The sequence below is a fragment of the Gordionus sp. m RMFG-2023 genome, chromosome 1, assembly GCF_954871325.1.
Source record: "Gordionus sp. m RMFG-2023 chromosome 1, tfGorSpeb1-WG-v2, whole genome shotgun sequence".
In the NCBI taxonomy this organism is placed as follows: Eukaryota; Metazoa; Nematomorpha; class Gordioida; order Chordodea; family Parachordodidae; genus Gordionus; species Gordionus sp. m RMFG-2023.
Genome location: NC_088775.1, coordinates 77,787,089 through 77,859,177, shown reverse-complemented (window position 1 = coordinate 77,859,177; position 72,089 = coordinate 77,787,089). Strand labels below are relative to the sequence as shown.

The 72,089-nt window shown below is 26.6% G+C and overlaps 4 protein-coding genes and 1 non-coding gene across 5 annotated transcripts in view; 3 read left to right on the top strand and 2 right to left on the bottom strand.

Annotated features, from left to right (window-relative positions):
• The window catches only part of LOC135922698 (endophilin-A-like), a 14,654-nt gene extending 11,377 nt beyond the window's left edge, over positions 1-3,277 (top strand). Inside the window, exons 7-10 of the mRNA XM_065457131.1 lie at positions 123-208; positions 454-557; positions 2,120-2,211; positions 2,648-3,277. Coding sequence (XP_065313203.1) covers positions 123-208; positions 454-557; positions 2,120-2,211; positions 2,648-2,949 — 584 coding nt within the window. The 3' untranslated portion in view covers positions 2,950-3,277. The remainder of the gene's footprint in view (positions 1-122; positions 209-453; positions 558-2,119; positions 2,212-2,647) is intronic.
• Positions 3,278-21,761: 18,484 nt separating this feature from the next.
• LOC135931699 (piggyBac transposable element-derived protein 2-like) lies at positions 21,762-23,871 on the bottom strand. The gene is made up of 3 exons (XM_065468970.1): positions 23,764-23,871; positions 23,496-23,593; positions 21,762-23,455 (listed from the first exon to the last, which is right to left on the bottom strand). The coding sequence occupies exons 2-3, from the start codon at positions 23,587-23,589 to the stop codon at positions 21,825-21,827; spliced, it is 1,725 nt and encodes a 574-aa protein (XP_065325042.1). The 5' UTR covers positions 23,590-23,593; positions 23,764-23,871; the 3' UTR covers positions 21,762-21,824.
• A 1,162-nt stretch (positions 23,872-25,033) lies between these two features.
• LOC135931270 (large ribosomal subunit protein eL27-like) lies at positions 25,034-25,742 on the top strand. Its single transcript, XM_065468266.1, has 4 exons — positions 25,034-25,194; positions 25,235-25,404; positions 25,447-25,557; positions 25,597-25,742. Exons 1-4 carry the CDS (start codon positions 25,114-25,116, stop codon positions 25,643-25,645), a joined length of 411 nt encoding a protein of 136 aa, XP_065324338.1. The 5' UTR covers positions 25,034-25,113; the 3' UTR covers positions 25,646-25,742.
• Positions 25,743-28,236: 2,494 nt separating this feature from the next.
• Trnaq-cug (transfer RNA glutamine (anticodon CUG)) lies at positions 28,237-28,308 on the top strand. Its single transcript has one exon. It is a non-coding gene; the product is annotated as a tRNA-Gln (tRNA).
• Positions 28,309-30,334: 2,026 nt separating this feature from the next.
• Positions 30,335-65,006, bottom strand: LOC135922776 (endoplasmic reticulum aminopeptidase 1-like). Its single transcript, XM_065457244.1, has 19 exons — positions 64,858-65,006; positions 64,616-64,755; positions 45,005-45,224; positions 44,550-44,669; positions 44,097-44,349; positions 42,296-42,575; positions 41,925-42,045; positions 41,024-41,178; positions 40,063-40,210; positions 39,239-39,403; positions 38,911-39,116; positions 38,572-38,755; positions 38,135-38,381; positions 36,015-36,109; positions 35,442-35,652; positions 32,850-32,970; positions 32,494-32,660; positions 32,061-32,290; positions 30,335-31,538 (listed from the first exon to the last, which is right to left on the bottom strand). The coding sequence occupies exons 1-19, from the start codon at positions 64,892-64,894 to the stop codon at positions 31,354-31,356; spliced, it is 3,285 nt and encodes a 1,094-aa protein (XP_065313316.1). The 5' UTR covers positions 64,895-65,006; the 3' UTR covers positions 30,335-31,353.
• Positions 65,007-72,089: the final 7,083 nt, after the last annotated feature.

Here is a 72,089-nt window from a genome sequence, read left to right as displayed (position 1 = left end):
ATATCTTAAAATTATTATGAAATATTAACACCAGTTATATAGCTAGGTATTCAAATGTTTTACACAATGATAAATTTTTTTAGGCTAATAACTAGACAACTATTTGTTTGTATAATATATAGATTCGGAATTATCTGAAGCTGAAGCCAAGTTCATTGAATCTAAAAGTCAAGCTACCCAAGCTATGCAATATCTGCTGCAAAACGATGTTTAATTTATTAATATAAATAATATTATTTAATCCTTTATTTTTAAAATTAATTTTTTTTTATTGTGTGGCAGTGAAATCTTTTAAATGTGAACCTCAAGAGCTAGAACATTTTGTTCGTTTTTAATAAGATTTTGACAAGGAAAACCCCCCTAAAACGATCATTGTAACTTTAGAGGTTTCACAGTAATGTTGTATATGCAACTTTAGCGAATCTTTCTTATTGACAAATATTTAATGGTTAGGTTGAAATGATAGCCGAATTATCTTCTTTCGCTGAAGCCATGCTAGAATACCATAAGAAATGCGTGATAAGTTACGAAGATTTGGTTCATAAATTGAATAAAAAGTGCGTATTTCTTATTTTATTCATATTTGTATTCGTATTATAGGTAGTAGTTTGGGCCTTTTCTTTCTTTTTCACTTCATCGAATCTAATAGTTTAATAATCATAAAGAATCAAATAAAAACTTTTATTAAGCTTAATTTATGATCATCCATCAAAAGGTGAGTAAGTAAAAAACTAAAATAAACGTATTGATAAAATTAAGATTTTTATTGAAATTCTTAAAAACTTAAATTATATTACGGAAGAATAATAATGATCATATGTTTTATCCCAAGAATATTTTTCAAATAGTTTTCCTCTCATGCGCAGGAGAGTTAAATTAATAAGTCACTTATCACGAATGCTAAAAATTTTGATATTTGATTGACTAAATCTTTTAACATAAAAACGAATTTACAAAAATTGTTGCTCATACATATAAAATACTAATAATCATGATCTTGCTATGATTGCAATACAATAATTAATAATTATCAATCAACAGAAACAAAATATTAAACATTTTAGGAATTCTTTTGATAAAGGTGATGAATGTTGATTAAAATTTATCACATTCTAGGTATACTATAAAATTGATTATGCTGCTTATTTTCTAAACATTTTCATTTTCTCTTAAATCATTTATCTTAAAATAATTTTTAAATTAGTGGGGAAAAAAGTTATTGGACTATATATACTCAATTTCTTATTGTCAGTTATATTATTTAACAAAAAATGTTAAAATTATAAGGTTACTATAAGTCGGCCTTTATTGAGAATAATATGTAGTTATATGTAACGATATAATATAAAATGGGGAATTAGTACTACCCCTTATAATTATCTGGGTTACAAGTTTTTGTCGGCTTCCTTCACGTTTATGCGAGGATAGGCGCATATTCTTGAGTTCTCATCAGGAATGGTAGTAGACCAACGTGCTAAAGGAATGAATGAATATACATAATTTCTTTAAAAAGTGAAAATTGTCAGTCAAATTAAATAAAAAATTATATATATTATAACAAATTATAGAACTTTGTCTAAATAAAAAATTTTCTACCAATAAAAAATAAATTAATATCAAACAATGCTAGGGTTTAATTCGCCTAAATTCGGGTTTAATTTTTTTTATACATAATATATCAATTAAACCAATGTTAAAATAATTCTTTTAGTGTATCAATTTATACTATGTATAATTGAAATTTTAATAATCTAATAGCCAAAAACATCTGTTTAAAATGATTAAACAATAATTGATTAAGAGACTTATAAGAAAAAAAATTTAATCTCTAATAGAGTGGTTTTTTTTGTTTCTAAAATTTATATTTAAAAACATCTGTTTTATGGTAATGTGCTATTTTTGTAGTTTTGAGAGATGTACCCCAATAGAATTGAATATCAAAATTTCCGAGATAACTAATATAATCTTATACAAACTTAATTTTTTAAAAAAAAATATTTTCATTGGGAAATTATACAATCCTCTTGAAGGATAGAATTAATAACAGTTTGATACATTTTGGACCCGAAAAGTTACATTATATTAATAGAATAAATACCATTCAATATCAAATAATTAGGAAACAAGAAGCAAATGAAAAACCCAGATTAGCTCAACCTCATTTTATGGTAGCATCAACCGCGGATAATGTGCCTGCGTCAACTAGCTTAAGTCCATTTCATTAAATGTTAAATTCTCAATGTCTTTCTCAGTATAAAAATTTACCACTTTATATATTACGGGTGAAACATATTGTTATCTGAATTTATTTTTAAAATAAATTATATTACTTATTTAAAAAAAAAATATATTTTTTTTATATACATACCATGCCACGTCGTTGATAACCTTTAAAAAATCAACTGATGATATGATAAATTTTACTAAAAAGTGTATGATGATATTAATGTTATTGTACGCAGAAATTAAAAAGAGTGTATATGAAACGATGTGATATCTTAAATTTTGATATCTTTTTTACATGTTAAATATTGGGTTAGTTTTTTGAAATATCATTTCAGCCTATATTTTAATATCTGCCCAGCCTTTGTGAATTGTGTTTAATAATTTTATATCATTTTTTAACTATTCAATATTTGTGTTTCAGACTTCACATCTAGTTTAGGCCATAATAATAGCAATAACTCAACGATGTATCCTGCCACCGGAAATAGCAAATTAGGCCCACAATGTAAAGCGCTTTACGATTTTGAAGCACTTAATCCCGGAGAATTGGAATTTAAAGAGCACGACATCATCACCCTCACCAAGGACATTGATGAAAACTGGTTTGAAGGTAAAGTCCGAGGAAAGTCTGGATATTTCCCCAAGACTTATGTTAGTGTTCTTGTGCCCCTTTCTAATTTACATCAAAGCAATCAAGCTGAAATTTCGGCGCGTGGCACATAGATCAACCTCTTACCTCCTATTTTAAAATAAACTATCTTAATTATTTTATGCATTAATGATTATTTATTTTAAAAAATTTCCCAAACCTACTCGTAATAATTAAAATTTTAGATTGTTTACATTTCGATTAATATTTACTAATAAAAGTTAATTCCGTCTATAATCGTGGAAATGTATCATTTTTGATATTTTGGCTTTATTTTAGTTCATAATATTGTTAGAACATTTTATAACGCGAAATTATCCTGATAGATTTATTTGTTATATTCGAGTTAAATGTTAATTCTAAACTATAATGTCCCGTGAAAATTTTATGGTTATAGATTTCTATTAGTTCATAGTTTAATTCAAAGTTGTGCCTCGATTAATCTTTACTTGTAAAACAAAATTATTATAAAACAAATTATTTTTTTTAGCAAATTTATATTTATTATTATACTATATATATTATTGTAATAATGAATTTATAATAATTTAATAAATTATACAAAAGATTGGAAAATTAGTTTGTTGATAAATTATTTACATCTTTCATTGAAATTATCAACAAAAATTCTTTTGGATGACCTGCAAAACTTTGAGTAATTAGATGGGTTGGAACTGTGATAAAGTAATATTTTTCTTGATATTATTAAGAATTAACACATTTCTATTATTTGTTATTTCTATTTTAAGGATAAATTATTACATTGAATTATTAATATATTACCTTTATTGATCTCTTTCCGGGAAGCGGAACCAGGGCTGTGAACCAGAGCCCTCAATATTTTACTAAATCCATACCCTTATTTAAAATCCAGGGTTCAAGAATTATTTTTTTAAATATTAAACTTTTATTTATTTTAAAAAATAACATAATTTAAAACTGTATTAAAATTAAATATAAAAATCATCTAAATTATTTAAACCATGTATTTTATTAACATTTTCGTGGAAACGTTTTTATTATATTTTAGAGTACTCCATTTTATGTATAAATTTTTAATTTTACCTGCGCATATTTAATGTTGTTTGCTGGATTATTATAAAGGTAAGACTAAAATCAAAGAAAAGAACAAAAAGTTGCAATGCAGTGTCAAATATAGCAAAAAAATTTGATAGTTTAATTTTGCAATATAAATTTTGGAAACAGGTTCAGAGATATTTCATTGAACCCAAATCCATTTTAGATAGTTCACAGCCCTGGGGAGAACTAAGAAATTTATGTCCGTTCCGGTCAAAGTCTGTTTCGGTACGTGCTGAAAAAGATATTTATTTTATCAAATCAAACACAATTTTTATTTATTTATCTAATCTAAGTATTAATATGGCTACAATATAATCATTTACATTTGTACGGTGATGTTATCTTTAATTTTGAACAGGCAAGTTTATTTTCATACGCTTTTTATAAAATATATAAATCCTTCAATAAATATTTTGCTTAAAAAGATAAAAATTAACCCTCTTGCACCCTGTCCACTATGTACATACCGCGATTAGGCATATTAAAAATAAAATGGAATAGCGCATTATATTTCTTTTTTATTTAAATATAAAATAATTATGCAAAAATATATAGATCAATATTTTTGTTGCACCTCTAATTTTAAACAAAAAATTATTATGATAATCTGATGATGAAGAACAAGCCAACCGAAATTATTTAATATATAATGCCAGACAAATTTTAAGTTAAAGATTTTTTTTATTATTCTTTAAAAACATGCGAGTTTTTGGTCAACTAAGAAAAACCTTATACAAGCAGTTTATGTATACCTTGTTAATATAATCTCCTTTTCAGTAAGTTATTTGAATAGGATCAATGCCGAAATTCCCTGATTTTTATATGCAGTGATAATTCACTAACGGGTTTAGATACATAAAAACTAACACCGTCGAACGGGATAAGTCACTAATTCTTTCAATCTAAACTCGGTTATGCCCATTGAAATTATAAAATTTAGTTAAAATTATTTTATATTAGATTTAAATTGTTATATCCGTTTTTTTACATACCTAATTATAAGTTTGTCCTTTATATTTGCACATAAAGAGATGATAGTTTCAATATATCGTATTTGTAAGCATAGTCGATAGGAGGTATAGCGTTGATTATAGGAGCTTCGAAAAAAAAATATCAATGGATCATTGAATAAATTATATATATTTGAGCCTTTCAAATGGCTCAGGTTCATCATATCGCCATTCTAAACAGCTAAGTGATTATTAAAAATCTCATTTCCCTTTTTAGTTGCACGATAAAGCACAAGTTGAATGATGATATTAGAGATATATTAATATTTAAATTTAAAAAATAGAAATGAAATCAAATATTTTTCAGGAATTCCAAAATTCGCGCGGAATATTCCCTTGACAGACCACCATCTTTCCCTTTTTATTATTATTTTTCACATACCTACCTACAAAAATTTTCATAAACATACAGATATTGTGTTCTTTGGCCTAGTTTATGATCAAGTTCTTAAGGACTTAATATGGTGGTGCTTGGCGGAAAAAAATAAACGATAATTACAAGCAATGGTGGAACCAGTAATGGTTTAAAATTTATTGTTGATTTGCGTTAAGGGTCAGCTTTATACCCATTTTTATTTCTAGTACTGAATTACTGGTAATGAATCTAGGAAAATAATTCCCCAGAAAAAAAATCCCTATTTATTGATATTAAAAATTACAAAATTAATAAAATAGGAGAAAAAATTCCCTATAAATATATCCAAGAAATAAAAATCCCTAAATAAAATATTTAAAAATTTTAAGAAAATCATTCCAGGGAATTATTTTTTAAGAATTATTATTGGGGATTTTTTTTCCGGTGAATTATTTTCCGCTTACCACTAATAATAGCAAGAAATAATTGGAGGAATGGCTAAAAAATTTCACTAAAGAAGTGAAGGAATTCGGTAAATAGATAGAAAAAAATATGTGGTGTCGAAGACTGATTCAATGTATAGCATGGAAGAACGTTATCTAAAGGTAAGTTTTTAGATGTAGATATGGTAAAATCATTCTAATATTTAGAATCGAATTCGCAGTGATGGTAAATTAAATAAGGATTGACCTATAAAGTTTAAGAAAAGTAGTTATGGGCGGAATTTTATTAAAAGAAGTATCTAGCTAGTTGTATCTAAATGACAAGATATCGTCAATGGTTAAGGCTTTATTGTACAGGGTTGATTGCTAGTCTATGAGAAGAGCAAAAACGGTTCCCACAGAAAAAAATGTTTATGAATGTTGGATAAATTTATGGAACATGCATTGCAAGGAACGCCATTATTAAGACTTGATGATCGCTCTAATTAATTTTAAAATGAGAGAAAATGCAAAGTAGATTACGCTGATTAAGTGATGTAGAGAGGTGACATGATATGTTGGAAAGAAATTGTCAGGATAAAAGATAACGGTAGACGTGATTGATCAAACGGATGAATTGGAAATCAAAACCTGAAAATAAAAATAGAAAACAAATATATATATATAAAAAGAAATTAATAATAATTAGGAATCACGAAATCATGAAATCAATTTCATCCTTTATTCAAAATTATAACATTAACAAAATTATAAAAGTAAAAATAAAATACAAAAAAGTTAATAATTATGAAAGATCTTTTGTATGGTAAAAATTGGCCTTTTTATATTCTTTTCAATCTTATAACTAATATTCATAACTATTCAAATATAATATTTTTATCACGCGTTATAATAATAAATCCAAAAGAATTCTTTATGCAAATTAAATATAAAGTACAACAAAATCCAAAAGAATTCTTTATGCAAATTAAATCTAACATTTACAACACCTTTCATATGAATTATATTAGATAGGAGTATTATTATTAAATAGTTAAAAAAACATGAACGTAGATAAATATTTACATTCGTTGACTAAAAAGAGTGGCTAATACAGTAAATTAATGTATTTAAAAAATTCTCAACATATTCTTCGAATAAATCTAGCCGCCCTTCAAGCAGCAAAAAGGGAAAATGCAAATAAAAAAATTATTCATGATGATAGCATCTTCATAAGCATAGCTACTTACCCCTCTCCAATTTCGATGACCATCTTGCGCCACCCCCTTCTCTTTCCCCGGAGTTAAGGTAGCTGTTTTCATATCGATTCGAGGTGGTCCCAGGTCATAAAATTACGCAACACAATGTTAGGAGTTAGTGAATAAATTTTAAGTGCTGGATATGACGGGCTTCTTCGAAATGAATACCGGCATGAACATATATTTGCCGCAAATCAAGGAAATTTCATAATTTTTTTATGAATATATACATTTTCTAATTTAATTTGGCAATGAAATAATTGGGGTTGAAATGATTTGGTACCTAGAATAAGAGGAATTGGATTTAAAGTGTCAGGAAGTAGGAAGAGCAAAATTTGGCTTAATTTTTTAACAATATACTATAAAGGATATCTACAAAATTTTGTAAAATGGGCAAATTTTCAAAATGTTATGTCATATCATAAATATAAAACGATACTGATCATTTATATTTATCACAATGTATATGTAATTTTCTAGATCTATAATAGGCATTATTAAATAATACCTAAAATATTTTATTTTTAAATTCAATAAATAAAACTTTTAGGTTGTAAATCAAATTAGTAAATGCTGTCTTGATAAAATTTATGAGAAAAATATAAATATAGCGGAGAATGCTAGAGTATGATGGTGATAGACTTTTTTTAAAAAATACTATTTTTAATTTTATAAGTAAAAAAAATATTTTTTTAAAAGGATCGAATATTAAAATGAAAAATTAGGATCAAATCCAGGATGGTCAATCCTTTAATAATCTAATCATTGATTGGCACATATCTTATAAGTGCCTTCAAAGATGATGAAAAGAAACCATGTTCATGTATATTAAATAACAATGCATTATCTTTTGGATAATTTCTTACCCAAAGCCCCAAATATAAGTATTGTAAAAAGTTCCTCCAAGGAAGGTAATGTTTAATCATGACACTAGAACCAAGTGGATTTATTAAAATATAAAAAAGAAAACTATAATATTTTGCTCACGACTTTACCGAAAAATAGGAGAAAAAATTTGGTTCAAAACATTTGGAATAAATAAATGGGACGAAGGCATTATCATAAACAAAGAAAAAAATATGCTATATCAAATTAACACAAAAAATGGGGTATTAAGGAGACATTTCAACTTAGAAAAAGATTTACTACCGATAATATTATGTATGAACAGAACACCCTGCCTACGGTCACATTTTACAAGAGGTGAATGGAAAAGATTATAATCAAAACAGAAAATTTTTCTTTGACTAACGTATCGAGGCCAGTTAGAAAGAGAACAATTTTCATATAGTATGCAGATTATATTTTAAACATAAAAAATCCACAATAATCCACATCAACACACAAAACATATAAATTACATAATTAAAAATAATACGACTTATATAAAAATATTTTTGTTTTGATAAATATTTGAATAAAAAACGAGATGATTTATTTAGCAGAATATTGATCGATCAAGAAATTTAACATCGTAGAATATTATGATTAATGAAAATTGCAATTTGAACAACGCTATCATGAAAAATAAAAGCTATAATTGGTTACGATGTTGATTTAAATTAAATTTATTAATAAAAAGAATCTAAACTTAAATTCATTTATACAACCTTCTAGCTAAAAGTATTTTTTCGTTTTTGTTATATCAATTTTTTTTGTAAATAATTTTATATTAATGTATTTAAATTATCTAATTATTTTTGTTATATATATATATTCTTTAAAATTTGTTACATTTTGCCAGTATTTAAATTGAAATAACGAGATTTCAATTTTTTAAAACTATTGCAGTTCGTCACTTGTTACATTAAACAAAAAATATCAAAAGGTATATGCAATAAACATAAGTAGAATTGAATAGTTGGTAATTAATTTTCAAAGAATAGTTTATTATTCATCTTTTATGAGATTATAAATAATTAATCAAATGATTTTTATATTTGATTGATTTTATTACATTTTAAATAGATATAAAAATCAAAGGCCTGCAGAGGCACCATTTGCACGGCCCGGCTTTAAATTTTTTAGGCCCGGCCCTGATATTTTTTAAAAAAATTTTTTACGGCCCGGCCCGGCCCGGATTTAAAGATTTAAGGCCCGGCCCGGATAAATTTTAAAAAAAATTTTTACGGCCCGGCCCGGCCCGGATTTAAAAATTTAAGGCCCGGCCCGGATATTTTTTAAAAAAAAATTTCAGGCCCGGCTCGGAATTTTTTTAAATTATATTCGACCTGGTATATACAAAAATTCACCTGAGGTATTTTACCACATTTTTCAGCGAGTATTATCGTTTAGTATTTAAAAAATACATGAAAAAAGCTAATATTTTGAGAATATTATATTGAATTTATAAAAATTATAAAACTGTTATTTATAAAAATGGATATTTTGAGCATATACTATATTTTTTGCATTTATAAAAATAAAACTAATATTCATAAAAATGGTAATAATATTTTGAGCATATACTATATTTTATATTGCATTTAAAAATAATAAAACTAATATTTAATTTATAAAAATGGAAAATATTTTGAGAATATAATATATTGTATTTAATTTACTATTTAATTTATAAAATAAAAATAAATCGCTATTTAAAAAAATGCATGTATAATAAATAGTATTTTGAAAATATAATCTAATTGCACAATATTAATATAATTTATTTTATAATTTTTAAATATTTTATATTACATTTATAGGTTGGTTTTTCAGGTGTAAAAAAATTTTATTAATCTTCATGGATTTACCATCACATTTATGTCTTTTTAGATGTGATGTACCATGTTTATAATTATAAGATAATATACTTGAACAATTCTTACATTGTACGTAGCCAATGTTTTTTTTATTTTCATCTATGATGATGTTAAATTTAGCCCATATTTCAGATTTTAAATTATTATTTGTATTTCTAAAAGAATAAATATTATTTTTAATTTTATTAATTATATCATTAGTATTTTGTGCCATGATATTTCTTTATTTGATTGTTTTGGTAAATATTCTAAAAATTTAGATATGAATTATAAAAAATATATTATTAATACTTGAATATTGGGGCTTATTTAAGATATTCCTTTATTTGATTGTTTTGGTAAAATATGTTGATATGAATTATAAAAAAATATATTAATACTTTGAATAAATTTGCAGGAAATTAATAATTAGATCGATCTGTGGGTGTTAGGTATGTTAACCATCACCCAATATTATATTAATCATAACTATAATATAATATAATCTTATAACCATGAACTCATAATGTAAAAATTTTTATAAAATATTAAGGCCCGGCCCGGGTTTAACTATCTTAGGCCCGGCCCGGATATATTTAAAAATAAATTTTTTAGGCCCGACCCGGATATATTTTAAAAAAATTTTTTTAGGCCCGGCCCGGGTATATTTAAAAAATTTTTTTAGGCCCAGCCCGGGTATATTTAAAAAATTTAAAATACGGCCCGGGTATAGGGCCGGGCCGGGCTTAGGGCCGGGCCAGCAGGTCTCTGATAAAAATAAAGGATTTTTATTAAAAAATCGCTTGATTTAATAATTTTTTTAAGTCAGATTGTGTCTTTTTTCAAAAACATAGTGTCTTATCTGAATCTAATCAATATTGAAAAGGGTCACAATTAACTTGATTTTTATTCACACACTCTGCTTTTAAGTAACTAACTTATGATGTTATAATAAATATTCTCGATGTGATGTGGTCCAATATTTATTCTTAATTTCTCAGGTAAATGGTAAAAAAAAGAATTATATTATAAATTATCAAATATCTACATTATTTAAAAATTAATTCTAATACAAGACAAATATATTAAGAGCCAAATTAATCATGCATGAGGCATTTATACATCTATCCTCAATTCAAGTTCTTTATAAATGTCATGATTAATATATCTTCGGATAATAGAAAGTCCTTGTTCTAGTATATTAGTTAAAATAGTATATTTTTTTTATTTATTTACTGTATAGCATATCATCATTAAGATCAATTTTTGGGGGTTTAAGTTTTGTTCCTTCTTTTAAGTATTTGTATACGTCATTTAACTTAATGATTATAAAAGATAAAAAAAAATACCAAAATAAATAATATTGAAATATAACCTAAAATTCCAGTTCTGAGCGCATCCCATTCTTTTTAATTTTAAATCCCATTTTTAAAATCTTTAGACCTACTTTTACACACAAGTAGAATTTTGTATTGTGATGCTACTTTTCTCCAGATCTAAGTATCCCACTACATGCATTTATTTTAAAAAAGTTGTTTAACCCTGGAGAACATTTGTAGAGTTCATACAGACCATAGCGTTATGTTTGTAAATTAATAATTTAAGGAAAAAATATGTGCAAAATTTTGCTTAGTTTTAATGAGTGCTTTTTTAAGATGTTAGAGATTTTCAATCAATTTTGATCAGGCCAAAAAGCTAATAAATTTTTAATTTGTTATTAATATAATGAATAGAAATAAAGATTATTATCTAAAAAAATTAATTTAATAACTCTATAATATTATCATATTAAGATACCGTGTTGACCAGATTTCATGGAAAACATTTCCATATTTTTTAATTTATTTGAAAATAAAATTATTTGCCTTGCAAAAAATTTAAAATAACATATTTATGTATTCTATTCTTATCAATTTTTACAAGTTAAACAATTTTATTTATAAACGAATTAAAAAATATGGAAATGTTTTAAATTAAATCTGCACAACGCTGTAAATTATATCTTTTAAATATATATTTTAGAAAATTTATGAAAAATAAATCAATTACTGTAATACAATAGTTTAAAATTTGGGTCCGTAATCAGCCTACGAATACTCTAACATTATTTTTTTAGAACGAATGTTCTCAAGTAGTGTAGTAAAAGGGGTCAAATTCGCCATACTCCGACTCGAAGTGTGATACCTGGACTAAAGAAAGGTAATTCGTAAATTTTATGCGGTTCTGAGGGTTTCAGACTTTGTTAAAGAAATCAAAAAAATAAAAACAATATTCTAAACATTGCATTATTGTTAAAACCGGTGCTTGAAAATTTTTAAACGGGTTCTAGTTCCTATAGAGTAATTCCATGTCAAATAGATAAAAATAAGGTATTTTTAGCTGACCCCATCTATATCGATAAAAATTTATACGAATATTATATGTTATATTTGAAACAGAAACGAAATTATTAGCATTTTAAATTACACGGTATTATGTTTAGACCCGTCCCATCAGCCCGGGTAGTGACAAAATTATCATTAAAATATAAACCCGATCCATGGCCCAAAAAATATTAATGTTATATTATCTTTCCTATTGCCTTTTTTTGCATGATTGATTACCATCATAAATTAATAAAATGAATTTTAAAATATTTCTTAAAAAAATCAGTTTGGAGACCGATCTGATCTAAAATTGATATTGGCCGATTACCGATCCGATATCATTTATATGATTTAGTTACACATATCTAACATATCTTAATTTTTCAATGTGTACCCATATACGTTTTTTATAGTTCTATGATTATATTATAAATAACCATAGCTTAGTATAATACCATTATCAAATTATAATTAACCTATAATTTTAGGTTTATTTATTCAATTATATATGTAAATGTATTTATTCTATGCAAAAATATATAAATATTTAATAAATCATTTATTTATATAATAATAAAATCGTGGTAATCTTTTTTTTTGTCCCAAAAGTTTTTCTATCGTATTGTTTAGGAAGTAGAATTAGTGATCTAAATCGTGCCTAATTTTTCAAGCCTGGCCCAATCCTGAACTAAATTTTTTTTATGTCCCTAAAATAAACGAAATTATTTATCAGCCTGGCCCAGGTCGAATTTGTTAAAAATATAGAAAAAATTTAATTGTTTTAATTGTGAAAAAATATTCTACAAATAAAAAGTATTGATGCCTTGTTTCTTGCAAAAATTTTAAAATATATAAATTTATTCTACAAAATTGAAAATTATATTTTAAAGATTTAAGCGACCCGCCCAAATTATTTTTTAAATATTAGGCCCAATCCAGCCCGAAATTATTTTTAAAAATAGGCCCGGGTACGGGGCGGGGATTTGCAGATTTCTAAGTAGAGTCCTTTAGTCTATTTATTTTCAAAGTAAATTAAAATTATTAGATTAGTTTTAAAATCCAAAATATCCCGAGTGGGCTCAGACCACACTCGTGCTAACATATCAGGTAAATAAAATATATAATTAAAAAAATATTTTTATAATTATTTTATTTTATAATATATTATATAAAAAAAACTCTTTTTTAGTATAGCAAAAATATTACACGTTTAAAAATTATTATATTAATAGCTTGCGCAATCTATCAGTAATAGCTGGTTGCATAACAATAGAATGATAGCTTTTGTAATTTTAATGAGCCAATTTTACACGTTATTTATTTCAATGATTTCCCATATCTATTATTTATTTAATGAGGGAATCTACTTTTCCTTTCAAAATTTAGAGCAATTATCAAAATACTTTCCTTAATAGGCAAAGGCATATGTTTTACCTTGAAACACAAATATTTTCATTTATATTGCTAGTTTTTTAAATGATATTTGTCAACGGTTATAAATCACTTAACAAAATTTGGCAGGTTAATTTGAATATCATCATAGTAATCATCTAATCTTAAATGCATAGTGTATATTATAGTCTAACTCTTTACTTTCTAACCCTTCTTTTAATATTAACATCTAAAATCTGCATTTGAAATCTAAAATTTTTAAACTAAAAAATGGCCTTCCTATGCAGGCATTTTGTGGACTTGAAAAAAAAAATTATCTTTAATTAAGAATTAGAAAATTCATTTCTATATCATCTCCATAGAATATTGAAACATGATTTGTATCAAGTTTTTGAATTACAAATTGTTCAATATCAATTAAATGATCCATTACTGGTTTATTGAAATAATTTTTTTATAATTGCAATTTGTATAACTTCATAATAAATTTGTCTATAATATTATTAGCTGACCCGAAATAATAGTATCATAAATTCTGGTCTCCTTTGATTCTTATGCTTTTTTCCATGTCGCTTTAAATTGGGCTTATCTAAATTTAATTCTTTGCCTTTAAATTAATCTTCAAAACTTATTGAAATTATTCTCTTGTCGTACTGCATCCAGAATTTTGATCAAGATTCCTATTTTATTTGTAAAATTTTGAAAATAAAATGCAAACTTGGGATCAGCATTTAAAACTTCAACTTTCAAATATTATTATCATTTTAAGAAATATGCTCTTATAACAACCTAACTAAGAAATGTAATTTATATGATTATTTCATAATTCCTTTCTATTAATTTTAGCGATATTATTCGCATATACCAGCGTGTAGGGCATAATGGCCTTTCTTGGGTGAAAAGAAATATCTCTATGCGTTTGAGAATCTCGAACAAAAGATAACAAATATTTCATTAATACCTAAATTATTAAATGAATGTTGTACCACAAGATTTAATGAATGATCTGTACAATGTACATAGACTGCTCTACATTCTTTTACATAGCTAAATTTGCAAACCAAATATCTTTCCAATAACGTTAGGCTCCACCACCTCTGCATTTTTTGATATCTAAAAAAAAATGACGTAATATATCTTTGATTTATCATCTTTTTTTTAGTGGGGCACATACAGCCATGATAGAAATTTGTTGATGGGGCGAGAGCCCCACTTTTTCACATAAAATCGGATTCAAAGTTACCTTATATAATTTGATTACCATATCAAATAAAATCTTTGAGACAACAAATAAAATGGTTATTGCATGGTTTATTATTATAAAAGGCCAGTATTCTTGGGCATAGGACACATTGAGAAGAAAATAGAAATACTAAAGGATTACTCGCATATTATGTACAAATAAATAATTATCTACGATAACCTCATGAATACATAATTTTTTCAGATATCTTGGATAATTTCACTTTGAATTTCAATAAATATGGGAATATTATTTATAATCTCCGTAACATAACAATAATATTTTTAAATGGCTTGATTTGAGTCGATTTTTTAAACAACTAACTCAGTATTTTATCCAGAAATATTATTGAGTTAGCCGTTTTTAAAATAAACAAATAGAGTCGTTTAACACCAATTACAACACGGTAATGATATCATTAAGAAACCAAGCAATATATATAAAAATATCCAATATATTCCATCAATTCGATATATTATGCTAACTGTATTTAGCATTTTATAATATGTAATAGTGTTGCGTAATCGGCTAAAAACTACGCCTAAGTCTAATAAGGCTAAGCCTAAAAATCGGCTAAGCCTAATAAGGCTAAGCCTAAAAATCGGCTAAGCCTAATTAGGCTAAGCCTAAAAATCGGTTAAGCCTAATTAGGCTAAGCCTAAAAATCGGCTAAGCCTAAAAATCAGCTAAGCCTAATTAGGTAAGCCTAAAAATCGGCTAAAACTAAAAATCGGCTAAGCCTAATTAGGTTAAGCCTAAAAATCGGCTAAGCCTATATAAATCTGCTAAAAATTAGTCAAAATTCTGCATCGATGCTTAGTATTAATTATTATTTATTTATTTTAGTAAAATAATTTATTTTATTTATATTTAATGTAAATATTTTATTATTATCAACAAATAAACATGATATGATTTAATATTTTTAATTTATATTATTATATTTTCAAATGAAAATAAATTTATTTATTTGATGTTATTTTAATAAAAAAAATAATATGCTGCTATATTGTAAAATTGTAATATTCTTTTTAATATAATTTATTAGTGATTTTCACAATCTTCTTTATAAATACATCTTTTATTGAGGAATTATATTGTAAATTTTATTAGATAAATAAACAATCTTTTAGGTGAAATCTTTTATAATTTTTTTATCATTTTTTTTAAATTATCTTTTTTATTAAATGAGGTGGATTTTATGAAACTTTTTTGATGATTTTATATGATCTTTTTAAGGATAATATTTTAATGTGATAATTGTCATAATCGTTATTTTATAAGTTTTTTGAATTTTTTTGAAGAAAATAGGTTAAAATAAGTATTAATAACATGTGTAAATATAAATTTAATGAAGATGTACCAAAGAAAAGTGACAATTGTCATAATCGTTATTTTTAAAGTTTTTTGAATTTTTTTGACGACAATATGTTAAAATAAGTATTAATAACATGTTTAAATAAAAATTTAGTGAAGATGTACCATAGAAAATTGACAATTGTCATAATCGTTATTTTTAAAATTTTTTGAATTTTTTTGAAGAAAATATGTTAAAATAACTATTAAAAACATGTTTAAATAAAAATTTAGTGAAGATGTACCATAGAAAAGTGGCAATTGTCATTCGTTATTTTATACGTTTTTTGAATTTTTTGAAGAAAATAGGTTAAAATAAGTATTAATAACATGTGTAAATATAAATTTAGTGAAGATGTACCAATGAAAAGTGACATTTGTCATAATCGTTATTTTATAAGTATTAATAACATGTGTAAATATAAATTTAGTGAAGATGTACCAATGAAAAGTGACATTTGTCATAATCGTTATTTTTAAAGTTTTTTGAAGAAAATATGTTAAAATAAGTAGTAAAAACATGTTTAAATAAAAACTTAGTGAAGATGTACCATAGAAAAGTTCCCCAAAAACAGGAGCAAATTGGCATTTTATTACATTTGTTCATCGGGTCAGAAATTAATATGCAAAATTTATATCATAATATCTAATCCTAAGTTAGAAATTATTATTTTTTTACCAATTTTCACCAGACAATCTTGTTTAAAATTTGGGTAAACTTTTTTTTCTATTTTAAAATCAATATCGATGCAAGTTAACTATTTTCGTCAAAAAAAATCAAAAAACTTTAAAAATAACGATTATGACAATTGTCACTTTTCTATGGTACATCTTCACTAAATTTATATTTACACAAGTTATTAATACTTATTTTAACATATTTTCGTCAAAAAAATTCAAAAAATTAAAAATAACGATTATGACAATTGTCACTTTTCATTGGTACATCTTCACTAAATTTATATTTACACATGTTATTAATACTTATTTTAACATATTTTCGTCAAAAAAATTCAAAAAACTTTAAAAATAACGATTATGACAATTGTCACTTTTCTATGGTACATCTTCACTAAATTTATATTTACACATGTTATTAATACTTATTTTAACAAATTTTCGTCAAAAAAATTCAAAAAACTTTAAAATTAACCATTATGACAATTGTCACTTTTCATTGGTACATCTTCACTAAATTTATATTTACACATGTTATTAATTCTTATTTTAACATATTTTCGTCAAAAAAATTCGAAAAACTTTAAAAATAACGATTATGACAATTGTCACTTTTCATTGGTACATCTTCACTAAATTTGTATTTACACATGTTATTAATACTTATTTTAACATACTTCCTTCAAAAAATTCAAAAAACTTATAAAAGAACGATTATGACAATTGTCACATTAAAATATTATCCTTGATCATATAAAATAACATCAAAAAAGTTTCATAAAATCCACCTTATTTAATAATAAATAGATAATTTAAAAAAAATGATAAAAGATTTCACCTAAAAGATTGTTTATTTATCTAATAAAATTTACAATATAATTCCTCAATAAAAGATGTATTTACAAAGAAGATTGTGAAAATCACTAATAAATTATATTATAAAGAATATTACATTTTTACAATATAGCAGCATATTATTTTTTTTATTAAAAAAATATCAAATAAATAAATTTATCATTTCAAAATATAATAATATAAATAAAAAATATTAAATCATATCATGTTTATTTGTTGATAATAATAAAATATTTACATTAAATATAAATAAAATAAATTATTTTACTAAAATAAATAAATAATAATTAATGCTAAGCATCGATGCAGAATTTTGACTAATTTATTTTAGCCAATTTTTAGGCTTAGCCGATTTTTAGGCTTAGCCTAATTAGGCTTAGCCGATTTTACCACCTAAAATCTCGGCTAAGCCGTTTTTAGTCGGCTAAAATTAGCCGATTACACAACACTAATATGTAAATCAATACTTTTATGGCCAGAATACATGACTAGGGCTTAACTCAATTCTATAAGTTGAGTTTTAAATTCATGACTCAACTTTATTGAGTTTGTGACAAGTTCATAATATGAGTTGTCAAATTTATTGACTCAAAACTTAGCTCACATTCCACAACACTACTTTTAGGCAAGTTAATTTCCTTTTTTTAAGAAAGTGTAGAAGATTAACTTCTAGTATTTAAGATTCCAAGTATAAAATATTATATCTAGTTTTTATTTGCACAATATATATGGGGAAATAAAATTTTGCTCAAATTTCAAAATAACAAGTGCCCAAATTATAAATGCATTTTTCTTATAAGAAATTTAATGGAAACTTTATTAAGGATTCAATAGCCCAAATAAAACAAGTTTTAATGAATATATATAATATAAATTTTATAATTACTATTTCAATTAAAAAAAAATTTAAAACTTTTTTGTATAGCCAATCAATTATTTTGATCTTGCTTGGTTGATAAATAATAACTCCATCTATAATTTTAAATGTATTAACAAACTTCAAAATTATTCGAATTTTACCTAGAGATGATTCCTCACAAAATATTGGCCAATATGAAAAAGATAAGGTACATATTAATTTACTTGTTTCTTTCAATATAATATGTTTTGATGAATGTTTTTCAATTAATGTCACCCATGAATATTGATCACACTTTATTTATTAAAATATATATTAAATTGCTATACTAACAACAAATTGAGTAAGTATATATAGAGCAAGTGAAATCATAACCAAATCAACCTACCTCCAGAGCAAGTGAAATCATAACCAAATCAACCTACCTCCTCTCCAAGAAACTTAATTTTGGTATTGGGACCAAATAAGAATGTTTTAATTTAATTAATATAAACTAGGTAATTTATTATACATATTGCAAATAAGATAGTAAATCAATGCCTATGTTTTGACATATTTAAGTTATGGCCCAGGAGAAACACCATGATGCAAAATAGCACTCACATTAATTATAAATAAAGTCTAGGATTGAAAATTTATTCTTTGGACAGAAACAAAAAAAGATGATGATATTCAATTTTTGAAGTAAGTTTATAGCATTAAAACTAGTGTTGTCGATTTTAAAAATGACTAACTCAATATTTTATTCAAAAAAATATTATAGACATTGCTTAGAGGTGGCACAAAAGCTGAATATCTATTAGCTAAATCTAGAGGCTTAGTGAATATTTTTCTGTTTAAGGTATTAAGTTAACCATTTTTAAAAATTGGTTTAAATCGAGTCATTTAACAACACTAATTGTAACTATAAAAAGTAATTAAAAATTAAAAAATAATATTATGAAAAGACAAAATCAACAAATAATTTTTTATCAAATATAAATTTATTTTATAAAACTTGAATTTTATGTAATGATTTTAGTATGCCCCTTCCATCTTTCCTAAAATAATAATATGCCCCCATGGTAAATTAAATGAGAACAGCACTGAATAGTCTAAAAAATATGTAAAAATTATAGGATTATAAATATTTATATTTTAAGGTGCCAAAATGATACAATATGTTTATAAATTTTATACAAGTATATTATATTTTTTTCTGATATTACATTTTAAAAAAAAATCAAATTGAATTTTATCACCAATGAAGATAGATTAACATTTATTCAATACTATCCAGTTTTAATTTTAATATAGATTCATTGAGAGGTTTTTATATGAATAATTTATATTTTATTGTATTGAGATATATATTTATATCATATATATTAAAAATATTTTTTTAAAACTTGTTCATTAATCAAATCCCAGAAATATGGTAATATTAAAATCAAAGGATGAATCTTAGAAAATATATACAATGAATTCTCTTTAAAAAAAATAAAATAAACATATATTATATTATGTACCTTCAATTACATTATCATTAACAAACCATGAACTATTAACACAAAAAGACTTCGTAATTTCATATATTTCAGAATTTGTATAATTGTAAATAAGTTTAATTATATTATCTATTATAGGTGAAATAATTATTTTAAAAAAAATAATCAAAACTTGTTTCATTTAAAGTTAAAAAACTAAATTGCTTGAAATTGCTTTCACATAAATCTAAGTTTATTAAAGCTAGTTTAAATATTTTATAAAATTGATGAAATATTATCCTTAAAACCCAATATCATTCTGCATTTATAATTTTGAATTTCGAGCATAATAATAAATTTCGATCTTTTGAATATATCACAAAAACCACAAAAAATGATGGTCATCTGGCATATTTATAGATGTTATAAAATGACATCATAAACAATAATGAAATGTTTCCTTTCTCTCATATCTTTATCATTATCAAAGACCTTTTTCGCTATATAATCTATCTATCACTCCATAGAGTATTTTGTTTCTCTGGAAAAAGGAAAAAATAACCGTTTGTTGTGTGGTGTTCGTTGCTGGATAGTCATAAACCGATTACTGACTAGTTTTTGCCTATTCACTGGAATTTTCACCTATTTTAAACAATTTGTGGTAAACCCATTTTAGCTTTTCCTTATTTTCATGAATAAATTCTAATCTCAATTGATATGAACACATTCTCAATTATTTGTTAGTAACTATCAAGGCTTACATTAGATGTTAAACTTAAAATTAGCCACCACCCACCCTTAAAGTAATTAAATTATTTTGGCAGTTCATGGGTATAGGCTTTTGTTTTGCCCATTTCTTTTGTTGATTAGCCTATAGACGTTTAAGCGACAGTTCTCGGACTGTTGCGCGTACAAGTACGTGCGGCTTGCCCACAAACGTGTAAAGGGCTCCTCATTTTTTTCTCCCCTAAATTAACTATCCAGTTTGATGGATTTTTGAGGAAAACCTAGCGTAGCTCTGTTGTATCCACAACCAGAGGGCGAAAACGCTTTTATCACGTATCACGTAATCTTCTTAAATAATAATAAATTGTATGTTTAACAATTAAATTTTTATTTTATTAGATTCTAAATATTTATAAACACTTGTGGACTTTTTGTTTTTATTACGTGATTTTAATGGTCATTATTGCAATCAAATATTTAGATTAAATTATATTATTACTTTCGTAAGCCATATTTACTATTTAGATAAAATAAATTAAATGTGTTTAATATTAATAATAAATTTATATAATCGAGTAAAAATTTACCAAATTCGTTAAATTGCTCTGCTAAGATAATAAACATAACAGTCAATATAGGTATAAATTATATTTATTATTTTAATTCATATGAAATTGTCAGAACATTCAATATATACGTTAGGGATGCAGTCGGAATTATTTGAATTGAAAAGTTGCCATTCATAAATTTCTTAATTTAGCATTTATTAATTAAATCTAAAATTGTCATTCATACAGAAAACATGTAAAATAATATAAATAATATAATGGTCCAACCATTTTTTAAATGCCAATACGAACTTGTGGACCCTACCTTAAAAATATTTTCAAGGGTGAAGTAGTGTCTCCCTCTATTGCACGCTATATCAATTAAAGCGAAATATTTATAATACTCATTATTTTTTTACTCTCTATATATATCTAAAGAAGGAAACGATATTTTTTCCCGAATTTTTTAAATATTTCTAAGTTTTTTGCAGTATGTTAACTAGAATACACAACGCACATATAAGGGTAAAATATTTTTATTTTAATAATGTAAATTATATAATGTATAAAAATGATATACAAATGCAAAAAAATCAGTTTTTATGAAATATAGTAAAACAATTATTTGCTGGAGTAAAACATAATGATACCCCGCATTTGTCGCAAGCTACTTTTGTAATCCCCTTACATCCTGGTAATTTGCACCTGACCTTTTTGTCATTATACTTAGGCCAATGTGCAAATTGGTCTTTCCGAATTTCCGAATTTGGTAAACATTGTGCTGTACCTTTTTTACACTTTTTTATATATTCCGATTGCACCGATATTCGTTTATTACCCGTTACTGAATTAATGCTTTTATTTCCTTTGCACAATACTTCTGCAACTGATATTTTAAAAGTTAGGAGCGACTCCTGCTCTTTCCTGGGAATTTGTAACAGGTTACAATCTCTCCGGTACAATAGCCATGAATTAACAAGCATCATGTCAAATATATGAAAGGCTACTCGGTGATACCATTTTCGGGACCTGATATGAATTCTATATAATGCTAGTAGGGAATCTATAAGATCCACTCCACCCATGTTTTTATTATAATTTTTAACAATGGCTGGACATTTTACGTTAATGCTTTCCTTTTTTTTTCTATCGAATCGTTTCACGTCAGATATCGGGTGGGCCCCTATAAAGCTGCTCATTAGATAAACTGAACGATTGTCAAACCATTTGATTACAGATAATTCTACTCCATTGATCACCGTTTTTTTTTCAACAAAACTTCCTCTTCCTTTTTTTTTGATCTCTTGATCTGTCGGCAAAACACAATTTTTGAGGCGATTTGCCCTAACCGTTGATACACATTGTATTCCCCTTTGCGCTAATATAACCAGTAAGTTTATGCTAGAGAACCAATTGTCAAAGTATAACTTATAATTTTGATTCAATGGAACTGCGACAACCATGCGCAGAACTGAATTCCCACAAGCTCCTATATCTGGCATACCTTCGGCTTGGAGAATCTTCCCCATATACATTTCATAATTATAAACAATACCATCATTTCCACATAATAAAAAGAATTTAAAACCCCACTTTTTAGGCTTTTGGGGGTTGTATTGTTTCATCTTACTTTGTCCCTTGAAAGGAACAACTTGCTCATCGACGCATAGATTTTCTCCTAGTGTAATATCTTTTAAAATATTTGTTGTGATCGTCAGCATAGGTCGTATTTTATGAAGAGCATCATACCCATCAGTCCCAAAAGGACATGCTTTCGTGTTGTCATTTATGTGAAAACATGATTTTATGAACTCCCACCTTTTTACTGACATAATGTTAGCTACATTAGCGATTCTAGTATTAGCCGTCCAATATAAACGAGCTCTTGGTAGATTTATAATGCTCATATAGAACAAAATACCTATGAATTGTTCTAATTCATCTAACAATAAATTAAGGGGTCTGCTTATATCTTTTTGAATAGAATATAGATTTGATTGTTGAACTATTGTAGGAAGTATATTTCCCAGTAAAAATTTGAAGTAGTATATCGGATTTTTAACTTTATTGGCGAAGGGTAAACTGCCTTTCCAATCTGGGGCTACTCGTGGGACATTAGTTAAAGAGGATTTCCATATATTTCGTCGTCCTGACAATTCATCATCAGGATGGCTTGAGTCAGAGTCATTGCTTTCAATATCCGAATAATCTGATTCAATTGCCCCTAAAAATATTTATTATAGCATAAGAAATACTAAATTTACCAGTATCACATGGTAAATATTCTTCATCAGACGAATCACTCAATTGAGAATCCTCACTATCTACCGGTATTCTATAATTTATATCACTAGTCATTGAGCTATAAATTTATTTGATAATATTTTCAATAAATATTTTATTATAAAAAAAATCGTCTAAATGGGCAATGTTAACCTCAGTTAACATACCATATTATCAGAAATAAAAAATGTATTGTTATGTTAAAATTTATAAAAATATAATAATTATATAAAATGATATTATTTTTACTAGATTTAAAAATATTTATAGAATTCCACTAGAATTTAAATGATTTATAACGAATCAAAATACGATAAATAAATTTAAATTTTCAAGGTAGCCATTTTATAAAAAGCGAAAAATAAATGTATAATATTTGATAGAAAAATAATGTTATGTTCATGATTGACGTCTTTATTATAAAATATATATGTTACTTAGAATATACAATGCGCGTTAGATCGTAAAATCAATTATAACAATATTTATAGCAAAATATTTAAGACGTTGCCTCAGGTTTACAAGGTGCAATAGAGGAATTTAGATCAATGATATAAAAATATGGAAATAATGTAGATTTTTAAAACCTGCCCCTATCAATATTATAATCAAAATAACATTATGTAAGTCTAAAGATTTTGCACATAGCTGGCAGAAATGATTGGACATCTATTTGCCAAATATCGATGCTTACATATTATGAGTTTAGTTAAAATCTTAATTGGGCCGTTTTGCAAATTTTTACAGTGGTAAAAGACATAATGCGCTTCTTCCAAAAAATTTGAATTAATTTTCTTATATTTTAGCATATTATATTTTTTTATCAAGAAATAACTATAAAATAATATATATTATATTCATTGATACAAATAATAATCCTGATAATTTTACCTTTGAATTTTCTAGATTAGCTCAAAAGATGACGTCATTTTGAAATTCGAAACTAAGGAACATTATATCGCGCTAATTCAGTTTAAATTTTCCTGAGGAATGAGTAAAATTATTAATTTAAAATTATACTATAATTCATGGGCATACTTGTTATTTTTACTACAACTTACATAAGAATAAATAAACTAGAGTATACTATTATCATGTCTAAGATAAACTTTAACATGAGAAAAATAGAAAAAAATATTGTGAATTTTTTTATAACTGTTCAATCCATAGGAACATATTATACGGCTCTAAAACAAATTGATTAATTAAAATAAAATATAGTTATATTATTGTGAATGTTTTATTTTTTATATAAAAAATACAAAGCAAAAATAAATAAACTTTATTATTTGGGAATGGCTATATAATATATAAATACACAAATTAATTGATTATATATTCCCCTACTATTTTTTAATTTTATGAAGGAATTAATAGTGTATATCTAAATTTATGAACAATGGTTATTACAAATATCTCGATTCTTATTAATATATAAATATTGTTAAAATGTTTTTATTATTTAGTAATTTATAATATTTTTGTATGTAATATATAATTAAAAAATTAAAATTTTTAAAAATAAAATTATAAATCACATCTGTTTCCGATAAATCTCTAGCGTGAAAATCGTCAATATATCAAAATAAAATATTAGAAATGGGGAAGATTATGAAACCTGGTAAGGTAGTTCTACTGTTGGGTGGTCGTTATGCGGGTAAGAAAGCTATAGTTGTTAAAGTATAGATAGATATTTTATTGTGAATAAATATATTATTAGAATTTTGATGAACCAACTCAAGACAAACCTCATCCCCATGCTCTTGTGCTTGGTATTGAAAAATATCCTAAAAAAATCACTAGAAGAATGGGAAAGAAAAGGATAATTAGAAGGAATAAGATTAAACCATTTATAAAAATTATAAATTATAATCATTTGTTACCAACGAGGTTTAAATAGTAATATCATTATTATAATGTAAATTTATTAAGATATTCTGTTGATTTGCCTATTAGCAAAAATTTAGTTAATAAAAGTTCCTTAAATGATCCAGCCATGAAAAAGAAAGCTCTCAGTGATAGCAAAAAAAAATTGGAAGAGAGGTTAAATAATAATTTAATTGTTAAACTTTTTTTTCATAGATACAAAACTGGCAAAAATAAATGGTTCTTCACCAAATTAAGATTTTAAAGATAACTTGAAAGAAATTATTTATATTTCATTTTATCTATATAGAATATGGATATTACTGATCATTGTTTATTAATAAATATTATTTTACTATTAATTTTTGTTTATTATTATAGTATTTAAAACAACTACTTTTTTTGAAAATTTTTGTTTAAAAACTAATTATCAACAAATATATCCTCAATGATGAAGTTGGTAACCATACTTTTTTATATAAGCAACAAGTAATTCTACATTTAAAAAATTAAAATTTTCTTTCCTCTTTACTAATTATGTCATTGACAAACAAGGTATGTAATTTTAAAAGATATATAATCATATTTAGATAATTTATTCTTGTATAAGATAAATCATAGTGTTCTTAAATGACTGAATTATACTCAATTTTTAAAAAGGTTTTACTCATTTTTTTAGTCAAAAAAAGATTTTCTAAATCTCCAGATTTCACCAATAAATGTCCAAATCTTTGTGCCATTATCAGCAAAATTTTAAGGTTTGTAACTGGATAAAATTAAGGTAACCATTTTAAAAGTCAACAAATATTAACCCTTAATTCACACTCATTTATTTCACATAAGTCATGTGCTACAAACTTGATAGAAATAACATGATGACATAATTCTCATTTATTATAAGATATATGTAAATAAAAATGATGTCATATACTTATGTATAATAATAATTAAGAAGTGGATTTATCAATATTGTTTTTTTTCAAATCTGTTAAATTTTCTGAATTTTTTCTTGATAAATTTGAGTTATAAAAGAAAATTTAAATTTTAAAGTGAATGACAAAATCTGTGCCCAAAACATCAAGAAATTATATTAACAAACTAATATAAATAAATAAGCTATTTTATAAACATAAAAACTTGATTCCATGGTTAAAAATCAGATAAATTTTATCTGAGAAAATGATATTACAAGTATATCCTTATGAGTAAATTTTGGTGCCCATTATAGATGCTTTACATCAAAACGGAAATGCCTAAATTATCACTATGGTTCCCAATATTTTTTTATTTATATAATATATATAGATTATTTTTTAAAACAAAAATCAGTTATCTTGTTTCCTCAAATATTAATTTTTTAAAATTGAGTAAATGTTATTTAAAAAAATGAGCAGGACATAATGGTTGAGAAATAAAATAATCAATTCATAATTCATTTTGATATGAATTTATTAGTGTGTTTAGGACATCAAATCATACACTTCTATTTTAAGGAACATTTTTAACACCAAATATTTCTTCAGTAATGTGTCCTTTACCTGATATATCATTCTCTAAATACCTTTAATTAAATTTTGTAGATGGAGGCTCAAATTTTTAACTATTGTTGCTCTAGTTTTTGTATAAATATCCTCTAAATAATTGTTTGCATTTAAATATTTATTTTAGCAGTCTATAATCCATTCATTGAATTTAGAATTATTTTACATTGTCTCAATTTTTTTCATCTTTGGAAATCTTGGTAGGAATGATGTAAACTCATAATTAGTTTCAGCTTCCATTTTAAATATAATCTATTTCTTTTTATCTGACATAAGCATCTTTGTCTTGACAAAAACAACTGGTTGCCTAAGAACTCTAAATTTAATAATTAAAATTTTTACATAAAATATTCAATACAAAAGATAACAATATTTACTAAAAATTCACAATTTTTAAAGTAAGTATGTTATTAGTTCTGGGTTAGTCCAGACCTCAATCTTTTAGGCAATCCACATTTCTGAAATCTGTACATAGGAATCTAACATAAATATTTGGTTGGTGTGATCACTTTCATTAGTACAGATGCTAATAGGTAAAGATATAAATTTGTTTTTACTTTAGTAAGTGAATTTAAAATGTATTTATTACTAGCTTTTATTAATATATTTTTTGGTCATAAATATCCTAAGAATAAAATTAATCATGACTTTAAATTCTTATATCTTTTATAGCCTTAGTCTTGTAAGCTGAGTTGGTGGTAACCTGATCAATTAAATATTAGTGTAAAATTATTTCTATTTTTATCTAATTGAAACATATTCTGAATTTAAAAAATGTGAAAAGTTTTAAAAAATTTAGTGGAAAATAATTCCTATCCATTTCTATATTTTGTAATAAACATTAAATTATCTATGTTATAGGTGAATATTGATATTTTAATCTTATAAACTTTTATTTTAAATTCTGGTTACAATAAGCCACAGGATAAAAAAATTAATACATAATTTTTAATATTGCAGCATAATTTTTAATATTGCAGCTTTAGCCTTTCTTTAACGACTTTTTGGCTCCTGAATCAGAGATCTGCAAAGCCTCCCATTAAGATTTTTAGCACAAGTAGCCTGACCAATTATTTAAATTTTTTAGGTGAATTTTCTTGTTAGCACTTTAATGTATATATAATAATGTCAATTAAGGTTCTTATATTCTATGTCCATGTCTATCGCTTGCCATCTTTAAAGCGTATTCCAAACACCAGTGTTTTTTTTAGAAATTCCCTAAATATTTAATAAAAATGAAAGTCATAGAAATTTCTATTTTGCTTAATTGCTTTTTGATGTTATATAATTCGTGATTTTTAAATTTAGTTTTATTGGTCCCATGGTGTAATGGTTAGCACTTTGGACTCTGAATCCAGCAATCCGAGTTCGAATCTCGGTGGGACCTCGTAAAATTTATTTATTATTTTTATTCAAGCTGCCAATCTTTTATTTGGGATAAATCAAGCTAAAACCCAATGGTTAGCGCGCGACAGAATATAATTTTATAATTATATATAATCTTCCGAAATTTTTTTCAAGCATTAACTTATTAAAATTTGAGAAAGGAGTTTAATGTTTAGAATAGGTATATTATATTTATAATACTTTTATATTAATATCTAAACGATAAATTGCTTTTTTTTTAATATTTATAAATCAAATTTTTTCATAAAATGTATAGTAAAAATAAATTTTTTTCAAGCATTAACTTATTAAAATTTGAGAAAGGAGATTAATGTTTAGAATAGGTACATTATATTTTTATAATACTTATATTATAATATCTAAGCGATAAATTGCTTTTTTTTAAATATTAATAAATCAAATTTTTTCATAAAATGTTTAGTAAAAAGTTTTAAATAACCGTATGCTTTTCACACGATGTTTGAACTTTTCTATTTTTAATTGGAAATATCAGGGCTGTGAACCCTCGATGTTTATTGAACCCAAACTAAGCCTTTTTTTATAATTCAGGGTAGAAATATGTATCAGCCCGGGTCTATTTATAAAAAATAATTTCGGTTTGGGCCTTGTACTTTTTAAAAAACTTCTGACCGGGCTTAAAATTTTAAATGTGATATCACTACATTTTGTCAAATAAATTGATATATTTGAAAATTTATGCGAGAAACAAGGTGCTAATATTTTAAAATTTCTATATTTATATAAGTACAAAAATTTTATTTGGGAAAGGTAAAAAAATTTCGGGCCTAGCCAGGCTTGAAAAATTACCCCTATGCAAATCACTAGTTCAGAGTTCATTATTTTTTTAAAATTACATGGGCTGGGCCATATTTTAATTTTTTTAAATATACCCGGGCCAGGCCTAAAAATTTTTTTTTAAAGTTTTAATATTAGTTATTGTGGGAGTGAGATATACTAAATGTTCTAATCGAAAGAGCCATAGCAACAGGTGCCATAACATATAAAATCATATTTTTTAATTAACATTAATAAGTACAATATTCGGTGAATGGCTTGTCATTATCTGAAAATCTCTGTAATTCGGATTTACCACAAGATTCGTCAAATTGGTCATTCTCCATAAGAAGATTTCAATGAGTTATAGAGTTCCAATCCCATTTTTTCTTAAAACTGACTGCACAGTTTGGAGACTGTTTGTGTTTATTTCACAATTGAGGAAATATTTGAGTTAAGACACAATTTTACATATAGACTTCGTGCCCTTAATTTTCTTTATTAGTGCAAAAAAAGTTTCATATTGAGGGCAGGGCAGGTTAAATTATGTTTATAAGAAATATGCGCAAATGACCTAATGGAGTTCTTTTTCTTCTAAAAAGGTAACGACGTTACTTAACAACAAATTTGAAACTAACTTATATATAGATTTCTAAAAATTGCTTTCATCGTTAAATCACTGATTTGATGTATAAATAATATAATTAGTAGGTTAGGCAATCGCTTTCAAATAAAAAAGGATACTGATTCGGCCCTGCCGAAAAAGGGCTAAAGATATGATTTGTCTGGACTTGAAATTTTATATACATCCGAGACATGTAAATTTAAATATTTTTTTTTTATTTGCATGAATTAGAAAATCATATAAAGAACTTTTAATATTATTTTATCGCTCATATTTTCAATTTATAGTTGAAATAATTAACGAGATACAACAAAAATTAAAATATAATTTTGGTTCAGGCCAAAAATAAAAACTAATCTGGGCCTGGCCAAATCGGGTCGGCTAAATAAATTTTTTTTTCGAATCCGAGCAGAACAGGAATCAAATTTCGTTGAGATTAAGCATCAAAAAACGGATGCTTTGAATTTTACTTAATTTTTTTTGCAATCGCTATTTTTTAGAGTTTAGACATGCGCGATTATAGCTAACAACGCTAACCAATGCGATTCTCTGGAAAATGACGCCATGTCGTTGATTTTACCGATACCAAACTGGCAAATAGATCTACTACAATTTCAATATTTATTATTTTTATCTCAGCTTCGCAACGGGTAATTTCTTAAATATAAATGTTTTACAAATTTAATACAAAATAGATAATATATTAAATAAATTTAAATTTACAAATTATTGAACAATTTATCGTTGGACGGAACAAGGACCGCTTTAAAAGTTATTAAAATTTTGTTAAATAACGAAAGAAAAAAAGGGTTACAAATTTAAGAAGAAAAAAAGGGTTACAAATTTAAGAAGGAAAAAATTGTATTTATAAAATTATTCATATAAGTTAACAAGGATATAAAAAATAATAAAAAAATAGGATTAACGATTATAAAGGAAATATTTATAAGGAAGGAATGATTACAATACACAATCCAACTTCAACATTAATTTATGATTAAATTTACAAAATAATGACTTTTTGGTCCTTTTTTAAAAAAAAATGATTGTTATTTTGAGTTTCACAAAAGAATATGTGTTATATAAGAGAGAATATCGATTTATAAGTTTTTTTGAGGTTTAGAAATACCGATTTTTATCAAAATATTGTGGTAAGAAGAAGCAATATAAATAAATGAATGAGGACAATGTTTAATCTAATACCATTTTTTCTCTTGTAAAAATAAAGAAAAACAAAAAAATAAAATTACCCAGTTGAAGTAAATCCACTTTTATTTAATAGAATGCAAAATTTTCTCTGATTTGTTCATAAATAATTCGGACACATCATAAGAGAAAATAATGCAAAGAAATATTATTACAATTGTTATGCAGTTGGGGAAGGGGGGGGGGGGTGGGGATTTTTATATTAGACATCTCTAAAAAAACGCAAAAAAATAAGGAAGAAATGAGAAATATATTATATTTAGAAAAACATTTTGTATGTTAGATGAGACACTCGTTTAGTATAGTTTTCTAATCTTCAGTGTCAGCCGATAAAGTTAATTTAATGAAAGCATAAAAGAAAATAATTCATATAATATATTTGCAAACATTTTATGTGAGTTTAAGTGTATATAAAAAAATTTAGGATAGATTCTTTTCCTTCAACCATTTGACAATGCCAGGGGCTTGTTTTTCGGCGAAAGCGATATTGAGTACTATAATTTCCCTTAGCTGTCCGAGTCTGTCTTGGCCGACCGCGTCTGCGGCTTTCTTGGTATCGCGGAAAAAAGCATTAAATTCGACCAGCAACGCTGGACTGTCGAAACCTGTATTTCATATTTTATTTCTCCCTTAAATTCATGCCTTAATTTGTACTTCACTTTATATTCTTTTATGTTGATGATAATTTCTGCACTCGATGCTATACATTATGATGTTTTCTCATTGCCCTTAACTCCCCAAATTTATATTAAATTCAAACTCCTTTCTCAAAGCCAGAAAACTCACCAAATTTACCTGTTAACATTGAAGGTTAAAATAATATCATTAGTTCCTACTTTCATTTCTCCGCTTTCTCTTAATTGGATATTTTATAACCTCTTTTTCTTATTTTTTTTTCCTCATTCCTAACTAGTATAACCAAGTCTTCCGTATAAGATTCATTTATCCTTTTGGTTCTTAGCTTATATAAAGCACGTCATCGTTTGCGTTATTTTTGTAATTTTGACTAAAATATTAAGATCTTTTGGCTTAATTCAATTTTTTAATTATAAAAACCTCAAATTAACGTTAAATATGCCTCTCCCCCCCCTCCCCATATTAAAAATAAGGTTAAAAGTAAGTTCAACTTTTGCAAACTCCCTTGACAAGCCCGTCTAGGGACGAAGTAGAATCCCCGAAAGCGTGCGAGAACTCGTCCCAGTGCCTTCGCAAAAGCGTCCAAACTCGTGTACGTGCCAACATTATAGGGGACCAGGCTGAAATTCGTGATAAAATACCGGTAGCATCTTGGGCCCTTATCAAATCGCCGGAAGGAGATATAGGGGGGTTAAGACCGGCAAGCACTAAAGAGAGTAGCCTATATTATAAATAAAAATAATTTATTTTAAAAATTAAAAACTTCGGTTCCAAGTTTAACCTTCTTAAAAAATTAGTTCACATAGAAATTTTTTTCTTACGACGTGGTGGATTTAAAGCCCAATATTTTTAAAAATATAATTTAAATCTATTTCCTTCCCATCTTTCCTTGTTTATTGACACACCCAAGTTTCCCTATATAACCTCTCTAGAAGTTTCTCATCCGAAGTATAAGCGAGCGCGTATAGTATTTCAATTTTTTCGGAAGGAACGTTAGAAGCCTTGTAAGCTTTCCAGGCCAATTCCCAATCCTTAACGGTTCCGTGCTCAATCCCAGATCTCAAAATGGCGGAAGAAAGGTCGGGGAATGGCTATATAAGATATTTATATAAATGAATGTGTTAAATGTAGTTGTGTCAAGTACTGGTATAATTCAATCGATGAATATATTTTCTCATTCAAATTTTTTTTATATATAATCAAATTGAAAGTATTACAGTATTATTTATTCATTTTTTAAAAAAGAAAAATTAATAAAAGCGTGTAAATTTTAAATTTACCAAATGCGTCTTAGAGTTAGAATGCTGATGTATCCATTGTTCGAAATATGGTCTGGCTTTCAGTATAGTAGGCTTGTGACCAAGACTAACTGCCATATTTATTACTTTCCCTTGCAAGTATCTTCGTTTAATATATAAATATTTATTTAATCATAATTATTCTATCAATATGGCAATATTAATCTGATTTTTTAAAATAATTTTAACTAGGGATGTACAGATATTTTTTATCGGATCGGATCGGACCGATATTTCACCTATTATAAAATATCGGTTATCGGCCAATATTATAAAATTTGCCGATCCGATATAAAATGGCGTCCTTAACAAAAATAAAATGTTATAAATTTAAAAAAAAAAATTATATCTAAAATCATTTATTTTTATAAATAAAATCGAAATCCATATTTTTTTAATAATAATAATTAATTAATAAACATTCTGCCATATTGTTTTTTTTGCGCATTCTGCTTTTAAAATTGTGCAATCTCTTCAGAATCTGTTTTTAGTGAAGCTGGTGATATTGACAGTTACCATCGCCGCAGGCTAATTTCTGATAAATTGGAAATTTTGATATTTCTAAAAAGAAATCTTCGATATATTAATGTTAAATATTATTTTAAATATTTATTTAAATTTCATAATATTTGTTTATTACTTATTATGTATATAGATTAATTTTGTTACTTATTATATAAAAGTGATTTATAATAAAAATATTTTATATACTTTTAGGCAATAGAATTGAATATAAACTATAACTGATCATTATAATATATTTAAATGACATAAGTCATAGTATAATTAAATTATAGATGTTATACTAATAAAAAGTATATTACAAATTAAAACCATTGGTATCTTTACAGAATACAAAATTAGATATGATATCGGATCGGTTATCGGCCGATATCAATTTAATATCTGGAATATCGGGTCGGGTCGGCCTCCAAAAAGTGGTATCGGTACACCCCTAATTTTAACCTTACCATGCTACAAATTAAATCATTGATTATAAATTATTCTTAAAAGGTCACTATGATGATATAGTAGGGAGGAGGGGGGGGTGAAAAGTGAATATTTTAATTTATTGGGGGGTATAAATAAAAAGTAAAAAGATTTAAAAAAAAATAATATCGGGTTCATTCTAAAATCAGAATACGATTTATTTACCGAACGTAATATAACACTGTTATATTTGAATATCGTATTCAAAAATTTACGTTATATATTTTAAAAGGACGTTACTTGTGTATTATATTATTATAACTTTCCGACATGTAATATTATATTATCGAGGTTAATCAAATTGCATATTATTAGAAGTTAAATTGGATAATTATATAAATGTATGTATATGTTAGATTTTGAAGTTGATTATCATAAAAAAAAGGAAGATTAAATATTAAAATATATATAACATCAAACCATTTTTGTATTTAGAAGTACGGTTAACTTTATTTTGAAATAGAATTAATTGAATAATAATTGGTGAATGATATTTTAAAATGATTTTGTTTCGTATATATATCTTTTTTCTTTTTAATATTCAAATAACATTTTTTTTAACCAAAAAAAATTTGAATAACGAAAGAAATTAATAATTTTAACATATACTAACAATGCCCAACTAGAATTATTATATAATAATAATAATAACTAATTATAATATTCAAAATATAAAAAAAAAGGAATTCATTATTTAAAAAAATGAATAAACACCACAATAATAACTAATTATAATATTCAAAAAAGTAATTACATAACAATATAAAACAAATTAATAAAAAAAGGAATTAATTATTTTAAAAAAAATGAATAAATACAACAATATATACAAAAGATTACAAATAAAATTCATTATTGTTTTTAAAACATAATCGATTTAATATTTGGCGACGAGGTAAAAAAAAGTCGCGCGGTTTTCGGTCCTCGGTCAAGTTAAATGTTATATAAAATTATAAAAAAAAAAATTCTGTTTATAAAAAAATAATAAAATAAAATAATAATAGATTTGTTTAAAAATTATGGATAAAAGATGAATGAGATAAATGGGCTATTGACGACTATATACACATAAAATATCCTCAAAATTTTCTATTGACGACTATAGACACAAAAAAAAATATTCCTCAAACTGACGTCACTTTGAAAAAATATATAACGTAACCTTTTGAATATATACGATATTCAAATATAACAAACACAAATATCAAATCTAAGTTACTATATTAAAAATACATTCAACTCCTAACCAATTCATTTTTGGTCATTACTTTAATACAATGTATGCTCAGGAATATTTTACTACATTGAAGTTCCCTTTTCTTTAAAAGAGCTTCCATTTAAATAATTTATTAAGTACCCATCTTGTTTTGATGCCCTCATATCACCCATTTATGAGTGACCCAACCGTTATAAACGATAGGTCACGAAGTCTCAAACTTCCCTAAATTCTATTGGGTCTCGTTGAATTTTTTTTATTTATATCATTATTGACTTAAATTAATTAGTTGAGTAAGTTTATGATAAGTTCCTTCCTTGCTTTCAAATAATATATATTATTTTTAAAAAATAGAAGATAATTTATACATTTGTAAGTGGGAAAGATTTTCGCCATTTTTCCAGACATCAAATTTATCTAGCAATTCGTTCAACAAGAGTTTATAGATGAAGGCAGGTAATAGCTTCTGGTAAACAACTTTACTCTCCGAGTCAAAATAGTACCCGAAATAACTTCTTATTGTTGAAAGCGTTTCAATTATGGTCATCAATGGGATTTCGGATTTCTCGTTTAGGGTACCTTTAAAAAAATCATATCGATAAAATTTAAAGCTCCGTCTCGTGTTCTATCGGGAAAGTTCAAGAGCTATAACGTAGGATGTTTACTTTCTCTAAATGTAAACACATTTATTTAATATAAAGATCATGATGACTCTAAGGGACTTTAAAATGATCTTCTAAAAAGTTACCAATATTAAATATTAAGATGCTCGAGGTGAATGCATATGATTAACCTGTTGAAGTTATTCGCAGCAAAAATTTTATAAATAGGAATAACCAAATTTCTCGATTTTATTCGTTTTTTTGGATGCCTTGGAGCGCTCGTCACTTATATTTTTAGCGAGATGTATTGATTAATAAATTTTAGTTAGTTATTTTAACCTATGTGTAATTTGTTGATAAAGGTAGCGGAAAACGGTTTAGGATTTATGTAGATCACGAAGTCGAAAGCTTGGGTGAACGAAATATGACCGAATCTACCCATAATAAAATATACTTATTATAATTATGAATGCATTTAAAGAAATTCAAAAGGGGACTAAGAGTCATTTAAATTATTATCGGTGAATAATAAAGCTAGAACCATTTTTGGAACAATAAATAACTTAAGCTTTGTGAATGGTCTAGATTGCGTATTTTCTGTTCAAACTTCAAATGTATTCAAACCTAACTCTGAGCATATCATGTATCGGACGTGTCATAGGATAGCGCGGTGTTAAATTGCCATAGGACACATAAGGATATCAGAATAGCTAATTTTATTTCTCGAAGACTTTGATTGACTGATGCGTCCCATATAAATTTTATTCTGGTGCTAGTTTTAAAATTGAAGATAACCATAGTGGATGGCACATCAGCATGGATTGAATGATTTATGTGCTCGATGAGAGGCAATTAATATATATAAATTTATTATACCAAATATCAATGTTTAATCGGACATTAATAAATAATAAGTCATGGATTTTCTAGAAATAATCATATCCATTGATCTTTGAATTTAGTGTTCTAATTCTTTTTATTGAAATTGAGTGTAAGCATCCTTTGAGTTAATCATGAAGTTACCATTGGTTGTAAATATTCAATAACATTCTGTGCGAAGCCCATAAATTTATTGTTATTTTAATAATCTGTAAATAAGCGTATTGAGCCATCTGATTTTTTAAACCGATACTAGTGAGGAAGCCGCATGCACTGAATCAACATGGTTTATAGATGGCTTCCAATTCTTTCCATTTTTACGGAGTAAATATGGAACAGGTTATGCTTTTATAAATTTTGGTTAAGCGTCGGTTTCTTTATATTCTCGTCTCGTTTTATTATCAATATTTGGTATTAAAAAATTTACATAGAAGACTGAGTTGGGTAAATTTTTATTATAAATACAAATATGTTATAAAAAGGTTAATTTAAAATATAAAATACTAAATACCCACAATTTTTTTTTCTTCAAAAAATGTTATTATAAGTACAATGACGAATACATTTTAAAAATATATTTTTATAGTACCGATAACAATATTTTTTAACCATTTTCTAAAAAATTTATAGATAATTATATCGTATCGAAAAATTTTCACGTATAATTATTTATAAATTATATCACAGACAACAGAATATTTTTATAACATATTATTTAATATATGAAACAATTTCAAATAATTTATTGGGCATTTACTTAATTAACGATTTTGGAAGATACTTTGAAGAGTCTTCTATCTAAATGATAGTGTTGTTAAACGGCTCGTTTTGAGCCGATTTTTCAAAACGGTTAACTAAATATTTTAACCAGAAAAATATTGCTTAAGCCTCGAGATTTTGATAATATGTCAAAACATTTGTTCCTTCTATGGGTAAAATCTACAGGCTTGTGTAATATTTCTGGATAAAATATTGAATTAGCCATTTTTAAAAATCGGCTCAAAACAAGCCGTTTAACAACACTACTAAAAGACATAAAGTAGAGACTCTTCCAGAACTCTTAAATTCAACTCGCGGTAGATCTGAAATCTATATCTTCTAGTTCTACATCATCTTCTTCAAAAATATTTCTTCAGTCTTATTTTTAATATGAACGTTGCTGATTTTAATAAAAATAAAGAGGAAACATAAAATCTTGATCCTCTTCTTTATCTCCGACCTTAAAATTAATATTAAAAGAAATAAATTATGGGTTTTAAGTTTATAATTCAATTTATAATATAATTTTTATAAAAACTAAAAAAAATTGTATCTAGGTAATTTAAATAGAAGTATTCACGATTTTAAGCCAGTATCCTAGAAATGTGATATTTACTTATATTAAGTCATTTTTAGAATAACTAATTACCAAAGGAAAAGAAGTAACTAATATTAATTTGGATCAAAGTAAAATATAATGAGGTCATTTCACGATTTTTCAATATGTGAAAAAAAATATATTATATCCTATTTCGTAATACATTACTTTAAAACGAATAATAAACAGAAAATATAACAGTTGCATTTCATAAAATACTTACCGAGCCAGGGAAAAGGTGTTGATTATGAGTTGGGTCCTATCAAGCGACGACATGATATCAGCATTCGACTTTAAATCCTGGACTAAATTTTCCCAAATTTTGGGCCCGTATGTCACGTAGTAATAGCCCGCGTATTCCAAATTGCCCTTCAACCAATCGGGTTTGAGGGAGTTGGTAAGAGGGTGAGATATATTTTGGTTCTTGAGCCAAATGGTCGTATTAATATATTTCAAAGTAGCTGGGCTTGCTGGTTGTGCAATTGTTTTATTTATTCATCGAATTTATAAATATAGATTATTTAAAGATTTAAATTCTGATAATATTAAATATAATGAATGTTGGCCTTTTCTAGCAAACTGTTTATTGCATGCATAACAACAATAGTTTATTCGAAGAATAATATTTTAATATCAAATTTTGATAAATATATAACCCACTTTCAAGATTTTTTGATGGAATCAGAAGGGTGAAAGGAACTTGCCAACTAATAGAATTAGCGAGTTTAATGGGTTCTTCGCCGTATTTAAAACCGAATTTGGTTTGGTAAATGTCTATGGTGTAAGTGCCATCCATATCGGGTAATGGGACAGGGTCTGAGACGGTAATCAAGGGATAGCCTTTCTATCAGATAAATGTGAGTAAAATACATATAAAAAATATGCAAAAACTACATGGTAAATGAAGAAAATGGATATTACTAATAATCAATTTGTGATACTGTTATATCTCTCACCGTTTTTGAGTTTTTAAAAATCGAAAGAGCGACATAAACTTACTTGAGTTACCCAGCCGTTCATTATAAAGGCTATGTCGATGTCATCGCTTTTGCTACTAATGCCCTCATCATGGATAGCCCATATCAGGCTATGATCCGAGCTGTTTGGCTTAACGGATTTTGATAGAAATGCTTGTTGAAGACCACGCCATAAGTCGATGGATTGCGCATTGCCATATTGGTGATCCTTTAGGTACTTTTGCAGACCTTGTATAAAAGAAAACAATAATTTCTTTACTCGGCAATAATAAAGAATGATTTGTATGTATTATTTAACGTAAGTTCCACCTATCTTCGACTTCTATACTTTATGTTGATCTTTTACTTACCCATTCTAAAGACTTCCTTGTCCAATATGATTCCGTCCAACATCCTGAGCAGGAGAGAACCCTTGTTGTAAGAGATGGCGTCGAACATTGCTTGCATATCGGAAGGACTTTCTACCTTGGCGTGGGAGACTGGATGCGAATGAACCAAAGCGTCTAAGAAATGGGCTGTGGTATAAAAAAAATCATTTAAAAATATTATTTTTCATAAACACAGTTTTTTTTAAATGTGTAGCTAGCCATACTAGTTTGAATGCTCAATTTCGGCAAGTTAAAAATCCTGAGATATAACTAAGGATGACCCTCATTAAAGGTCGGCATTGGGCGGGTTTTTTGCCTGCCCGCCCATGCATACTTAGGAGGGACATGGTTGTCTTAAAATAATTTATTATTTTCAACATAAAATTTTTTAATTAATGGGGTGTGGGCGGATAAATTTTTATATTTTTCAGGGGAAATGAGCAGAGCAAACTTTAATTTATTAATAGTTTTATCTTATAATATTGCATATTATGTATGTTTAAACAAAACAAATAAAGAGCTAAACCAGTCATTAAAATAATTTTTAAACATTAGGGAGCGGGCGGGTTAAACAAAATTTATAGATAAATGGGCGGGCGGTTAATTATTTTAAAAAAATTATAAGTTGGTGGGGGGGGGGGCGTAAAAAGATTTTTAAAAAAAGCCCGCCCATTGCAGATCTCTAAATAGAAAATCGATGATACTGGTAAGCCTTTCCCATCGGTAAATTAATTCAATGGTTTCTATATGTTGTGATTTATAGATAATAAAATCTAAGAAAATAAAGAACGGGCAAGAAAAAAAACCTGTAGGTGCTGTGTCTGGGGCGTACTTATCGAGCATTTGCCATTCAGGGAAGATTGCGCCTGCGCACACGTACTCCATATAAGTGGCAAATCCCTCGTTGAGCCAAAGGTCGTCCCACCAAGACATTGTTACCAGGTTGCCGAACCACTGAAGAGTTGCAGAAGAAAAAAATAATAGATATTTCCAACCAAACCCAAATTGCCATACTACTTCAATGAAAATATATATAATATTCATCAATATTTAAAAGGTCAACCGGCCAGTTTAGAGGGCTCTACAATCCGAAGAACAAATTTTTAAAAAAGAGGCCAGCTACATTCAAATAAAATTTAGCCAGATAGATTTTGGGATTAAATAACTATATTCCATTTGGTTTCTAAACTCGAAGATTTAAATAGCTGACCACTTTTTTAAAAAATAAATTTTGGATTATGGAATGGTCTGAACCTTTGTTTGATCTTCGTGTTCACCAAATAGCATATTTTATATTAAAAAATTATGCTAAATATAATTTATATCTAGTCCTGAAGAATTCATTCATTAAAAAAAACAAATATTTTGCAAATAAAAGTTGATTTAGAACACTATAAAACTCAGCCGACGATCTGTAATTAAATAATGAATTATAAATTGTTTTTAATTGAATTTAAAATATAAAAATGTTGCAAATTAGTTCGACAAAATATTGCCTATTAGGAAAACCTGTTTCGCGTTTCTTTGAATTAACAAGAAAAAAAAACTAAAAATTCCACACTTGGTTTAATTTTTTTTTAAATTAAATTTTATATAAAATGAATAACCTTTAAATTTATGTAAAATTGGTAGGGGAAAATTAAATATTAAAGTCACGTCCTAGCTCGAAACATTTTTGTTAATAATTCTAAATTCTATTTTTAAAAAGCAACTTGGAAACCATTATTTTTTAAATAGATTTTATCTTAAATCAATTTATATTGTCACTTGATGAGCCAATTCGTGAGTTATGACAATAGCGACCCGTTCTTTCTGACTTTCAGACGTTACATTCGGTTTATAAAGTAAATCGACCATTCGATAAGTTATAAGACCCCAGTTTTCCATGGCACCAGCAGAAAAATCGGGAATGCCAATTAAATCTTAAATAAATTATTAGAATAATAAATATTATATAGTTTACAGAAAGAGCACAACGACATAATATCTTTTTTACAACATATTTTATAATTTCATAATATTCGATTGTCTAAAAAAAGTCAAGGGATGTATTAATAAATAGGGAAGGTAGAAATTGTTCAAAATGATGAATATTCATAATCAGATTTTTCCTCATCGTTTAATGGCTTCTTTGCAAGCTTACTGGGTAGATCAGCTGCTCTCCACTCTTCATTTTACGTGTTCTAGAAAATCGCCAATGGCAAGGCCAATTTTATGGCACGCCCTTCTTCTTCACATTAATATTGTTTTTGGTTTCCATCGCGTTTTATCCATTTCCAACATATATCAATTTACCCAATATAAAATAGAGAGAAATAATACCAGTATAGGGATCATCTAATTAAATCTACTTCTGGATCGAAAATTCAAGCAGAAAATCGAAGATAAATTTCCTATCCTAAATTTTTGATCACATAAAAGAGCTTTCTTTTAAAGAATGATGAATTAAACTAGAAAATTTGGTGTAAGAGAAAGAAATGAGAAAGAATAGATTAATTTAAAGAAAAGGATAGACTCAAACCTTTATAAGGCAGCATACAATACAACTCCTTTTTATTTAAATGAAATAAATCTCTCCAAATAACAATTGACAACATTTTTGAAAGCTGAAAGTTTTTATTTTTTTTCTATTTAAAGATTTATAATGTAGTAATTGATATTAATTAACCTGTCTTGGGCAAGGGGAAAGGAATATCAAAATATTTTTCGTAGAAATCCAAGGCCTTTATAGCAACGTCTTTAGCGAAAATCGCTTGGTCAATCTGTTCGGCGGGCGCGTGAACGCCAACCTGTATTTTGTAAAGGAATAGAAAAAAAAATCGAATGAAACGATCATTTATTCATGATCCATCGATTTAATAAGCATTAAATATATAAAATAAAATATAACATAGTTGGAAGGGCTGTTAATTGCAAGTTTTTATTCAAAAGCCTTTCATGAAAAAAATCAGTTCATTCTTTCCTGTGGATAAGTAAATAAACAAAAGAGAAGATTTTATAAAGGAATTTCGTGAACATACAATAACTGCATATATATACCAGTGTTCCTGATATGGTTTTGCCGGAAACCATTTTGAAATCACAAATGACGAACGCTACCAGGTATGTACTCATTTTTACGGATTGCTGAAAATAATCCCTGACCAAACCATTTTCGGGTTCAACGGGTCGAGATGCCTGCAATGGCATGTTAGACAGCGAAAGCAAGTCACGGGGCCTGTCCATGGAAATCGAGAAGTGTGCCTTAAAAGCGGGTTCGTCCAGACAAGGAAAGGCCCGCCGGGCGTAATTCGGTTCGAATTGGGTTGAGAGTAAGTAGCTTTAAATGTGGAGACAATAGGTTTAACCATAAAATAAATTTTTTTTAAACAGCATTTAACAAATTTTTATAAGGTATATTATGTCTATATATTAGATTAACACTTCAGTTAAATAATAAAATTAAAATGATGCCATAATAAACTTTTTCCTAACTTCCTAGCCCAGATTTTTAAAATTTATATTTTTCCAATCTGTTTTTTTTTCGAATTTAAACTATCATAATTTTTAGCTCGTTAACTCTTTCAATATCCGTTTCCACTAATTCCTTCTTAATTTACACTTTTCTTAATTGATTTTATGTTCCTTTTTTATTAACTTATGGCAACCAAGTTTCTTTGGCCTGAACTCTGTTATTAATTAATTGTTCCGATATATTCATCGGATTTCCACATGATTAACCTTTTTTCATCGTAAATAAGCATTAAAAAAATTTAAAGTGTACAAACATGTAAATAATTAATTTAACATATGATTAATTTTATACATTAGGTTTGAAATGATACAAGTCTGAAATAATATTTTATGAAATAAAATGCTACAAATTTATAATAATCGCTCATACTGAGACATCACTCAAGCGATGCGTATTTGGCAACGATTGCCTAAATGTTTAATTCAGCGTCATGTATTTTGCAAATTATACGTCGTTTGAGAGCGGTATTTGGCGCTTAAAAGAGGCCTTAGAGTTTCAAATATATAATTAATTGTCAGCAAGTTTTTTCATAATAACGCATTTTATCATTAAAAAAATCGACGATAAACTGTGGTATTTAACGCTGCGTTATTTATAAAATCAAGCCTAAATAGATATAATTTATAAATATGGGACGAAATGATGATAACGCTATGATAAAATTTGAATAACATATGATGCGATGTATATTTCAAAAATTTTATAGCTGTGATTTAAAGTGTTAAAAACCGCACCGCTCGGACAAAACGCGCTTACTATAAATTCAGCGTAAAGTCCATACCATAGCGTCCTAGTGTTTAAGAAATAGTGTTTGATGGTCATTATAAAATAAATAATTCGTTCAATATATCTGACCAGAAGAGGTACCATTTACACGGTCCGACCAGGATTTTTTATTTTTAAAAATTTTGGCCCGGTATTTTAATTTTTATAGCTAATAATGGCAATTTAAAATATTCGTTTTTAAAATCTGGAACAGGAAAATTAAAATACGGCTCAGCACGTATATCTGGTTCGGGCTTAGGACCGGGCCTAAAGGTCTCTGAAATATAGAGTAGTTTCATTATATATATTAAAATACGGAAATTATTAGGAATTAATAAAATAAAAACTAATAAGCAGACGATATAATTTTAAATTTTTTTTTTAAAAAAGGATTATTTATAAAACATTCGATTTTTGGCTTGATATATTTTAACCCTATGCGTTCGAACGCTAGTATGACCTGGTATGGTCTTACCCTAAGTTTAAAAAAAAATGGCAAAATTATTTTATTCTATCTACCAGTAAATTTTTATATATACAAAAAAATAATATCATTCTCACTGCTCTTGGCCCACAGAATCAGTGTAGCTACTAGAATAAAGCCCATTCATATTCTTGCTAATGTTCCCATAATAGCTAATGTCTAGCAGATAGCTGGTTCCCACTTCGATTCCCTCCTTTTTCCCAATATGATTGGGATCATTGAATTTCTGCCAAATGTTTTCGTGTCGGCTTTTCAGATCTATTTTAACCATTTCGTAAACTTCGTCATCGTAGGTTAGACCGGTTACAGGGATACCAAACCTTGCATCAACTGATAAGATAAATTAAATATATTTAATTCGTAAAATATAAATATATTTGTCGGGTAAAATTTTATTTCGCCATACTAGGTGGTAAAAAATGGATATCGTATATTCTATACGGTTTATCTAATATGATATTTCTTTTTCGTAAATGCATATCAAATATTTTAATAGATGATTGAAATATGATATTTTTAATATTATGAACTTGTAGGTATCTCAGACGGTAGAAGGATATTTAGTTCGACGCGCGTGAAACGTAGGTCTTTGTTGTTAAGCACTAAGAAGTCGGAGTTAGCCAAAGCGCGAAATGTCAGAAAAACCCGGCCTTTTTGAAAATATATTCGATTAAATTTGTTTAATCTTTGTAAACATACATCCAAAATCTGAACAAATCTGTAGCAATTTATATTTCTTAATAAACTTATTCCTTGCTTACGAGTTACACGTATCAGACTTTTATCGGATTTAGAAGTTGTATAAATCACTTGATAAATGGGATACTTTGAGTCTAAAACCGGGTTATAAGTTACTTTTCTGCCAAATATTCTTCTGATCACACAGCCAGTCTAACCACCCCTCCCCATTACTTTAGGGTTAAATATTTCTTGTGACCGCTATCCAAATCATTAATTTTATATAAAAATTTGTTCATTAAATAACCTTTGAAAAAATTAGCGCTGCCAGTCTTGGTCCATTCGGGGCTTATGGTTACATTGTACAAGATTGGTTCTATAATGCTGGGCAACCTGAAGCCGTTCTGGGCAAAAAATTTCCGATGCTCATGATCGGGATAATCGGAATCAAGTGGAAAGAGGTCGGCGTTGTGTTTGTGTTTACATTGTGAAGTGCGAGAAAGGGAGGCCGTTAGAGCTATTATAAACTTGGGAGAGGAGATTATAACATAACAATTTACCAATAAACTTAATTTTAAAATGATTTAATTTTTTCTTTACGTGTTCAAATTCAAAACGTTAAAAAATTTAATTCGAAAAATTAACATAAGCCTCTTTTTTAAAAAAAGAATAAAAATATGGCCAAAACCTGCAGCTAATAAGCGGGTTGGGGATTCGTAATTTTTTTTAAAACTTTATCATTAAGTTATAAAACTCTTAAAAGCTTTAAAACTCTTGAAACAGGTTTTGAACCCTTTAACTCCTTTTTGTCGAAATTTGAAAAAAAAATTATTGATAAAATTTTTATTAAAGGTTTTAAATAAGGTATCGCTTATAGTAAGTGCGGAATATCGTTATATAGCTTAAGCGACGAGTAATTCATTACTAAACGTTCTTAAGGCACATATTTATTTTGTACATTACTCATCGCGGAATTTCGTGCTTACTATAAACTAGGCCTAAGAAAAATCTTTCTCAATTATTATTTTTAATCTTTCAATTCCCTATAATATTGTTATTCTTTTATAAGCGGGATAAAGAGAAAATTTCGAATGAAAACGGATTCACATAATAGGAAGATAAAAAATGGCAAAGAAAAATGTCACATTTACGCAACTGTACAAGAATTCCGAGAATGACATCAAAATAAATGTTGATCGAATAATTGAATAAAATTGCAATCAGGTCAAAAACTTTTTATAGAATAAAATAAAAACAAATTTATCAAAAATTTTTCAAATATTACGCGATTTCGATCATAAAATTATAAATAATATACGAGAAAAAAAAATTTGAATAAAGAAAATTGAATTTTTTTATATATTTTTTTTGCTTTGTTTTAAAAAATAAATATGCTAAATAAGTTTCGCACGGTGCACCTGTATAAATATAATTTGTACAAAATTTTAATTTTTTTAACTATAAAATTACGAAATATTGGTAGAAATGCTACTCATTGCTCCCTCTTTTCTCCCTAAATTTTAAATTCGATATTCTTAATAAGGCCTCCAGGAATTGTATCCATTATAATAATGATTTGACACTAAAATTTAATGAAGATAATAAAATGACAATTAATTAAATTTGCAAGAAAAAATACTTTCACCCAAATCATTTATTCACGAAAAAAGAAAACATGCTCGAGACAAATCACCAAAAGAAATTGATAAAAGTGTAACCAAACTTTCATTCAAAAATTATTTTATAAATTTTTTTATTAAAACAAATGACGTTTTTCCAGGTTAATTGGCTAAGGCCATTTCCAAAAAAAAAACGTTTTTTCAAAGCGAGATAAAACAAATACAGCGATGCAGTATTCTTCCAAACACCACATATTTTTAATGCATACGATTTAGCTTTTCTAACATTAAACTAATAGGGCCTCCAGGAAAACTTGTATCCATTATAATAACGTTTACGCGTCACAAAAATAAAATAAAATGTCAGTCAATTAAATTTGCAAAAAAAATACTTTCACCCAAATCATTTATTCTCGATAAAAGAGAACATGCCCGAGACAAATCAACAAAAAGAGTAACCAAACTTTCATCAAAAATTATTTTATAAATTGTTTTTATTAAAACAAATGACGTTTTTTTTCAGGTTAATTGGCTAAGGCCATTTCCAAAAATTTGATATTTATTAATGAAGTGAACAAGTTGTTTTTTATAATATGTAATAATTTTAAACCGATGAAACATAATTACTCATTTAAGTATTAGTATGGGTTATATAGCTAAAAAAGGTAAAATAGTTTGATATTTCATCATTTCTTGTAGTTTACCATTAGGGTCACTAGGGGGTGCAAGGGCTTGAACCAGTGTTCTTAAAATAGCGCGCTACTTTTTCAGTAGCGGTAGCTTTAGCGCGCTATTTTTTTAGCTAATTTAGAAAGTAGCGAAGTAGCTTCAATTTTACATAATAAATACATCTAAAAATTATTAAAATATATTTTTTTATTAAATCTAAATTATAATCCTTTTATTTTATTTTGAAATTTAAATTTATATTTAAAATATACATTATAAATCTAGTTAGCATTATAAATTTAGTTATTAAAAATGTGAGATTGTTGAAGATAGCGAAATTTCTTTGGAAAATGAGAAAAATATAGATTATCCTTTCCCAAAATTCAAAAAATACTTTAATCTTGAAGAAAAAATTATTACCAGATATCGGTTTTGATGCAAGATGTGTCGCAAAATTTTATCCTCAAATCAAACAAACAGCTTTAATTTGACAAAACATTTAAAGGTAATATATTAAACAAATTTAATATCAATGTGTAGGCTAATCCTTAATTTTTATAAATTTAAATCAAAGACCAATCATCTTTTTTTATATATTCATAAATTTTATCTAAATTATTTAAAATAGTTATTTCAATCATTTTTATGTACTTATCTCCTACATAATATTTATTCTAAGTATTACTATTATAATTTTAGACTGTTCACACATCAAATTATAAAGAGATTGAAAAATATCTCAAAAGTTTTGGGGTAATGGAAGAAGATACATCCACTTCCAAATCAAATTTAATTCAAACAAAATTAAGCAATTTGGATTCATCAACACCAGGTGTATGTCAAAAATTGGCTGACAAAGTCATTATGAACTTTATAATAGAGACTGTTCAACCATTATCTTTGGTGGATATTGGTTCTTTTATAAAGATGATAAACACTTTTTCTCCACGAACCAAGATATTTTGATGGCAGGTATTGACGGAAAGAATTTTGGATAGCTTTAAAGAATGAAAGAATCTTTAATATTAAATCTATCATATGTCTCCTACATCTGTACAACAAGATTGCTGGACGCACAATAGAAGGTAAAAATGTTTATTTTCTGATTTATAATATGATTCATATTTTTAGAGCTTATTTAGGAGTGACCGCACATTGGATTGATCCAAAAAGTCTAAAACGAAAATCTGTAGCATTAGCTCTAAAAAGAATAATTGGTTGTCAGGCTTATGACATTCTAACAAATATTATTTCAGAAATCCATATGTCTTACTAAATCCTCACTTAAAATCTTGGAAGGGAAAGATAATATGAGCATGGGATATTATGTTCCCACACTGAGTATATTAATTACCAAGCTCAAAAGAATCAATAATCTAAAATTTTGCCAACCACTGGTAGAGTCTATGCTAAAATGCATTGAGAAAAGGTCAAAACTTTATTTTTATTTTCTATTATACAATTATATAAAATGAATAATTTATTGCTAGATTAGCCATAATTTAAATTGGCTTAATTTACAACGCAATCTATAATATTAATATATAGTATTAATATAAAATTCAAAATTAATATATTATTAATTACCTTGTGTATAATAATTATATTTTTAAAATCTTTATTTACCATAATTTAATGCTATTTTAATATTTTTTTATAAATGAATCTAAATCTCAGATAAATTTAAATTTTGAAAATTAAAAAGGTATTCTTCTTTTTTTTTATAATAATTACAATCGCTTTATATAAATTAGTTTTCCAGATCTGTATGATGATGATAATGTAATAGCTGCTATCGTTCATCCTAGTTTCAAGTTAAATTGGCCACACATTACTTTGACTGAATCTAAAGGGCAACTTGATAGGCTGATGGTAACGTTAAAAAATGTCATGCTAACCACGATACTAATACTATAGTATCGATCGAAACCGCGGCCTTCCATAGACGATTTTTTTGAAATAAATAATAATAATATTATTGAACCTCTAGATGCTTTTTTTAAATCTAAAAATACTCAATTAAATATTTTTGATGATTTTTTTAATATAAAAAATATCTTTATTAAATTTAATACTGCGTTGCCCTAAAGTGCTAGTGCTGAAAGATTATTTAGTATAGCAAATAATTTCTGATCGTTGCTCTAGACTTGGGGATGACAGTACCGAAATGTTATTATTATTAAAGTGCAATAATAAATAATATATGTAACAGTTATATAACAATAACGATGGTAAGTAAGTTATAATTATTTTATTCTAGAACTAAAAAATGATACCAAAAATAAATATAAAATAAGGTATATATATATGTATTAAAAAAAACAATTTAAACGAAATATATATTTTAAGGCTATAATAACAATTTAAGTTAAATAAAAAAATCAATCAATCAACAGTAACAAATTATAGTCATGTTTTTATACCAATATTTTATTTATGGAAATAAAGTTACGTAAAAAATATTTTAAAAAAAAATCAAAATAGCGTAAAAAGTAGCTAATAGCGCGCTACTTATTTGAAAACGATAGCAATAGCGATAGCGCGCTACTTTTAAAAGTAGCGTTTAACAACACTGACTTGAACCCCCTAATTTGAAGAGCCCCCTCAAAATTTTGGATTTTATTTTTTATACCACAAAAAAAATAGGTAAGTTAGCTAAAAAAAAGAAAGGTAATTTTAGATCATGTTAGCTATAAAAAAAGTTACTTTTGAAAATAATTTTAATAAAAATTTTGGGCCTCTTAGATTGTAAAGACTAGCCCCTGGAATTTACTAAACGTGTACACTTTTTATATATAATTTTTAATTAATTAAGCATCATTATTTGATCTAAATATATTAATTTATATTTCTGTTATTAAATTAATAAGTTCTTCAATGAATTTAAGGAAATTATGATGATATAATTATCCATGATTATTATTATAGGGTTAAATACTTAGCTAGCAGATCAGATATTATAAATATTCCAGGATTTCATAGAAAACAATACTTTAACTAATTTGACAGATATGTTATTGAAATGTTTTTACAATTTGCATATATTTTTATAAAAATTTATATAAATAATAATTACATATTTATAAATAAAAATCTTCCAAATTAACTAGTACACACTTATTTGGAATGCCATTTAATATAATTTTCATTCTTTATAAATTTAGCAGCATTAATGGATTTTCTATCTTAATTTTATTTTTCCTTAAATGCATCTCTTAATCAATATTGTAAAACATATAATATATTTTAGGGATTCAATGCCTAAATTTTTTATGTCATTATATTTATTAATGTATAGGAATTAAGTCATATCTTTCTCTTAGATAACTAAATTTATCCCTCTAAATATTCAGTTTGCTTATTCTGCTTGTTTAAGGTATTTATTATCTTGCACGTTGGTCTTAATAATTTAATCATGTTTACATTTAAAATATTTGGTAATATAAAAAAAATCAGCTGTATTATACAAATCATTTGTTGCTTGGAAGTGAAAAATATTGCGAACAAGCCTTGGAAAGTTATGAAAAAACATAATATTTAGAAATTGCCTAAGGTCATTACTAGTTGGGTAATGGCAAAATATCGGCTAATTCGGCTCAATCTTCAGACGCCTGCTGGAGAAAATTCATTAACATTAAAGCGTTTTAATTTATATTGGATTTGAGCTGCTATTTTATAAAAAAAATCCCGAGACCAAAGTGATAGTGTTCGGCTAAAAACTTAGTTTATCCGATCTTTTAGCCGGCTAAAAATTAACTTCGGCTAAAAATACGCTAATTATATAACTAGTGATTACTCGTAATATTAACATCGAACAAGGAGGTTCAAATGATGCGATAAAAATTAGAGACTCAAGTCCGATCCGGGTTTTAATATTTTCGATCCTTCACGAGCTTTGAAATTTTTAACGAATGGGTTTGGTTCGGCTTCTTTCCCCCTATCGTAAATTTCAATAATAAATTTTACTTCTACAAGTTTTAGATAAGAATTCATTCATTCATCGAGCAATTTTGTATAGAAGGAGGGGGGAAATATGTGAAAAAAAATTCAAATTTTAAGATTTGTAACATTTTTTAGTAGAATTATTTCCAATAAGAATTTCGATAAATCAGCTGATTACAAGGTATATTCCTCCATCTTACACTAGGCCAAAAAATTTCGCAAAAAGGGAATCAATCAAAACTAAATAATATTTACGAGTACCGTTCATTCATATCTACAGTGAATAAGATATAAATAATAATATAAATTTTTAATTTATAGTATATCACTTAAAAGAAAGATAAAATTTTTGAGATTTCTAGAAAAGAATATAAAAAACGATAATTTATTTTTCGTGATATTGTGCTACGATTTTAATCATTTACAATAATATAGTAGTTCCTCAGAATATAATAAAATAATACTAGTTTTGCTTTTGCCCCCATATAAATATAACATTAAATCATTATATTCACTGCCATAAATAATAAATATAAGAGGCCTAGGTCTGGCCCGGCCCTAATCCCAGATACAAGGGCCGGGCCGTATCTTAAATTTTTCAATATACCCGTGCCGAGCCGGGGCTTAAAAAATTTTTTTTTAAATACCCGGGCAGGGCAGGGCAGGTCAGTGTATTTTAAATCGCTATTGCTATAAAAATTAAAAAAATATATTCTTAAAAAATCGGGGTCGGGCCTAAAAATATAAAACCCCGGGTAGAGCCGTGCAAATGGTACTTCTGCAGGACTCTGATAATTATATAAGGAAATCTGGGTGCAATGGAGAACAGCCCCCTCCCCTCTCAAAAAAATAAGATTTTTTTAAAAATTAATGATAATGTATAAAATTATCATGGTGGTTTTGACATTAAAAATATCAAAATTTTTGATAAAAGACAATAAAATAAACTATTGATATATAAATAAAATTGGTAAAAAAAAATATTGTAATATTATTGATTTTAATAAATTAAAAAAAAATAAAACAGTTTTATATTAATAACTTTTTTGAGATATCTAACTGTTGTTAAAGTAGCGCGCTACTTTTTCAGTAGCGGTAGCTATAGCGCGCTACTTTTTTTAAAAAATAGCGATAGCGGTAGCTCGCTACTAATTTAGTTCAATTTTACATAATAAATACATCTAAAAATTATTAAAATATATTTTTTATAAAATCTAAAAATTATAATCCTTTTATTTAATTTAATTTTGAAATTGAAATTTATATTTAAAAATATACATTATTGTTATATATTAGATATAAACAGTTCTTAAATAGCAATCTGTATTTAATTTATATTTCGCGCATTCATTAAATTATATATTTTTGAAATTCCGTTATTGGTATGTCCTTGCTTTTATCTTATTTTATATTTCATTTTACATTTTATATTAAGCATTATAAATCTTGTTATGTGTGAGATTGTTGAAGATATTGAAATTTCTTTAGAAAATGAGCAAAATATAGATGATCCTTTCCCAAAATTCAAGAAATACTATAACCTCGAAGAAAAAATTATTACTGGATATCGGTTTCGGTGCAAGATGTGCCGCTAAATTATCTCTTCAAATCATACGAGCAGGTTTAATTTGAAAAAACATTTAAAGGTAATATATTAAACAAATTTAATATCAATGTGTAGGCTAATCTTTAATTTTTAAAATAAATTAAAATCAAAAACCAATCATTTTTTTTAAATTTTTATAAATTTTATCTAAATTATTTAAAACATTTTAAAATAGTTATTTCAATCATTTTTATGTATACTTATCTCCTACATAATTTTTATTCTAAGTATTTTATAATTTTAGACTGTGCACACTTCAAATTATAAAGAGATTGAAAAATATCTCAAAAGTTTTGTGGTAATGAAGAAGATAAACCCACTTCCAAATCAAATTTAACAAACAAAATTAACCAATTTGGATTCATCAACACCTGGTGTATCCCAAAAATTGGCTGACAAAGTCATTATGAACTTTATAATAGATACAGTTCAACCATTATCCTTGGTGGATAATGATTCTTTTATAAAGATGATAAACACTTTTTCTCTACGGACCAAGATATTTTGCCGGCAGACATTGATGGCAAGAATTTTGGAGAGCTTTAAGGAAATGAAAGAATCTTTGATATTAAATCTATCAGATGTCTCCTACGTCTGTACGGCAGATTGCTGGACTCACAATAGAAGGCAAAAATGTTTATTTTCTGATTTATAATATGTCATATTTTTAGAGCTTATTTAGGAGTAACTGCACATTGGATTGATTCTAAAAATCTTAAACGAAAATCTGTAGCGTTAGCTCTAAAGAGAATAATTGGCTGTCAGACTTATGACATTCTAGTCAATATAATTGCAGAAATCCATAGGTCTTACAAAATTCAAAACAAGGTTTGTAAGATGATTACGGATAATGGGTCTAATTTCCTGAAGGCCTTCAGGTTTTAAATTAATTATAATTTTTTTATAATATGATATAAATAATATAGAATATTTGGGGAAGATAATAATAATAACAATACTAGTAATATTCCTGACAAAAATATTGAAGATGGAGAACAAGAAGAGGATGATGAAATGGAGTTTGAGATAATTGATGTTCATGACATCCTTGGTTTTAAATTATTTTATATTTAATTTTTCACCAATATAAAATAAAATTTATAATATTAAGAATCTTCAATAAAGTCTTCTATGTTACCTAGCCATCATCGTTGTTCCTGCCACAACCTAAATTTAGTTGCGACAGTGGATGCTGAAGAAGCATTATTAAATGAGGATTTTAAAAGAGTATCAAGATCTACATTTTCTAAATGCCAAGCTCTTTGGAATAAACAAAATAAGTTATCAAAGACATCTGATATTTTCAAAAAAAAATTAGGACGTTATTTATTGACCCAAACACTACAAGATGGAATAGTGGTTACAATGCTATGAAACTTTTAGCATTGTTTCTAGATGAGAAAAAAATGGAAATGAATTATATATTGGACCATTAGTTTTATGATTTGGATTGGTCGTTTATACTCAAGTGCAATAATAAATAAATTATATATATATGTAACAAATTATAGTCATGTTTTTATATCAATATTTTATTTGTGGAAATAAAGTTACGTAAAAAAAATATTAAAAAAAAAATCAAAGTAGCGTAAAAAGTAGCTAATAGCGCGCTACTCATTTGAAAACGATAGCGGTAGCGATAGCGCGCTACTTTTTTTATAAAATAGCGGTAGCGATAGCGCGCTACTTTTAAAAGTAGCGTTTAACAACACTGCTGTTCACATATAAAAAAATAGCTTTAACCTAATTATATTTTTGGAAATGTAGCTATAAATGTAACTCGTTACATTTAAATTTTATTCTAATTATCTTATACAAAAAGTGTTTGATTATTAGAATAAATGTGTGCTAAAATAAACTCGTTTGTAGTACTTTCACGCCAACCATATTGAAAAACAAATTTCGTGATAGTTTAATGTTTTAAAAATTTCATAAGTATTCTTTGCAATTTAATTTAAAAAACTATCATTCTTATCTTGGATTGTATGCCCGCATAATTTTTTTTAGCATAGTAAATAATTTCTTGTTTATATATTTAGTAAATAAAATCTCCTCGGTAATATTTTGTATAAATATATATATGAGTATTTGGTCTTATGTGATTATATCGAAGAGGTTTAGCAAATCTGAATTTTTAGCAGAGCTTATTGTTTTGGAATTGTATTTCAGTAAATAACAGACGATTTTATATAAATTATATCAATTAAATATTAGGGGAAATGTCGGAAAATCTTATAAAGGAGCATTTAATATTCATTTACGGCGCATATTTTCAATTTCCCATTTAAGCATATTTGCAAAATACAGCCCAAAAATTTTACGAGTTCAGAAACCGGGCTATAAAATAATCGAAATAAAAATCCGGGCCGGGTTTGAAAACGAAATTCTGACTGAGCTTATAATTCGACCTCTGCGCAGGGCCTCTGATTTTTAATTTTTATATACAGCTTTTTTTTAGTCCAAGGATATCCTTTTTCGAACACATGTGACTTTTTTCAAAAACAAAGTAACCACATTGGTAAAATTGTCTAATATTTATCGGGTAGATACTCTATACGTATTGGAATGAGATTCTGGTAGTGTTTCAAAATTTAAAAAAAGCGCGCATTATAGATAATGTTAGTTGTTAAAAATCTCGATTGAGGTCAAAAAACGGTTAAATAAAGATTTCATATATATATTATATAACTGGAAATTTCTCAAAAACATGGCAGAAGGGTTTCACCTCTTTTTGGCGAAATCTCGAGGCTTAGGTACTATTTGTTTGGCTAAAAAAAATTTAAATCGATTAATCGAGGCTTAACAACAATAATTTAAGTTTTTTAAATCTGCTGACCTATCCTGAATCTACGAAGGATAGCCATGATCGCTAAGCTCATATGACAAGTACTATAAATAAGAATATTTTTTTCATAAGAGCTACTTTTGTTTAACTCATAAAATCAAATAATTAACATCATATTTTGAAAAAAAATAAGGTAACTATTAGATTTAAGCATACTTCTATTTAGGATAAAGTAACTATGCTATGTAACTAGTTGCGTTTATGGGCAAGGTCACTTTTGAATGTAACTTGTTACTTTTAAAAGGTAACTTAACAACACTGTTAATTATTTGAGTTTTCAGTTTTTATTCGTTTCATCATTCGATTTTCTTTAATAAATGGCATTTTCTTCACTAACGCTTCGTCTAAAGTAACCGCTAAATACAGCAATGTAGTTCAAGGAATGTGTAAAAATAAATTATACAGCTATGCTATCGTTTAGATATGAACTAAGCATTGATTGAGAGACATTACGGTATTTAGCGATTACTATAAACGAGGCCTAAGGCGGTTTATTTAACGTGAATTTTAATTATTATCAATGGTTCAATTATATATTTTTTTTAAATTGGTAAATAGATAAGGGACGCGTCACAGTTTATATTATATATTAAATATCCCATAAACGTGGTAAATGGCCGATGTGGGCCAGAGGTCAGCCTATATGAGATAACGAGGATTAGATAAATATACTATACGAGCCATAATTTTAATAATTATATTCACATGACCATTTATTTTACTCATTTAGCAAAAAATGTAAGAATTCGGAATTGGAACAGGAACCAAAAATCATGAGATTTTCCAAAAATCATGAGATGTTCTCGCATGTTTTTTCTAAAACGGAAATACTTTTAAAAAAAATGTTTATACATTTTATCGCTATTAAGTATAACATTTATATATGTTGAATTTTTATGTCAATTCTCTCTCACTAAATTTGGCTGAATTTGAATCATAAATCTTAACATTATGGTATATTTGTTAAAAATTAAAATTAATATTAATTCCTGGTTTAATGAAGCCATAAATTTAATTTATAATTTTAAAAAAAATTCCAACGTTCATTTTTTGTTGTTAAATTATTATTTATTTATTTATTTAGCAACATCGAGAATTTATTTATACAAAATAAAGGTCGTTTCTTCAAAATGGCGTCGGATGCTATGGTAAGGGCAAACGGATTTCCTAATTTTAAGTTCCATTCAAAACGCTTGACATCAAGGGTGTTTCCTATTTTTTTAAATCATTCGAATTAAAGTGAAACTAAAAAAAGGCAAAAAAAGAAACCCAGTTTGTTTAGAAATTATATAATTATTTTTTAAAAAAATGGACCTGAAAACGAAAACCGAATTATAACACATATTTAAAAAAAATGGAGGACTGTAATTAAATATTTTAAAAAATGAAGATAAATATTTTGTTTTTTTTATTGAGGAAATGATGATTAGATCGATTGACACAAAATATCTCTGCAAGGATTACCCTGTGTTACCTCATTTATTTCCCCAGGAATAATTTTACTGCCAAAAGCATTTACTAAGGTCTAAATTGTAATTTGTGATTAAGTTTGAGTATTTTACTTTTTTTTCTTTTTAGTAATCTCTTTCTCAAACTTACATTTTACTTAGGTAGGGTTAATATTTTTACGTCACTATTAATCAAATAATATTGATGAAATATCATAACTTTTATAAATCAATTTGAAAAAGAATCTTGAATCCTTCAACTGGATATGGCCGCGAGAATCGTCAATTGGTAGTTGAAGCCGCCATCGTCATTTAAATAAAATTTGGAGGGGTATGGGGTAATTTTATTTGTATTACCTTTTTTTGCTAATTTTGATTGTAGGCAAGGGGTAAGGGGTTAAATTGTTATTGGCTTGTGGGGAGGGTGGGAAGGGGGGGGGGTGTCCTCGAATTACATATAAATAACAATGTTACACCTTGATATTAAACGATATAAATTATATTTAGTTTTGTAAATTAAATTTTCAGGATTTGATTACTTTTTCATTCTTATAAAGCTTTTGATATAAAAAACTTTTTCTTTTAAGATATAGTTTTATATTTGTTTTAGCGATATTATAAGAGCACTATTAGAGATATACTTAATCAAAACTCTTTTTCTGAGACGAAATTTAGGTTTTATATTATAGTTTTCTTCCACAAAATGAAATATTTAGGTAGTGGCACTGGCGTTAATGTGGAGTGGCAAAACAAGTTTTTTAAAAAAAAATCATATTTGAGCGCAGGTCAAAGGCTTAAGAACCCTACCCCATAATATATATAAAGATTGAATTATCTCCCTGACCGCGCGAGTTGCAAGCGTATCTGTTACAATGGCATTAATAATACTAACCTAAACTTATAATTCATTCATTAATGCATTAAAAAGTGTATATGTATTTAAGTCCGCCATTGAAAGGCATTTAGACAATGTGAAAATCATTTAGACGAAGTGTAAAAGGCATTTGGACGAAGTGGGAAGTGCATTTAGATGAATTATGAAAGTCAATACAAAAAGGCATTAAAGATAAAATGCTTCGAGTGGTCAAAAAAAAATTAATTAATCAATATAAGAGCCATTGTTTTAGTAAGATTGACTAATTATATTAATTACAAGAACGAGGTATCCTTCAGCGTAAAAACATAATATTATAATTATATCAATATGGATATGAAAAAATTTATTAATTGCGCTATGATAAAAAAAAATGGGCAGTCCCTCATTATAAAATTAAGAAGGATCATTAAGGCAAAATAGAACAATTATAGATTCCATTAAATTTTATAGACTCCATAAAAATTTGCCCTATTTTATAATATTTAAATAGAAGGAAAACTCCTCGAGGATAGCAGGAAAAATTTTATCAAAAAAACATATGAGTGACTTTTTCCAGATATAATATGCTTAAATAATGCAATTCCAAACATGAAAACCCTGTTTATACACTCCTACCATAACAAAAATTGTGATAAGAAAAAATGACCTTAAGTTTTTTGAATAAAAATCTCTGAAGGCAAATAATTTATCAGTATATCATAAAATTTTATCCAATTAGTTATATATTCGAATTTTAGGATTTTTGCAACAAATATATATTGATTGAAGATATGAAGACATATTTATTCTGACTTTTTATATAGTTTCGAGACTTTAAAAAATAGTAACGTTAATGTAACGACGTTACTATTTTTGCAGAGTAAGGTCAAATGTAAGGTTACTTTTTAAGTAAGATCGACAGACAGCTCTAATTTTAATCTGTCAATTCAACGTATTAAAAAAACGTCGATTAGGTAAATATTTAACAATAAAATACGTTATCATCACCGAGTGTTGTAAATATTATAGAAAACTAGAATCTTTGGAAATATTTCGCCATTTTCGGCAATATATCCAGAGAGAAAACAGAAATAGGTTTTATCCTCTAAAGGCGCGCTGTGTGAACAAGGATCCACATTACCAAGTGCATAATAATTGTTCCATTAAACTATAAAAAAAGAAGTGAATCACATTATAGTAATTCAAACAAAAGCTTATTCATAAGACACGAGTTAGTTGTATATAGTAGTCCTTTATTCACCTCGGCGATTACAGATGATTATAGAAATTATTTATCATGTTAAAGATTGAATAAATAATTTTTTTGACTGACCATTGGTTTCTCCATTTGAATAGTTGCTGGTATAATATATTATCAATAGGTAATAGCGTATAATTTTTTTTTCTAAGAGAAAATTGAAAAATATAAAAATAGAATAATTATTCCCCCAGATTTTGGAACAGGGCAAAAAAATTATTATATAAAAGTGCACTTTAAATATATAAAAACAATAAAAAATAAAATTAAAATCAATCATAAAATGATATTTTCTTAACCAATTTTTATCAAAACTTCAAATTATAATTATAAAAAAATATTTAATTAAATTTCAATTAAAAAAACCCAAAAATTTATTGTAAAACAAAAGAAGAAAAAAATTAGCGGTCAAGATAAAATATATTTAATACTTGATTTTAGGGAGTTTTTTTTCTTGCTTCCACCCCACCCCTTACCTGAAAACCTAGAAATCGAGAAAAATCAAAGAACAGATAACACAGCTATTTATTTAAATTTTGCGTTTATAATTAGATATTTTTTCGAGTGAAAACTTTAGTCATAAATGTTAGGAATTCATTGTGTATACATCTTTCATAAAAATATAACTGATAACCCTTTACAACCAAATAAGCAATTTTTTTTAAATTTTGCGTTAGAATATTTTTTTTTGAGCCACAACTTTAGTCATAAATTTTAGAAATTCCTTATAAATTTATATCCTTATTCACAAAAATAAGGTTTATAAAACTTTAACAAGAGTGTGAAAATTTTTATGGATATAATGTGGAAGTTGGTCTGTTTTGGGGTAAGTCTTTTTTTTTAATAGATTATTCGGATCATAAATTTGTTTGAAATATTAATATTACTCTCTTTTTTTAGTCGCATTTAATCATAAGACCTAATAAAAACTTTTAAAATATACCCTTCCAAATATTGGCGAAATTCATAAAATTTCTTAAATGTGATTTAGGTTCATTTTTGCAATTGTTATATTACATACAACGCATTAAGAAAATGACTATACTAAAATGAAAAACGGTGATATGCACTTGCATACAATGAATTAACTCCATCATATAACTGTGTGTTGTTAGACCACTACGCTTAAAATTATTTTAGAAAAAAATTGAAATGCCTGGGGCTCAGTTAAGACTGATCCTGAATACCTACTATTAGTGTTCTATAGTAACGCGTTACAAATACAATTTTTCCAAAAAATCAGGTAATAATCTGGTCGTTGGCAAAAAAAAAATTTCCCGAGGTCAAATCTCAATATTACACCGATTCCGAACTCTAATTGGTCGGGCCATAGATCAAAAATTCAAAAATGGGTTAAAATAGTCTACTTAAATTTTATGATGTAAATTAGAAAAGCACAAAAACAATTCCTAATCGTACCAAATTAGAAAGTTGATAGATAAAAGTTGTATTAACATTAAGAAGATAGGAAAATGGTAACTTATAAATTTCATAAATTTTATATGAAATTTGAATTTTGATTAGGTAATAAATATACATATCGAATTGATCAAATAAAAAGAAAACAATTTATTTAATCTTTTTTCATAGTAAAGATCTTTATACTTAAAAAAAAGGTACAATGGTAACGACGTTACTATTTATACAGGTAATGCAGAATATAACGACCTTATTTTGAGTAACATATGCGAAAAAAGTATTGATATTTATCAATAAACATTATTCATTATACATCAAATGTGATAAAGGAAATAAATTTTGTATAATTTATTTTAAATATTTAAAAATATAAGCACAAATTACAGCAGGTTTTTTTTAATTCAAGACTAAATCATGTGTTTGGACAGATCATATTTTTATCAACAATTCAGTCCGGTCATTTGTGTGTTTTGGTCCAATCCCGACCAAAGACATGACTGGGACCTTCTTGGGCGGCAAGACATATGCCTAGTAACCACATCCAATTTTTCTCATTAAAATAGTGTAATTAAATGATCATTTTACGACTACGTTACATTTAACAAATATAACATAATAATTATTATAAATCCGTGTTAATAATAGCAATGCAATTTACAAGAATAACAAATAGAAAATTAAATTATATTTATAATGAGAAATAGACATAGTTATAGCAATCTTAATTTCTAGTTGTTCTTCTCTCAAAGGAGGCTTAATTAGTTATATATTTTTATTTTATTTGACCGACAATTATATGTGAAAGAAAAAGAAAGATATTTTGTTTCAATCAAGACTTAGTAATTAAAATTATATGGGAAGCGAAGAACCAAGAACAATTCTCATTCCAGAAATTTTTGATTTTAGAAAATAAGATTTTTAAAAAAACTATTCATTCTTTCATTTTTCGTTTTTCTTTTGTTTCCTACTAAAATTTCAATGTTTCTCAAACGAACATAGATTTAAAAAGCTACAAGAAGGGAAAGGTTATAAAATTGATAAAAAAATTTATATATAAAACTATTATAACATACATAAGAACTATATTAAAATATTAAAATAAAATTTAAAACCCATATTAACAAATAATCTGAAATACAAAAATTAATGAAAACTCATTAGAACTTACAGGCCTTCATGGGCTGGGCAAGACGGGTATAGGCCTAATATTATATTATCTAGCGGGCCTGGACTGTGCTTGGGTTTTCAATATTTTCTAATGGGCTTGGGCTTGAAATTTTTTTGAATTAATATGGGCAGAACCCCTAAAAAGTTTTTTACTGCCTGGCTTGCTCAAAAAATTATCGTCCATGAAGGTCTCTGATAGAACCATGGATTGATAAAAAATATCTGCAAATTTCTAAATATTCTGGCACAGATATAAGTATTTTTAAGATCGCTGGATAGCATTTAAAGCTATTTTCCTAGATTCTAAAAAGACCAGGTGCTCATGTCCAAAATTACCAAGTGTTGTAGTGACCAAACGAAGTTAACATTGTTTTGGAAGGAGTATTTATTTCTTTTGCTGTTTAAATTGTATGACTTTTGCATTATATGGTATTATATATATTATTATCAAATGCCGATCATTAAAATTGGGCCACCCACTACCTCCCCCCCCCAAAAAAAAAAAATCTTTTTTTATTACTCCTAGTAACTTGAGATCTACCCATCCTGCATGGGAGCTTCTATTACCCCTCTGAATTAATTATCATATCATTTATTAATGATGATTAATTAATTTTTTTTTAAATGTAATTACACAAATAACTGAATTAATTTTGTAAAATATTAAAAGTTAATTATAAAAATTAGTTTTTTTTAAAAAAACGAAGAGAAGGTCAAGGATAAATCAATTAAATTTTACTATTTTTCATAATCATATCCTATTATAATATTAAACAATTTGGGAGAAGGCCCAAGATGATGTGAAAAAAAGTATGATATGAGAAATCAAATAGTGATGCTCAGAACTGGAAAAAAAGATGGGTAACTGGCATATCCTGGTAAACCTGAAAATCACTATTAAACAGAGATGATATTGTAATTTGGAATTGCTATAATTGGAATTGAATAGGAAAAAATTCATGAAAATATTTTAATTCTAGTGAGACTATTTTGAAAAGTCAAATAGGTTTTAACATTTTTTTTCTATAATAAATCAAGAATTTATCATAGCCAGAATATATAATTAATTAATTAACATTCCTATTATCATCTGGTTTAATAGAATAATAGTTAAAAAACACTAATAAAATTATATATAAATCAGAGACCTGCAGGCCCGGCCCTAAACCCGGCCCGGCCGGGCCGTATTTTAAATTTTTTAAATATACCCGGGCCGGGCCTAAAAAAAATTTTTTAAACATATCCTGGCCGGGCCGGGCCTAATATTGTTAAACCGGGGCCGGGCCTTAATATTTTTTATAAAAATTTTTACATTATGAGTTAATGGTTTTAAGATTATATTATATTATAGTTATGATTAATATAATTTGGGTGATGGTTAACACTACCTAACACCCACAGATCGATCTAATTATTAATTTCCTGCAAATTTATTCAAAGTATTAATATATTTTTTATAATTCATATCTAAATTTTTAGAATATATTTTACCAAAACAATCAAATAAAGGAATATCACTTCTTGAAGTTTGTAATACCTTTCAAAGCGAAAAAGGAGAAATAAAATTGATTTTACTTAATATAAAGCATTTTTTAATTGAAAAATTTGTTTTACACAAGTAACATTTTATTTCTCTTTTTCTCTGTCTCAAATTCAAGCAATTACGTATATAGTCAGGGACAGATCGCAAGATGACGGAAAACTACATAAAAGATTATATTAAATTACAAGAGGCTCAGGAAGTAAATGAAATACCATCGACCAGTCAAATTACGACTGTTGTTAAACAAACTGAATCGTTTTATGACAAATGGGGCGATGGTAATTCTGGTAATATATCAATACCCGATGATGAATATTATAATTACATAAATAAAAAAATAGATGAAACATTTAAGGTGGATAATTTGTTAGAGTGGTGGGCGGCTCATCAAAGCGAATTTCCAATTTTAGCAAAATTGGCAATTCCTGCTTCAAGTGCAAGCTGTGAGCGGAATTTTTCCACTACGAGAATTCTTGAAGAAAGAAGAAGTAATCTTCAACCTGAAAAGGTAGATATGCTTCTCTTTCTTCATGATAATTTGTGAATTTTTAATATCTTTCTTGAGTATAGGGTTTCGTCAATCATGCTTTTTACTTTGCAAACTGTCAAATATTTATTGCATTTATTATATTTACCTTGAGTCATGAAAGTTTTTAATCCAACATTTTTCATTATTTTTTTTTACAATATTATATAATACAATTATCTTCTATTTATATTATATATAAATTATATTAATATTGTGCAATTAGATTATATTTTCAAAATACTATTTATTATACATGCATTTTTTTAAATAGCAATTTATTTTTATTTTATAAATTAAATAGTAAATTAAATACAATATATTATATTCTCAAAATATTTTCCATTTTTATAAATTAAATATTAGTTTTATTATTTTTAAATGCAATATAAAATATAGTATATGGTCAAAATATCCATTTTTATAAATAACAGTTTTATAATTTTTATAAATTCAATAAAATATTCTCAAAATATTAGCTTTTTACATTTATTTTTTAAATAATAAGCGATAATACTCACTGAAAAATATGGTAAAATACCTCTCATAGGTGAATTTTTGTATACACCAGGTCAAATATAATTTTAAAAATTCCGAGCCGGGCCTGAAATTTTTAAATCCAGGTCGGGCCGGGCCATAAAAAATTTTTTTAAAAAATATCCGGGCCAGGCCGGGCCTTAAATTTTTAAATCGGCCAGGCCGTAAAAAATTTTTTTTAAAAATATCCAGGCCGGGCTGGGCCTAAAAAATTTAAAGCCGGGCCGGGCCGTGCAAATGGTACCTTTGCAGGTCTCTGATATAAATATAGTAGTTAAAAAATTTAACCCAGCAATGTGAATAACATATCTCTTTTCAAATATTAAGTACTAATAAATATAGTATATCAATATCCAAATAGGTTATTGAGGAAAAATATAATAATCATTTGCATAATTGTTAATAAATATTGAAACATTATATAAATTGCTGTAAATAATACATTTCTATAAATTATTTACATCTTAATAATAATATTTTTACTATCAATATGAGAACCACGACTATTGCTAAACAAGATCTTTTTGCAGTGCAAAATCCTTTTGTTGAAGGAAATGTTACTTCTAAACTTTTGTATAGAGGCTTTTTTTCAAAACCTGTAACAAATTCCAATCTTGAGTCTCCTTTAATATGTAAGATTATTTTTTTTTAGATTTAAAATTTTCATATAATGTATAAGAAAATGGCTAAAAATAGATAAAGTAATAAATTTATATTTATTTTACCTGGAAAATGTGTATTATCAATATCACTTTTAGCCATATTTAGTCAAATCATATATCTGTAGGAACGAAATTTATGTAAGAATAAGGAAAATTTTGGTGATATCTTCTTAAATAAGAATTAAATCGTGATATCAATTAATAAATAAGCATTATTTTATTTTTAATTTAATCATATGATTTCAAAGAATATATGATTTTCAGAGGACTCTAAACTATGACCAGTTTGCAAATATATATATAATAAATAAATATTTGGATTATCATGAAATTTAATGGAAACCTACTATTATATCCAAAAAATAACCTCAACCCTTGTTCATTACTTATTTAATGAAATCTAACATTTTTTAAAAGTAATAAAAAATAAACAGTATTATTGCTAGGTCCAAAAGTGTTTATATTCTTAAAAAACCCCTTCATTGCCAAGTGTAAAAAGTTAGAGGTTTATAGAAACTTTAAATTAAAATATAAATATCTTAAATTCCATAAAAGTTCTAATTTTGCAGCAATGCATGTCATTGTTTTGCAGAGATATTTGACTATAATTATTAATTTTTATTAATATTTTAAAATTATTTAAAAATTTAATATACTAAAAATGTCTATTCTTAATTTTTATAAATTAAACACCAGTTTTTGAAATATCTTAAAAAGTAAAATATTTTATAAATGTTATTTTTACAAAAATTTTTAATAAGGCCCTTAAAAAGAAGACCAATTGAAATTTATGAGATTTAAATGAGAGGTCTGCAAACAGGGCCGTAGTTACAAGAGGAAGGGGGGGGGAAATGGCCCCCATAAATTTTTCGCCCCCCCCCCCAATTTAAAATTTGTAATATATTATTTTTGTATTTTTAAAAATAAATTTTAAATATTTATTCATAAAACATGTCAAGTTTGTAAATTTCTTTCTATACTGTTTTATTTTAATGAAAACCTTTGGAAGATGTCTAACCATACCCAAGTTCACGTGTCTTTAAAAAAGAAGCGTCTTACTTTCTTTGCCCATATTTTGAGAAACCATAGTAACAATAGCCTCGTTATCCATGCCATTAATTGGTTATACTCCTTTAATGGGAAAACATATTGCAAATATAAGACATTATGGTTTTACAGAGCCTTGAAGGACATAATGGATCTAAACTTAAATTTGAAGCAGGTCCTAAGGCTAAATAAAAACAAAAAATCTATAAAGAAATTACTAAAAATTAAATCGAACTACCTAAACCTCTCATAATTTTTTATTTTTTTTATTTTTTATTTCTGTATTTCAGGTTATTTAATTTCTTCATTTCTCAACTTACCTCCTCACTTTGTCTTTCACCTTTTCTGTGAATTATTTACTTCACTGACATTAGATTTTATTTATCTTAGACTAAATGTAGTAATTTAAATCAGTCCGTCCCATATTTTTAATTATATATATAATGTCTTAGGTGTTGTTGTACTTCTATACATTTCCCTTTATATGAGTTAAGATATATTAATGGCATTGAGAAATAGTTTGTGATTTGCGTTTCTTATGTGGGCTAGAATTAATCTTTGGCTCTTTTTAACTTAGTTCTTGGATATGTTTTGTATTTTTCCATAGTTTTTGAGTTCGAAATGTTTCTGGGGTAGAGGGTATCCTCTTTTGTTTATGAGAAATTTATGTTTATAGTCGTCGATTTCTTTTATTTTATTTTTTTTAATTTGTTTTTTTCTTCCCCAGTTTCTTTGGTTTCTCTAACCCCTCCATAGACTAATATAGGAATAGTGGATGTGCCCTCAGTCTAGAAAATACCGATTTCTCTCTCATTTTCCATACTTTTTGTATACGTTTAAAAGTTTCCACTCGCCTTTGTATTCTAGTTTTTCTTCTTCTCTGCAACTACTTTTATTATTAAGTATATTTCCTAAATACATTGTGACTACTTTTATTCTGTTCTAACTACAAGTTTTTAAAGTGGTTACTTGTTTTTCTTGGGAAAAATAAGGAGGAAAACTGTTTTTTAAAAATTCACTTCAATATTTTTCTTTATTATTGCTAGTTAACTAGATTTTAACGTCTTTAACTTTTTTTTCTTTTTCAAAACATTACATCTAAATTGGAGTCTACATATAATACATTGGTCGTTGCCAGTGTTTCTCTTTTGTTTTTATTTTTATATTTTTATTTATTTAGGAGTGGCAAGAGTTTAGCCTTGTTATACTCCTTTTTACCTTGGAGGTAGGGGATTTTCTTCGTCATTGATTTCGAAACATCCAAACATGTATTAGTGGTTTTCTGGATCTGGAAGATGTTGGGGTCTTCCCTTTTCTGACAACGAAGCTGCATGGTTAACATTATCAATAGCTCTGCTATAATTTACAAATGTAAAGTAGAAGGGGGTTTGTACTTACTTTCTTTGCATGATTATTTTTCTGAATTAATTTTTGGCTCCTGTATTTTTCTTTTCTTGGCCTGTATATACTTATGTGTTGGGGGGGGGGGAGAGATTCGGTGTAGGTGATACACTTGTGGTTTTTTGAGTGAACCAAAAAAAAAATTTCCATGCTACAGGATGTGATGGCTATAGCTCAATAACCCTTTAATTTCTGTGGTCTTAGTTTTTTGGGAAATACTTAGGTATGATTTGTTCCATCCCACTGCAGTAGTTCCGCTCTCCCATATTTTATTGAAAGAGGGCAAATAGGTAGCGATATTGTTATAGGTGCTACTTTTGATTTTTCTGCTGTGATATTATCTAGCCCCGGAGATTTGGTTTTTCTTAGTCTTTGACCACTTGTTATTTCATTTATGGAGAAACCAGTCGACAGGGAGGTGGCGAGGTTTTGTAATTATGTTTGTTGGTAGAGTCTTTCCGTGAGTGATAGACTATCATATAACAATCAAGCCATATTGCCTTTTGTTGATCCTGGCCAATAATTACTTTTCCATTTCCTAAAACTAACGGAGCTGGTTCCTATTTCTGCTTCATAGTTTCTTTTTCTCATATCTTTATCATTATCAAAGACCTTTTTCGCTATATAACCCATCTATAACTCCATAGAGTATTTGTTTCTCTGGAAAAAGAAAAAAAAACCTTTGTTGTGTGGTGTTCGTTGCTGGATAGTCATAAACCTATTACTGACTAGTTTTTGCCTATTTACTGGATTTTTCACCTATTTAAACAATTTGTGGTAAACCCATTAGCTTTTTCTTATTTTCATGAATAAATTCTAATCTCAATTGATATGAACACATTCTCAATTATTGATAGTAATTACCAAGGCTTACATTAGATGTTAAACTTAAAATTAGCCACCACCCACCCTTAAAGTAATTAAATTATTTTTGCAGTTCTTGGTTATAGGCTTTTGTTTTGCCCATTTCTTTTTGTTTATTAGCCTATAGACGTTTAAGCAACAGTTCTCGGACTGTTACGCGTACAAGTACGTGCGGCTTGCCCACAAACGTGTGAAGGGCTCCTCATTTTTCTCCCCTTAATTAACTATCCAGTTTGATGGATTTTGAGGAAAACCTAGCGTAGCTCTGTTGAATCCACAACCAGAGATCGAAAACGCTTTTATCACGTATCACGTATTTTTATCCATAATAAATCATCATTCATATTATCATTTTAATGTGTGTTTGTGTATAACATTATATAGGCGCTCAATCACGTTTAAATTGTACTTATTTCAATGATAATTATTTTATTAATTATGGTTGAATCACAATATTATTATTATAATATAACCAGTTATTTAAAACAGCGGTGAATATTTTAATTATGAAAAAATACTAAGAAAACAACAATTTTGGTAAGCCAAAAAATTAACCGTAATCTTTACTATCGTAAATCAATATTTATTTGATGCTATTTCTTAGCATACAGGAGCTACCTTTTCGTGGGATTGGTTCAACAAAAATTAGGGATGCCACAACTGATGAAAACAAATTTATTCTTCTAATTTATAGCAATGTTTTCATGCACCATTCAAGATCCTGAATTAAATAAAATTATTAAATTTATACCCAAAATGCCCAATATATATTACCTCAGATTCAAAACGAAGTGATATGTATTATGGCAGATAGGGTGCTTGAATATATTTCAGATAAATATAACAAGAGATGCCTTTTATTAGCCTTAAGGCTGATGAGACAAAGATGCCCAAGGTTGTGATAACCTGAACATAATTAACCGTTATATTTTTTCTGGAAAAGTCCAAGAAAATTTTATAGGAAATATTAATTTACAGTTTCTTTCTGCTGAAAGCATTACTAATTGCATTTTATATCAAATTAATAAATTACTAATTCAGCGAATATAATAAGCTAGGCATATGATGGGGTAAACGTTATGTCTGGCCGAAATGTAAGACCCTACTTCAAAAAAAATTAATAAAAAGTTCCTTTTATTCATTGTTACAACCACATGTTGCATCTTGGGGTTCAAAATTGGTATAATAATATTGTTATCATTTATAATTTTTTTTTATTTATACAATACGTTGTATAATTCTTTAGACGCTTCAACGTATCCTATAAATATGTAGGCCATACTCTTAAGAGACTTTTTGACCAGAGGTGAACTGGTCATTTGAAAGCATTTCGCACTTATGAGAATTTTGAGGCTATTGATGAAGTATTATTTTACTAATAGAACTCTTAATTCGGAGATTTTCTCTCATGATTCAGTCGAAGCCTCTGGTCTTTTATCTCAATGCGTTAATATAACGTTATATTAGCCATTATAATTTATGAGATATAATAACAATAGATTCACTAAACTAATATAGTATGTGCTAAAAATTATTTTGATTCCACTATCAATATTAAAAAAATAAAAGAAACGATAATTCTTTTGATTTGATTAGAATTAAGGCTGAAAAACTTATAGCAAAATTTAATCTCACTCCCCAGAAATCATCAAGGTTACGTAAGAAGCCTATAAATTTTCAAGATTTTTTAGTCGAGACCAAATTACAATTTAATTGTGAAAAGGGAATTCTTTAAAAGGAAATTAATTATTGATTACTTTCTGTTAATCGTTTTTTAGATAGATTTACACAAGATGATTATAATCTTCTATCATGTTTTAATACTTTGTTCCTATTTGACCCTGATTAATTTTCGGATAAAATTGCACGATTAGAATCATTATTAAACTTAAATATGGAAACATTACATCATTAAATGGAAATAGTTAAAGGATTATTAGCTGCAAAAGTTAAAGAAACACATATTATCCTAAATATTATGTATAAAAATAATATCATCATGCATTTAAGAATTGTATAAATGCTACTCAGCATCCATCATCATTAGGGTACCAACGGCTTCTTGTGTGGCCTCTTTCTCTACAATAAAGAGGTTCTATCGAGCACTAGAGATTAGATGAAAGATCAACGTAAACAAAGTATTGATGGCATATGAAAAAAATAATAACACAAAATTTATCCTTTAGTTTATTTATGTTAAAAATCAAAATCGGCGTATATATTATAGTATTATTTTGTATATTCATATTATAGTATTATTTTGTATTCATATTTCATTATTAATTTTTTAATAAAAATAGCAAAAAATTTATATGAATGCTTAATTATTTGTTTTATTTAAGAGAAATAGTGGCCCCCTAAAGTAAGCATCTGCCCCCCCCAGCTGAAAAATTACTGGCTATCGTCCTGTCTGCAAATGACAAATTTGGAAGCACACTCAGCTTGATTGAAATTCAGTTATCCCGGATCAACCCATCCAAATTTATTTTCGATATTTTACTAATATTGTCATTACTTTATGGTCTGGTTTTTTAAAATCTCGAAATATATCCTATGGAAAAATAACAAATAATTATGAGGGTTTAGATTTCATAATTTTCTTATTAACAAATGAAAAATGAGCGTATTTACAAATGAGTAATCATTTTAGCAGGTCATTTAATAAGTTAAATCATTAGCAAAATAAAAATATAATATTTTAACAATAGGCTTTACAATAATTTTTCCTATTCTCTGTTAAGAACGGCATCTCTAATTTGCATGCCAGGCCCGGTCCGTTATTTATTTTGCCCAGCCCAAATTAATTTTTTTTGAAATTACACGGCCCAGTCCGATCCATGGGCCGGACTTTGCATATCTCTAATTCAAATAGACATCCTAAAAAGATTTTAAAGGCTCAATCATATATCTGCACCCAAGGGTCTACATGACAGGATTTTCACTGAATGCAAACCCCCTTCAAAGACCTATGCCTATCACCCTAAAAAATTTTCGCTTAATTTCACCTTTTAATTATAATGATACTCCTTTCAGAAAATTTAAAAAGAATAACTTAAATTTTTTTTATCTTTTACTACCAACGATCGACATTTAGTGAATATAAAGGAGTACTTTTTTAGATAATAAATTCAATTAAAATCCCCATCATTTACAATGAATTCATTATTATAGCATAATGATGCTGAAAATGTCTAAACTTTTTAAATTACATTTATAAGGATAGCAGAAAGTTTTATTTGAAAAATGTCTATGATTGTTTGCAAATATAGATTTGGTCGATGAATTGTATTATAATAGGTCAATTATAAAAGTAGGGGAGACCGGGGTAAAACGATAGGCATTTTGCATATTTACCATAAAAATTTTAAACAAGAGTCAAACACAACAAATTATAGATCAATGTGCTCTTCTACAAGATAAAAAAAAGTGTAGCCCTCTACCTATAATATTTTAGGAGCTATGATTAGTTATGTAAAACTACTCATTTTCGCCATTTTACCCTGGGTACAGGGTAAAATGGATAAGCACTAGGGTAAAGTGGTTAAAATAATATTTGACACATATTTATTGTTTTATTTAACAAATATTACAAATTTAAGATTTATTTATGATTTTTATTTAAAAACTAATCGATACAATTGTTGTAACTGTTGAAAAAAAGAAGAAATAAATTTAATATAATACATCAAATGTCAGTTATTTTCTGACAGGGAAATTAAGTTTTCCTTGGGGGAAGAAGAGGAGATAGGGATCACGGGGTGTGTTTCATTGTTCGGAAAAACCCGTAGTTGGAGATTAAGAGATATTGGATTAGATGTCAGCTGTGGACCTTTGGATGTCAGCTGTGGACCTTTGAGAAATGAAGAATTGAATAATTATATTATGTTATATTTTTCTACATATTTTATGTTAGATTGTTGTGGTTTTATTGGAAATAAAGATAATTATGTTAAATATGGATCGTCGTTAATGGTCAATGGTAT

Bases quoted from the DNA above. Each gene is read 5' to 3' on its own strand.
- LOC135922776 (XM_065457244.1), bottom strand. From the start codon at position 64,894: ATGGCTAAAAGTGATATTGATAATACACATTTTCCAG. The intron at 40,211-41,023 runs GTGACAATATAA...GCAACTCTTCAG, and splicing joins CTCACGAATTGGCTCATCAA to TGGTTCGGCAACCTGGTAAC. The intron at 32,291-32,493 runs GTTATATAGGGA...TTTATAATATAG, and splicing joins GATGAGAAACTTCTAGAGAG to GCTACTCTCTTTAGTGCTTG.
- LOC135931270 (XM_065468266.1), top strand. From the start codon at position 25,114: ATGGGGAAGATTATGAAACCTGGTAAGGTAGTTCTACTGTTGGGTGGT. The intron at 25,195-25,234 runs GTATAGATAGAT...ATATATTATTAG, and splicing joins AGAAAGCTATAGTTGTTAAA to AATTTTGATGAACCAACTCA. The intron at 25,405-25,446 runs GTTTAAATAGTA...AAATTTATTAAG, and splicing joins AATCATTTGTTACCAACGAG to ATATTCTGTTGATTTGCCTA.
- LOC135931699 (XM_065468970.1), bottom strand. From the start codon at position 23,589: ATGACTAGTGATATAAATTATAGAATACCGGTAGATAGTGAGGATTCT. The intron at 23,456-23,495 runs GTAAATTTAGTA...AAATATTTTTAG, and splicing joins ATATTTACCATGTGATACTG to GGGCAATTGAATCAGATTAT.